The sequence below is a fragment of the Capricornis sumatraensis genome, chromosome 9, assembly GCF_032405125.1.
Source record: "Capricornis sumatraensis isolate serow.1 chromosome 9, serow.2, whole genome shotgun sequence".
Lineage (NCBI taxonomy): Eukaryota > Metazoa > Chordata > Mammalia > Artiodactyla > Bovidae > Capricornis > Capricornis sumatraensis.
The window spans coordinates 104,094,779-104,166,867 of NC_091077.1; positions in this window are offsets into that span (position 1 = coordinate 104,094,779).

Consider the following 72,089-nt stretch of genomic DNA (forward strand, 5'->3'; position numbering starts at 1 on the left):
TTCTTTGACTTTTTCAATTAAATATTAATAATTCAATTTAGAACACAGTATTTGAAAATGCTGTATATAGTGCATGATATTATGGTTGCAAAGACACCATCCTTGCCCTTCGTGTTCACAATCTTGCTTCTGTGCCAAGGAAATGAGACTTACAAATACAAGGATGCTTTGAATCAAAACAGTTTAATTCCTATTGCAGCTTTTTTTCTGCATTCTCCACAATGCAGCCAGCTGATTTTTGTGTTTCCTGTTTTGGCATTGTATGAAATTCTGTTTTCAGTGTTTTGGCTGTGTGTGTGTGTGTGTGTGTGTGTGTGTGTGTGTGTGTTTGTGCACGCCCACACACACGCTAAGTCACTTCAGTTGTATCTGACTCTGCAACGCTATAGACTGTAGCCTACCAGTCCCCTCTGTCAATGGGATTCCCCAGGCAAGAATACTGATGTGGATTGCCATGCCCTTCTCCAGGGGATCTTTCTGACCCAGGGATTGAACACACATCTCTTACCTCTCTTGCACTGGCAGACAGATTCTTTACCACTGAGTCGCCTGGGAAATCCAGTTCTGGCATTAGTTTGTAGTAGTTTTCAAGTCTGTGATCCATAAAATATGGAATAATTATATATATATATATATATATATATCTTCTAAATGTCAAGGTGGTTCCATTTTGTTATAAGTTTTATGACCTCAACACTATTTTGAATTAAGAATGGAGACCTTACCAATAGCATATATGCTTGCTTTTTTTTTTTTTTTTTTTGCTAAGAAACAGAAGAAATATATACATCCAGCACACACATACATTCTTTATTTCTTTGGACCAAGAGGTGGGATTTAGCCTTTCAGTGACATCTATGATGTGCTTGTAATGGAAAGAAATCTGCATGCAATGTGCAACATGACTGGAACATCTGCAGTTTTTTCAATAGCATTTATAAGATTAAATCTTCACTCTATTTTTAGAGTATCTGCTTCAGAGCCACATTAACACTGCTGCTAAACTTGCCTCTCCAAATCACTTCTCACCATGCAATTAGGTATCAAAGTGGCCATGTCTATCTTTACATGTCCAGCTCTGTTCATCTCATTCTATGTTTCAAAGGGCAGTCAAATATTTAGCTCTCTAAATAAGAATAATTCCCTGAGTCTGTGATGCAAGACCATCTATAATTTCCTTCATGCGGTTACTATTTTCTGTTCCACTACGACAGCACCCAGTTCCAGCTTACTTGGTCTACTGTCCATAAGACATATATTTCACATCTCCTCCCATTCATCATTTTATCTTCATATTTTAAAACTTTCCCATACTTCTCTGCTCAATTTCTATGATTTTTTGAACATCCATTGTCATTTCCCACCTCCTCCATGAATACTTCATTAACCATCCTTAACTTCAGGTTATTGCTTTGCCCTGTTTGACTTTGTAATTAGCGTTTATTTGCTTCAGTTGAAACATGTTTAAATAAATTTGCTAGGTTCTGAGTTCCTTTGCATATTGCCTTACACATGCTGAAACTGCCCTCCCACATGCAGAACCACCCACTGAGCTAGCAATCCAACAACATCACATCCTGGAGGCAAATGCTGAGATTACTGCTGCCTTTGAAGGCTTTTGAGTATCCCTTCCAGAATAAAGGTTATGAGTAGCTATGCACTCAGGACAAGCTGCCACACCAGGAGTTTTAGCTTGCCCCACACACCCTCTGGTAAAAAACTTTTCTAGACATTGTGATGAACTTGAACAAAAACTAGGAACAATTTTTACATATGTAAAAATGAAAGAAAAAATTTAGAGCACAATCAGCTATTCTGTATATAATTATCATTTACTTGGAGGAAAACTGCTTGTAATTTACTTATTTTTCTAAGTTTGTTTCAGCTCTTCTGCTACATTTGTACTATTCAGCATGTGTTTAAGTAAAATTTTAACAAAATGGAACAGCTACTGGAATATGTTTGGTAGTTTCATTATTTCTCGTCTGTAAAAATATTGATAGTTTACTCAGAAATTATGGTTCAGTTTCTGTTCACATGTTCATTTCTTTGATAAACAAACGCTGAATTAGGCATTTGGGATATAAAAATAACAAAATATCCAATCTGTGACTATGTTATGTTTTTAATTTTAGTGAAAGGGAAAATTATCTGCATGTGTAATAGTTGAAAAATCAACTACCTGCACTTTGAAGACATCCAAACACAAGTTCTAATAATGTAGAAAGTCTAGGTAAGGCCAGCACCTAAGGGAACATGTGAATAAGTAAAGAAGAATGACTATTCAAAAAATAAATAGACGGAAATGCTTTTCCAGCTGGCTGTGAATGTTAGGGAACCACTCCAGTTCCCCCCTCTATCAGGGAGTGCTCCTGGAGGTACAGATGCTGCGTTTGGGGGCCTTGTGGCTTCCTCTTCCTGCTCTGAGGCAGCCCACAGGCAACTAGCTGACACCAGGGAATAAAATCTCTCCTCTTGTTTCAACGTGATGCTAACTCTGTGGTGCAGTCTATACTTCAGCTCTTCCCCGTGCGATCCAAGTTCAGCTCGTCTCCGGCTAAAAGAGCCATCCTGTCTTACTTGTTTCCTTCTCAGCCCTGCTTCCTTCCCTTCCTTTCCCTTCCCTCACCTCGCACGACAGCACGTGGTCAAGAATCCCCATCTCAGCCTTTGCTTGTCGGGGAACTTCAGTTCAGTTCAGTTCAGTTCGTCGCTCAGTCGTGTCCGACTCTGTGGGAAACGTACTTGGGGGTAAATCTTTTGGTACAAACTTAAAAAAGAAACTGCCTATCCCCATTCAATAGTAGGCCAGTCAAAATGTCCAGACTGACAATCCAGGAGGTGTGACTCATATTTCTCTGATAATCCAGAATGGCAAAAGCTTACAGACTTGGGTTTTGAATAGTATTTCATAAAGCATTTTGCCTAAGACTTTCTATATCATCTGAATCCAAAAAGGAAAGGCAAATTCCTAACCTCGTTAGCTTTTATATATATGTGTATATATATATTATATATGGAGAAGGCAATGGCACCCCATTCCAGTACTCTTGCCTGGAAAATCCCATGGATGGAGGAGCCTGGTGGGCTGCAGTCCATGGGGTCGCTAAGAGTCGGACACGACTGAGCGACTTCACTTTCACTTTTCACTTTCATGCATTGGAGAAGGAAATGGCAGCCCACTCCAGTGTTCTTGCCTGGAGAATCCCAGGAACGGCGGAGCCTGGTGGGCTGCCGTCTATGGGGTCACACAGCGTCAGACACGACTGAAGTGACTTAGCAGCAGCAGCAGTATATATATAATTTTATGTATCTATTTATTTTTGGCTACACTGGGTCTTCACTGCTGTTGGGTTTTTCTCTGTCTGCGGTTACTGGGGGCTACTCTCCAGCTGTCGTGCACGGCCTTTTCATTGCAGTGGCTTCTCTCGTTGTGAGGGGGCATGGGCTTCAGTGGCACATGGGCTTAGTACTTGAGACTCCCAGGCCCCAGGGCATATGCTCAGTACCTGTGGCGCATGGGCGTAATTGCTCTGTGTCAAGGGGTCCCTTCCTGGGTCAGGGATCTAACACATGGCCACTACATCAGCCCGGGAAGCCCCTAGGCTCCTTAGTTTTGGTTAATTTTTAGCATTCTGAACATACTGAAGAGTGTTACAATTTTTAATGTGCATTAGACACAAGCCTTCCCCAACTTCTTTGATTTTCCAGTTGTAGAACTCTGTCAGGTCTTTTATTATGGACTAATGGCTAGTGAATATATTTATTAATTTTATTATTAATGTTAATAACTATTAACATTATTAATCATAAAATGTCATTCATCAAAATACTTAAGGAAAAAACAGAATATGTAAAAAAACAGAGAACCACAGGATTAAAATTAAGAGGGGAAAAAAAATGCAACCCCAGCTGCAATCAGAACTAAATGTATCATGATTATACCTACTGCATGGAAATCAAAAGTCTTTTATCTCAACAAAATTTAGCTTTGTTCTTTCTTCTTTGTTCTAATACTACATGATGTAAGCAATCTTTTACAACTAAGCAAATTTCTATTTTCAACTTGTACTTCTAGTTCTGAAGGAAACCGAATAATTAGAATTTTACCTACACAGGAACTACCATAAAGGTTTTATAAAGGTTTCCTTTGAATTTTATTTCTTATATTATATTTCTACATTCCCAGCAGAAACTTATTTCCCTGACCTATATTGAAACTGTTGTTTAGTTATTAAGTCATGTCCAACTCTTTGCGACTCCATGGACTGTCACCCATCAGGGTCCTATGTCTATTTAAAAATATATCTAGTATTTTATATATCACTAAAATAAAGCATTAGCACTGGAAAATGCTATTCCCTACATTAAGTAATACTAAATTAATTTTTTTTTATAATATTCCTTTCTTTTACCAACTAATTAAGGCATTTGTTATACTTGTATAATTTTAAGGTAACAAAACCTAATGGCATTCTATTGGATTTTTTTCCCATTAAGTTAACATTATAGACTTTAAATGAATGTCTTAATTAGATGCTATTATTAACAAGGTTGATGCACAAATGAAAATCAGTCTCAGTGTAGGCAACGTGCCTCATTAGTATTCACTGCAAGACATTGACCAAAAGCCTTCTTAACTAAAATATGTCTAATCCTCCTATGTATAACTGCCCATTCAACAATGCACAGACATTTAGAAGCACGCTGTTGAATAAACATAGAAGTAGTATTTGAACTTCGGAGAAGGCGATGGCACCCCACTCCAGTACTCCTGCCTGGAAAATCCCATGGGTGGAGGAGCCTGGTAGGCTGCAGTCCATGGGGTCGCAAAAAGTCGGACACGACTGAGTGACTTCACTTTCACTTTTCACTTTCATGCGTTGGAGAAGGAAATGGCAACTCACTGCAGTATTCTTGCCTGGATAATCCCAGGGATGGGGAGCCTGGTGGGCTGCTGTCTATGAAGTTGCACAGAATCGGACACGACTGAAGCGACTTAGCAGCAGCAGCAGCAGCAGCATTTGAACTTAAATTTTCACTTCTTTTATGCCTGGCTTTTCTTGTATCCTCATTTTTTCCATCTTACTCTTTCATTCCGTTTGGTATATAATGGGTAATTTTATACCTTGCTTTTGCTATAACTCACATTTCGCCCTTGTTTCACAGCAGGTAAGCTAGTGTGTTTCCCATGTTCCTTTCTCCTTTATCATTCAACATACTTTGATTTAGCTGCTATCCAATCATTCCAATAGTTTCTCTCATCATGATCACCTCCAGTCTTTGTATTGACGCCAGGATCAGCAGATCCTTTTCCCTGACATCATTCTGACAATCTCTATGAAATTTTCTCATTTTCTTCTAAATACTTTGTTTTCTGGGTTTCCAGTTAACTCAGTGGCTTTTCCTCCTCAAATGTCCATGGTTTGTAATGGAACTGACATAAATGTCTCTCTTCCTTTTGGCTCTGCTCTTGGTCTTCTCATTCTATATAATGTACTCAGGTGATCTCATCATCACCTCCAACTAAATGTCAAATAGAAACAGATTCATTCACTCAACAGATATTTACTGAATGCCTAACTGGGGGAAGAAAAAAAAAAAACTTTAAGAAATACTGGAAATACAGTACTATACAAAGCAGACATGAGGCTTATATCCTGAGTTTCAGAAAACAATGATAATTATCAAGTTGCAACTAGTGCAGGCTTTTCTCATGAGTATATTGTGTAAATCCACCTGCCTACTCTAAACTGCTCCTGGAATATGCCATGCCTACTCAAACTCAGCATACTAAAACAATCATTACTATAGGTTTATGCCCTTCTGCGCTACTTTCCATACCTCTCACTGGAGTGAATTTTTAACAAGGTTCTTAAAGACATAAATTTAGAAATCATTCTATTCTTTTTTATCTTTCCAATTGGTGCATAGTCAATCACCGTCAACCTAAAAGTATTTTTCCAATCTATTTCTACTACTACTACTTCATTAAACTAAAATTAAAAGACGATTGTTCCTTGGAAGGAAAGTTATGACCAACCTAGACAGCATATTAAAAAGCAGAAACATTACTTTGCCAACAAAAGTCCATCTAGTCAAGGCTACGGTTTTTCCAGTATGGAAGTGAGAATTGGAGTATAAAGGAAGCTGAGTGCTGAAGAATTGATGCTTTTGAACTGTGGTGTTGGAGAAGACTCTTGAGAGTCCCTTGGACTGCAAGGAGATCCAATCAGTCCATCCTAAAGAAAATCAGTCCTGAATATTCATTGGTAGAACTGATGTTCAAGCTGAAACTCCAGTACTTTGGCCACCTGATGCGAAGAGCTGACTCATCTGAAAAGACCCTGATGCTGGGAAAAACTGAGGGCAGGAGGAGAAGGGGACGACAGAGGATGAGATGGCTGCATGGCATCACCGACACAATGGATATATGGGTTTGGGTGGACTCCGGGAGTTGGTGATGGACAGGGAGGCCTGGCGTGCTGCAGTCCTTAGGGTCGCAAAGAATCAGACATGACTGAACAAATGAACTAAACTGATCTTCATTAAACTCACATCATTTCTTGCCTGGATTTAAACAATTAATTTCCCTCCTTCTTTCTGGGCTTCCTTGATAGCTCAGTTGATAAAGGAACTTCTACACTGCTAACACTAGTATTGGGTTGCCCAAAATGTTCTTTTCTTTTTTTTTTTTTTCCTGTAAGATGGCTTAATCAGTGCTTAGTTGTTTTACAGTTCAGTTAAGTGGTTCAGTCATGTCCAACTCTTTGTGACCCAATGGAATGCGGTGTGCTAGGCCTGCCTGTGAATCACCAACTCCTGGAGCTTACTCAAACTCATGACCATTGTGTCGGTGATGCCATCCAACCATCGCATCCTCTGTCATCCCCTTCTCCTCCCACCTTCAATCTTTCTGAGCATCAGGGTCTTTTCCAATGAGTCAGCTCCACCCATCAGGTGGCCAAAGTATCGGAGCTCAGCTTCAGCATCAGTTCTACCAATGAATATTCAGGACTGATTTCACTTAGGGTGGACTAGTTGGATCACCTTGTAGTCCAAGGGACTCTCAAGAGTCTTCTCCAACACCACAGTTCAAAAGCATCAGTTCTTTGGAGCTCAGCTTTCTTTATGGTCCAAATCTAGCATCCATATATGACTACTGGAAAAACCATAGCTTTGACTAGACAGACCATTGTTGGTAAAGTAATGTCTCTGCTTTTAAATAGGCTGTCTAGGTTGGTCATAATTTACTTCCAAGAAGCAAGTGTCTTTTAATTTCATGGCTGCAATCACCATCTGCAGTGATTTTGGAGCCCAAAAACATAAAGCCTGCCACTGTTTCCATTGTTTCCCCATTTTTGCCATGAAGTGTTGGGACCAGTGATCTTAATTAAGTTAATTAAGATCACTTAATTAAGTGATCTTAAGTGTTGGGCTGTGATCTTAATTTTCTGAATGTAGAGTTTTAAGCCAAATTTTCACTCTCCTCTTTCACTTTCATCAAGAGGCTCTTTAGCTCTTTGTTTTCTTCTATACGGGTTGTGTTATCTGCATATTTGAGATTATTGATACTTTTCTTGGCAATCTTGATTATAGCTGTGCTTCGTCCAGCCCAGCGTTTCTCATGCTCTACTCTGAATATAAGTTAAATAAGCAGGGTGACAATATTCAGCCTAGGGGCACTCCTTTCCTGATGTGGAACCAGTCTCTTCTTCATGTCCAGTTCTAATTGTTGTTTCTTGAGCTGCATACAGATTTCTCCAGAGGCAGGTCAGGTGGGCTGGTATTCCTGTCTCTTGGAGAATTCTCCACAGTTTGTTGTGATCCATGCAGTCAAAGGCTTAGACATACTCAATAAAGTAGAGGTAGATGCTTTTCTGGAACTCTCTTCCTTTTTTTATGATCCAGTGGGCGTTGGCAATTTGATCTCTGGATCCTCTGCCTTTTCTAAATTCAGCTTGACCACCTGAGAGTTCACAGTTCATGTATTGCTGAAGCCTGGCTTGGAGAATTTTGAGCATTATTTTGATAGTGTGTGAGATGGGTGCCACTGTGCAGTAATTTGAGCATTCTTTGGCATTGACTTTCCTGGAGATTGGAATGAAAACTGACCTTTTCCAGTTCTGTGGCCATATTTTCCAAATATGCTGGCATAATGCATGCAGCACTTTCACAGAATATTGTTTCAGGATTTGAAACAGCTCAACTGGAATTGCATCACCTCCACTAGCTTTGTTTGTAGTGATGCTTCCTAAGGCCCACTTGACTTCTCATTCCAGGATGTCTGGCTCTAGGTGAGTGATCACACCATTGTGATTATCTGGGTCATGAAGATCTTTTTTATATAGTTCTTCTGTGTGTTCTTGCTACGTCTTCTTAGTATCTTCTGCTTCTGTTAGGCCCATACCTTTTCTGTCGTTTATTGTGCCCATCTTTCCATGAAATGTTCCCTTGGTATCTTTAATTTTTTTTGAAGAGATCTCTAGTCTTTTCCATTCTATTGTTTTCCTCTGTTTCTTTGCAATGAGCCCTGAAGAATGCTTTCTTGTCTCTCCATGCTATTCTTTGGAACTCTGCATTCAAATGGGTATATCTTTTCTCCTTGGCCTTTTGCCTCTTTTCTTTTCATAGCTATTTGTAAGGCCTCCTCAGACAACCATTTTGCTTTTTTGCATTTCTTTTTCTTGGGGATGGTTTTTATCACTGCCTCCTATACAATATCATGAACCTCTATCCAGAGTTCTTCAGGCAGTCTGTCTATCAGATCTAATCCCTTGCTTCTACTTTCACTTCCACTGTATAATGGTAAGGGATTTGATTTAGGTCATACCTTAATGGTCTAGTGGTTTTCCCCACATTCTTCCATTTAAGTCTGAATTTGGCAATAAGGAGTTCATGATCTGAGCCACAGTCAGCTCCTGGTCTTGTTTTTGCTGACTGTATAGAGCTTCATCTTTGGCTGCAAAGAATATAATCAATCTGATTTTGGTCCTGACCATCTGGTGATGTCCATGTATAGTCTTCTCTTGTGTTGTTGGAAGAAGGTGTTTGTTATGGCCAGTGTATTCTCTTGGCAAAACTCTATTAGCCTTTGCCCTGCTTCATTCTGTACTCCAAGGCCAAAGTTGCCTGTTACTCCAGGTATCTCTGTATTCCTACTTTTGCATTCTAGTCCCCTATAATGAAAAGGACATCTTTTTCAGATGTTACTTCTAGAAGGTCTTATAGAACCGTTCAACTTCAGCTTCTTCAGCATTACTGTTCGGGGAATAGACTTGGATTACCGCAATATTGAATGGTTTGCCTTGGAAACGAACAGAGATCATTCTGTTGTTTATGAGATTACATCCAAGTACGGCATTTCAGACTCTTTTGTTGACTATGATGATTTTAACTTCATTCCAAGCAATTTTGTTAATTATATTTTGATAGCTATTATATCAGCATGCATATAAAAATGTATCAAAATTGTTGAATTTTTCTATAGCCATTTTAATAGTGAAGATGAAAGAAAAAAGTAACATTTTGGCATATTATACTTTATTATTTAAGAAAGGTAAAAGAATAAGTGAATGCCAAAAAAAAAGAAAAAATAGATTTTGGCATGTATAGAAAGGTGCTCTGACTGATCCAATCTGTTAAAAGAGATTGGTGAAATTTCATGCTGGAGATTTTGTGCTAGATAATGCTCCACGGTCAGATAGACTAGTTGAATTTGATAGCAATCAAATTGAGACATTAATTGAGAAAAACCAATATTATGCCCTGCGGGAGATAGCCAACATACTCAAAACATTCAAGTCAAGCTTTCAAAATCATTTGCATGTAGTTGATTGTATTTACATGATGTTGGGCTCCGCATAAGTTAAGTGAAAGAAACTTAACTGAATTTCCACATGTAATTTTTTCCCCATAAACATAGAGAAAACATTCTATTTTTAAAACAAATTGTGATGGGAGATTAAAAGTGAATATTGTACAATAATGTGGAATGAAAGAGATCCTGAGTCAAGCAAAATGAGCTGTCAACAGCCACACCAAAGGCAGGTCTTCATCCAAAGAATGTGATGTTGTGTATATGATGGGATTGGAAGGGTGTCCTCTATTATGAGCTCCATATGGAAAAGCAAACAGTTAATTCCAACAAGTGCTGCTGCCAATTAGATCAACTGAAGGTAGCACTCAGTGAAAAGCATCCAGAATTAGTCAATAAAAGCAGATAATCTTCCATAAGGAAAACACAAGACCACATGTTTTTTAATGATCAGGCAAAAACTTACAACTTTGCTGGGAAGTTCTGATTCATCTGCTTTATTCACCAGACATTGCATCTTCAGATGTCCATTTATTTCAGTCTTTAAAAAACTGCCTTAATGAAAAATATTTCAATTACCTGGAAGACTCTAAAAGGTAATTGGAATGGCTCTTTGATCAAAAAGATAAAAAGTCTGGGGAAGATGAAATTATGAAGTTGCTGGAAACTTCAGAAAGTAGTGGAACAAAACAGTGAATATGTTGTTCAATAAAGTTCTTGGTGAAAATGAAAAATATGTCTTTTAGTCTTCCTTGAAAAAACAAAGAAACTTTTTGGCCAATCCACATCTTATTTCCTTTAGAACAGTAAGATTGATCTCTGTAAAACTTACAATGGATTCTCTCATCCCTGTGCTAAATGTTCTCCTGTAGTTTCTCCATGACAAAATAGAATAAGATAGGAACTCCTGTATCTATAATACATTGAATGATCCAGCCTCTTTCACCCTGATAGAAAATTTTCCCATAACCACTTTATGTAAAATACATTCTTTCTCCCATATAGTCACTCTCTCTCTTATCCAGCATGATTTTGCTGTTCTTCTCTATAATATAACGTGTCAATTCTGGTATATACAATATATTTACTTTTTTGTTAGTTCATTGTATTTTCATGAGTTTAGGGAATGTGTCTATATTACTCACTTGTGTATTCACCATATCATAAAAGAATACCATAAACACAGATAGAACAAAATAAGTATGTTTTGAATAAATCAATGAGTTATAATTGATCACTTACTATGTTCCATGGCCAGTGCTAATAATTTAACAAAAATAAGACTATTTTATCATTACAAGAATATATTAAATACCATTTTTTTCAGTTTTGTAAGTAATGAAATCGTGAATTCCAAAATTTTACTATTTTCTCAAAGTTCAAATATCTAGTTAATGATGGAAGTACAACTTAGACGAAACCACATTATTGTTCCTACTTTTCAATAGATGTTGCACATATCCCAGTTATTAGAAGGATTTTAAGAAAAACAGATACATGCTTTTGGAAGTGCCTCTATTTTTCCTAAGTGTAATTTAGAGTAGCATTTTTACTAGAATAGCCAATTGGTGAGTTCAAAGATATTGCTTAGGGCAAGACAAAATATGTTTTAAGTAACAGAATACTTGAATGAACTGAAGAGTCATGGAAATCTTTGGAAATTAGAAGTGATAGCAAACATGTATTCAGAAAGGTAGACGAGTATCTGACAGGCAGTGCACAGGGGCATCTACTGACCCTTGGCAGTCAAGAGCATGAGTTTTCATGAGGAACAAGAGATCAACCGAGGACACCTGCAAGATGGAAGGTATGTTTGGAGGTCCCGCCATACAACTAGACTTATCTAAGCATCATGCTCTCAGCGGCAAACTAGTAAGAAATCTACTCTATGAATGAAACTGTTGAGAAACTTGCCTATTTTGACTTTTGCCTTGTTAAGAATTAAAAAAATTAACAAGCCTCCCCTGAGAGCTCCCAGCCACAGAAATTTACTGTACTTGTGAGGCTTGAAAAATGAGAGCTGACCAGCACATTTACAGTGATCTTGGGTTTGCAGTGTCCCTGGGAGTCTGATAGAAGCCAAAGCAAAACTGGAAAACCTGTTTCAAATCTACAGTGTAGAGGTTTTTCACAGAAAAAGGTCCAGGTTTCATGATGTCCAAGAAAGAATAGGAAAAAAAAAAAAAAGAAAGAAAATAACAGTATTCGATAGATACAAAGTTATGTAAAATATCAGGAAAATGACAAACTCAATGAGAATCAGCTAGAAAAAACCCTACAAAAATCAAACTTACAAAATGAAAATATTAATTTTATATCTAAAATATGAAACAGACATTACTAAGACATAAGAAATAAAACATGGTCAAACAGAACTGAAAAAAGACATAAATCATTGGAATTAATTAATATTCAAATAGTAAGTGAAAGATTAAAATGTTAGACTAAAAAAGAGAAAATAGATATAAAGAGGCACAGAGGCTCAAAATAAATTGTAACAACGAAGAAAAGTTTGGGTCCCGTGAGAGACAGAGTGAAAAGCATAATAGATTTTATAAGGGCTGCTGCTGCTGCTGCTAAGTTGCTTCAGTCGTGTCCAACTCTGTGCAACCCCATGGACAGCTAGTTTCAAAGTACTACACAATTGAACTCGTCTCACAAGCTAGTAAAGTAATGCTTAAAATTCTCCAAGGCCGGCTTCAACAGTACGTGAACAGTGAACTTCCAAATGTTCAAGCTGAATTTAGAAAAGGCAGAGGAACCAGAGATCAAATTGCCAACATCCATTGGATCATTAAAAGAGCAAGAGAATTCCAGAAAAACATCTACATCAACTTTAGTGACTATGCCAAAGCCTTTACTGTGTGGATCACAATAAACTGTGGAAAATTCTTCAAGAGATGGGAATACCAGACCACCTGACCTGCCTCTTGAGAAACCTGTATGCAGGTCAGGAAGCAACAGTTAGAAATGGACCTGGAACAAGAGTCCAGTTCCAAATAGGGAAAGGAGTACATCAAGGCTGTATATTGTCACCATGATTATTTAACTTATATGCAGAGTACATCATGAGAAATGCCAGAATGGATGAAAGACAAGCTGGAATCAAGATTGCTGGGAGAAATATTAATAACTTCAGATATGTAGATGACACCACCCTATGGCAGAAAGTGAAAAAGAAAGAAAGAGCCTCTTGAAAGTGAAAGAGGAGAGTGAAAAATCTGGCTTAAAGCTCAACATTCAGAAAACTAAGATCACGGTATCTGGTCCCCTTTCTTCATGACAAATAGATGGGGAAACAGTGACACTTCATTTTTGGGGCTCCAAAATCACTGCAGATGGTGACTGCAGTCATAAAATTAAAAGACACTTGCTCCTTGGAAGGAAAGTTATGATCAACCTATACAGCATATTAAAAAGCAGAGAAGTTACTCTGCCAACAGCAGTCCATCTAGTCAAAGCTATGGTTTTTCCAGTAGTCATCTACGGATGCTAGATTTGGACCATAAAGAAAGCTGAGCTCCAAAGAATTGATGCTTTTGAACTGTGGTGTTGAAGAAGACCCTTGAGAGTCCCTTGGACTGCAAGGAGATCCAACCAGTCCCTCCTAAAAGAAATTAGTCCTGAATATTAACTGGAGGGACTGATGCTGAAGCTGAAGCTCCAATACTTTGGCCACCTGATGTGAAGAACTCACATTTGAAAAGATCCTGATGCTGGGAAAGAATGAAGGCGGGAGGAGAAGGGGTCAACAGAGGATGGCATGGTTGGATGGCATCACTGACTCAGTGGACATGAGTTTGAGCAAGCTCTGGGAGCTGCTGATGGACATGGAGGCCTGGCATGCTGCAGTCCATGGGGTTGCAAAGAGTCGGACATGACTGAGGGACTGAACTGAACTGAAGCTAGTTTCTGGAGGACTAAAAAGAGTGAGAAGGCATAAAGTATAATCAACGAGGTTAAAGTGAAGAGCTTCTCATAAATAATTAAATATCAGATTGAGGAAGATAGATACCAAGCAGATAAGCAAAAATAAATAAATAAATAAAAATCTATTAAAATATTTAAAAAACAGAGTATTAAAAAACAATCTTCTATAAAACAGATTTTTAAAAGGACACATTTCTTATAAAGGAGTGAAAAAGTAGTATAAAGAAAACTTTGAACCAACAAAAAAATAGAATACAGAACAAACACTTCAGTAGAGAATATAAAATTAAATAACTATAGTTAACATTAATTTGTAAATGAGGGTACAACAAAAGTTAAAATCTTGCAAGTTTTTGCATCAAAATTCCCTCACTAAAAGTGCTTTCACATTAATTTCAAGAAAAGGAAATTTTTCCAGGCTGCAGTTCTTAGATACAAGAAGCAATATTGAGCAAAGGAAATGGGAAACACATAGGAAAACTGAAAAAATTTGCAAATAGATATGTTATTTTTAATCATTTTGAAGAAAATAAATATCTCAGGTGATATGTGTTCATGGATGACATATCAGGATAATATTGCAGTAGTGACAGATTTTCGGGATTCCCTGCTCTGTTCATATAACAGCATCAAAGAAATGTTTACTCTCTTGGCTGTAATCTGACCACGAGTCAATTAAACTCTGAATTAATATCCTACATATTGTACCATTATAATTATAATCCACTACCATAAACTATTAAACAACAGTAAATACAGAATAAAATCTTGCTGCTGCTGCTGCCGAGTCGCTTCAGTCGTCTCCAACTCTGTGCGAACCCAGAGACGGCAGCCCACCAGGCTCCCCTGTCCCCAGGATTCTCCAGGCAAGAACACTGGAGTGGGTTGCCATTTCCTTCTCCAATGCATGAAAGTGAAAAATGAAAGTGAAGTTGCTCAGTCGCGTCCGACTCTTCGCGACTCCATGGACTGCAGCCCACCAGTCTCCTCCATCCATGGGATTTTCCAGGCAAGAGTACTGGAGTGGGGTGCCATTGCCTTCTCTGTGAAATATTGAGTTTATTAAATGGTTGAAAGCATCAAAAAAACACATAAATATTTCAATTTTAAGTTTCTTTATCTTTCACTTATAACAGTAAGATTATGTGTACAGTAATTCTTTACAGTTCATTATATGAGTATAAAACATTGTATATATTATTAAGTAATAGAGTAAAATATTCAGGCATAGTTGCCTAACAATAATTGAATGTCTTTGCCCAAGTGCACTAGGGCCACAGATAATGAGATTTATTTATGATTTATATGTCATAGCAAAGAAAACTCATGTTTTAAGCTAAAATATCAGATATCTGTACACAGTTTGTTGCAAGATTTACAGCAATAATTCCATTATTATGGTATAATAATCCCCATAGGTGAACTAGCTGTGATAATAAATTAACTTTATTTACAAGATGTTTGTAAGTGAAAGCAATCTAATTAGATCAACTTTAATTATCTTTAGAGGGAAGGAGTTACTATTGATTGGTTTGTGAGAGAACAGTAAGATAATTCATTAACAGTTTCTTATTTGCTAAGTTTAGCTAGAAAAGGCTTAAAGCATAGCTTTTGTTAGGATTAAATCCTGTTTCTAGGTGTCAAAAAGAAATATTACTTCCTTTTCTGTTTTTCCCAACTTAGATATGACTTCCATATGATATATTTTTTCTTGCTTCGAGGATATTTATAAATTACCTTCCCTCAATTCAGAATTAGGATGTGAGTGCACCAATAAGTATTTCAAATTTTAAAGTGAATTTGATATTCAGTATGGTGATCAGGTAGAATGCCCCTCAGGAGGAACAAGGTAGAACGGTAAAGTCTGGCCATGGTTGCCTACTGTCAACAGACAATGTGAACATCTAGGCCAACATTTAATCCATGTTTATTATTTTATTTTTGCAATGTTATAAATTGTGGTGGATCCTCTACATCTTCAGTGTAGACTTTATGTTATTCAATGTTAGTACAGTTTGTGAGATATCCTGTTTTTTTTAAATTTAAATTTATTTATTTTAATTGGAAGCTAATTACTTTACAGTACTGTAGTGGTTTTGCCATACATTGACACGAATCAGCCACGGGTGAACACGTGTCCCCATCCTGAACCGCCCCCCCACCTCCCTCCCCACCCCATCTCTCAGGGTCATCCCAGGGTACCGGCCCTGAGCACCCTGTCTCACGCATCGAACCTGGACTGGCGATCTGTTTCACATACAATAGTATACACGATGTTTTAAGACTGCTTTTTTTGTCTTTTTGGCAAATCTGAGCGGGTTCCTTCGAGTTAGAACTAAGGTCCCGACTACGCTTACTTTGGTTGCTGTTCAGCGTGGACTTCCTTCACTTTCCTTTTCCACTCTCTTAACACAGAGGATGGTAGTAACAGAGCTGAACCGTAGGTGAGGAGCATGCGTTTAAAGCTCAAAGGGAAAACAATAAGGGACCAAAAAAGGGCCATCAGAGAAACTTCAATGTTCATTCAATTATCATGCTACAGTTCTGATGCTGTAAATGCTTATTTATTTATATCTTACCGAAATATAATGAACTTACAGTATCATATTACCTTCAGGCTTTCCTAGTGGCTCAGATGAAGAATCTGCCTGCAATGCAGGAGACGTGGGTGCGATCCCTGAGTCAACAAGATCCCCTGGAGAAGGGAAAGGGTACTCACTCCTGGGTTCTTTTCTGACAAATCAGAGGAGACTAGCAGGCTACAGTCCATGTGGTATCGAAGAGTCCCAGACACGACTGAGCAGCTAACACTTTAACACTTAGCACAGCATAGCGATTTAATATTTTATCCATTACAAAACGATCACCAGGGTAGATCTAGGTACCGTCTGTCACCATACAAAGTTACTATGATACTACTAATGACGTTCTCCATGGTGCACATTACCTCCCTGAGACTTATTTATTTTATAACTGGAAGTCTGTACTTCCTAATCCCCTTCATCTATTTCACCCATTCCCGTATCGCCCAGCTCCTCCCTTGCCCAGTAACTACCGGTTTGCTGTCCGTGTCCATGAGCCTGTTTTGTTTGGCTCTTCTGTTCTTTTGCCCTGTTTCTTGGATTCCACCTGTAAGTGAGGTCCTATGACATTTGTCTTTCTCTGTGTGACTTGTTTTACTGAGTATGATAGCCTCTTGGTCCATCCGTGCTGTTTAGAGTGGTGAAGTTTCATTCCGTGTTATGGCTGAGTAATGTTACACTATGTGGCGTGTGTGTGTGTGTGTGTGTGTGTGTGTGTGTATCACATCTTCTTTATATGCTCACCAGTCATGGGCACATGGACACATGGTTGTGCCCCTTTGTGCCTGTTGTAAATAACACTGCAGTCAATATTGGGGTGTCCTTTTCTTTTTAGATTAGTGTTTTTGTTTTCCTCAGATAGATACTCAGTGGAAGTGGACTTGCTGGAATGGATCGTAAGCTAGTTCCATATTTAATTTTTTTAAGGACCCTCCATAGTATTTTTCACAGTGACTGTACCAACTTACTTCACCATCCATAGTGCAGAAGGGTTCCCTTTTTTTCACATCTTTGCCCACACTTGTAATATGTTGCCCTTTGGATTACTATTCTGGCAGGTATGAGGTAGGATCTTATTGTGGTTTTGAGTTGCGTTTCTCTGATGATTAATTGAGCATCTTTTCATGTGCCTGTTGGCCATCTGTATGTCTTCTTAGCAAAATTTCTATTCAGTTCTTTCTTCTTTGTTCTAATACTATGTGATGCCAACAACCTTTGAAAACTAAGCAAATTTCTATTGCCAACTTGAACATCCAGTTCTGAAGGAAATATTTTTCAATCTTTTTTTAAAAAAAATATTGAGTTGCATAAGTTCTTTATATGTTTTAGACATTAATCCCTTATCAAACATACATTAGCAAATACCTTCTACCATTCAGTAGATCACCTTTCATTCAGATGATTATTTCCTTCACTGTAAAAAGCTTTTTAGTTTAATATGGTCCCTTTTGTTTTTCTCTGCTTTTGTTGCCCTTGCCTAAAGAAATAGGTAAAAAAAAAAAATTCTGTGAAGACCAAAGTCAAACGGATTACTGCCTGTGCTTTCTTCTCTGAGTTTGAGTGTTTCAGGTCTTAAGTTGGGTCTTTATTCAAGTTTATTTTTGCATATGTTGTAAGAAAGTGCTCTGTGCTGTGCTCAGCTGCTCAGTCGTGTCTGACTTTTTGTGACCCCCTGGACTATAGCCCACCAAGCTCCTCTGTCCACAGGGATTTTCCAGGCAAGAATACTGGAGTGTGTTGCCATGCCCTTCTCTAGGGGATCTTCCCAATCCAGGGATCAAACCCAGATCTCCAGTGTTGCAGGTGGATTCTTTTGTTTGAGCCACTAGAGAAGCCCAGAAAGTGCTCTATTTTTATTCTTTGCACTGCCAAGTTTTTTAACATAATTTCCTGTAACTGTTTAGCACTTGAGAGAATCGATTGATTTCCATCTTCAAATAAAGTGCGTTTGCTGTTTTTTTTAAATTTTATATTAGAATATAGCTGATTAACAATGGTGTACCAGTTTTGGGTGGACAGCAAAGGGATTCAGTCATACAGAAGAACGTATCTATTCTATTTCAAATTGTTATTCTCACCTAAGTTGTTACATAATATTGAGCAGGGCTCCCAGTGCTACACAATAAGTCCTTGTTGGTTAGCCTCCAACATCATTTATTAAATAAACGTTTTCCCTAGTACACATTCTTGCCTCCACTGTAGTAAATTAATTGGCCATAAAAGTGTGGGTTTACTTTTGAGTGCTCCGTTCTGTTCCATTAACCCATGTGTCTGTTGCACCAGCGTTATAATGTTTAGACTACTATAGTTTCATCGTGTGGTTTGCCACGAGAAAAATGATACCTCCAGATTCGTTCAAGTTTTCCAAGATTGCTTTAGCTCTTAGGGTTTTTTTGTGGTTCCATACAAATTTTAGAATTATTTGTTCTAGTTCTGTGAAAAATACCTTGAATATCTTCATAGGACTTTCACTGAATTTGTAGATTGCTTGAGGCTAGTATGAACATTTTAGTAATATTACTTCTTCCAATCCATGAGCACAGTTTATATTTCCATTCATTTGGATCTTCTTCAGTTTCTTTCTTCAATGTCTTATAATTTTTAAAGTACAGATCTTTCATATCTTAGTTAAATTTATTCCTGAATTTTGAAGTTAAACGGAAAAACAAGTCAGCAAAAAGTGTCATCAGAAAATTGCCAGTGTTCATTCAATTATTGTGCTACAGATTCAGATATTTTGTCTATTCAGAATAACACTTTTAATATCATTTATTTTCAATACATATTAATTCAGATGAGAAATGTATCCTCCAATTACCAAACTGGGTGGCAAGGTGATGGTTTCTTCTTTTTTCTACTTTTTGCAATATGAGTATTGTATTGCATGTTTATGATACCACTTAAATGTCAAAGTAACTGTTATTCTGGCCAAAGGAAAATATTCCCTGAATGAGTCTTCCAATATAATTATTGAATGCTGAGACCTTTGATTTACAAAGAAACGTTTCAAGGATTTTGCTATAGTGTTCCAAGGGGTGATTTAGTGTAATAACAATAGAAGTGTGCACCTAGGTAGAAATGAGATGGTAAAAATGTGACTTATATTTGAAATTTGTTAGAATATTGACATTTTGTTTTAATAATTTTATATAACTTTACTTAATAATAGATATGGATTGTTAGGACACTGAATTTATAAAAACTCATTTAGGTGATATTATCCAATCAACTGTGCATCTTATTCCATTATGACTCAAAAATCATTTTTTTTCCATTTCAATATGCTCTTTTGAGAGTTTCTTCCAGCTTTCCCAAGAGAAAAGAAGACATGATTATACTGACAGTAAAATGAAGCATCTATATCTATACATCAGATGTGAGAAATCTGCTATATAATTTTCTTCATGTTAAAAAGAAATTGAATAGTTTCCTAATAATATTGGTAGATGGCAAGCAAAGTTGAACAAGAGGTGTAATGGTTTACATGTGTCATTTGAGGAAAGTAAATGTTTTATTAGAATACATTTAGAAATAAAATGTTTTATTTTCAAGTAATTAAAAAGTTATATGGTAAATATAAGAAAGATACTAGAAAATTTTCATAATTTTCTGCCTATTGCAAATGAAAATCCCTAAAAAGCTCTCAGAAGATTTCTCTTAGTTTTTTTGTAACTGTTGGTGACTTTTAGAGTGTCTGACATCTGACCCATGTTATTAGCCTTACTTGAATTGTTTCAGGTGCAGAGAATTCAACCCATTAGGGCCAACTGTAGAATCTTCTCAGATTCTATACAAAGTATTTATATTATGTCATTACAGGTTGAATGGTGCCCATCAGAAAGATATGATGGCATCTTACATTCCAGTGCTTCAGAATATGACCCTTTTTTAAAGAAATAGATCAATTGTACATGTAATTAGTTAAGTCAAAGATGAGGTTCCATTGGAGTAAGGTAAGCTGTTAATTCAGTATGACCAGTCTGCTTTCCAGAAGGTGAGATATTCACAGGGAGAAGGTATGAGCGTATGAAGGCCTGTGAAGATATAGACATACAGGGAGAATGCCCTGTGATAACGGATGCAGGGACTGCAACGATGTAGCTGCCAGTCAATGAACAGGAGGGCTGCCGGCCACCGTCAGGAGCTAAGGGGAGGGAGGCTTCTTCCCTGTAGGTAACACAGAGGGAGTCAGCGCAGTGGTTTTGGACCTCCAGCCTCTAGAGCTGTGAGACAATAAACTTCTGGTTTTCTAAACCACTCACTTTCTGGTACGTTGTCAAAGCATTAGCTCTTCCGTAGTATATATATATATTTTTTAATATACTAGCTCCAGATAAAGTCAAATAAGCCAATTTTTCTTTGGGTTTACTCACTGAGCTAATTAATGTAGGGCTAGTGGTTCCATTAATATCAAAGACAAATACATATAGCAGAGAAATCTGTACTAATGGGGAGAAAAGTCTTTTGCACAGACTGGAGGGTAGCAACACCTAAGAACTGATGGTTCTAATTTGTGATGTGTTTTGTTGTTGTGTGTATTTTAATGTTTTATTCTAAATCTCTTTGATAAGTTCTAAATGGAGTGATTAGCAATAATTTGTTTTACATTATTCATTTACTAATATACATTTTATATATTTAATTAATACAAATTCTCACAAGATCAACATAAAAGGGTTAATTACCCATAACCATATAAAATCTATGTATATAAACCATATCTAGATGAAAATATGAAATGAAATACATTCAGAGAACTTCCCTCTTTGCAAAGATGTCATTTTCTGCAAACATGGTACTATTACATATGTCAGCCATCTTCCAACCCCAAAGCACACAGAGATATTTCAGCAGAAGATTTTATGTATTTATTTTTTTCCCACACCAAGAGTTAGACTCTATAGTTATTCTAGGCTTCCCTGGTAGCTCAGTTGGTAAAGAACTCACTTGCAATGCAGGAGATCCAGATTTGATTCCTAGGTTGGGAAGATCCACTGGATATTTTTAAGCTTCTCTCCTGGCCCAGCTGGTAAAAAATCTACCTGCAGTGTGGGAGACCTGAGTACAGTTCCTGGGTTTGGAAGAGCCCCTGGAGAAGGGAAATAGTTATTCTAGAATTGTATATATCTTGCTAGCGTGAGTGTAAAAATAGAATGTTAATTTTTGAGTTTTTATAGGATAGCCCATTTAAGAAAATAAGTGAACACTGAGAATGTGCATCATAACTTACTAAGCTTTGAGAAAGATGAAGGACAAAAGTTAAGCTTTGTTCAGTCGGTAAAGAACCCACTTGTAACGCAGGAGACCGTGGTTTGATTCCTGGGTCATGATCTGCTGCAAAAGGGATAGACTACCCACTCCAGTATTGTTGGGCTTCCCTTGTGGCTCAGCTGATAAAAAATTCACCTGCAATGCGGGAGACCTGGGTTTGTTCCCTGGGTAGGGAAGATCCCCCAGAGAAAGTAAAGGCTACCCACCCCAGTATTCTGGCCTGGAGAATTCCATGGACTGTATAGTCCATGGGATAGCAAAGAGTTGGACACGACTAAGCAACTTTCAGTTTCCCTTGTTTTCTACTTTACCACTACCACAGTGGAAAAGATTATACAACATACCATCCATTCATATTCACAGATTTGGATTTGACTTCTGAGTGTATAATTTACCAGTTGTGTGCACTTTAGAAATTTATATAACTCGTAAGAGATTTAGTTTTATTCTCCTTATATGGATACATGAATAATAATTTATAGGCTTTTATGTGAATTATATAAGACAATATGTGCAAAGAACTTAGCACAATTCCTGACACAAAAATATTCCCCCACTAAAAATCAGCTATAATTTTGAAATAAGAAAATAATAGAAAAACAGGTTTACTAGGACTTATGGGACAATAAAGAAAAGTGAAAATGCCAGCAACACCAGCATTCACTCATGAAAACAGGAAATGAAACCATTAGCTGTCAGCACTTATTATTTTTACAAAGTCAAAAAGAAAATATCAATTGATCTGATTCACTTCCCTACCACTGGCACCAACATAGATGACTGTCTAATTCAGAACAAAGCACATGAGAAAGGCTTCAGAAGATCAGGACTGACTTCAGACAAAATTAAATCAAAGCTATGCAGCTGGTTTCTACTGAGAAAACGCTTCCATCAAGGATTGGTTTTGGCCTCCAAGTTAAGGAAAATACTTAAAGGGTATTGGTGCAAAAACTCCAGAGTTTAGAGTTTAGCTCCAGATATTTATCAGCTCAGAGATAGGCCTTCAGTATTGTGAACAGTTGTCTTTCTCTGCTACATTCCATTTATAAGCATCAAAACAATTACATTTTTGGAGAATTATAAGAATCTGTTTTGATATTCAGTTCAGTTTAGTTCAGTTTAGTTCAGTTCAGTCACTCAGTCATGTTCAACTCTTTGCGACCCCATGAATTGCAGCATGCCAGGCCTCCCTGTTCATCGCCAACTCCCTGAGTTCACTCAAACTCATGTCCATTGAGTCAGTGATGCCATCCAGCCATCTCATACTCTGTTGTCCCCTTCTCCTCCTGCCCCCTATCTCTCCCAGCATCAGGGTCTTTTCTAATGAGTCAACTCTTCGCATGAGGTGGCCAAAGTATTAGAGTTTCAGCTTCAGCATCAGTCCTTCCAAGGAACATCCAGGACTGATCTCCTTTAGAATGGACTAGTTGGATCTCTTTGCAGTCCAAGGGACTCTCAAGAGTCTTCTCCAGCACCACAGTTCAAAAGCATCAATTCTTCAGTGCTCAGCTTTCTTCACAGTCCAACTCTCACATCCATAAATGACTACTGGAAAAACCATAGCCTTGACTAGATGAACCTTTGTTGGCAAAGTAAAGTCTCTGCTCTTCAATATGCTATCTAAGTTGGTCATAACTTTCCTTCCAAGGAGTAAGCGTCTTTTAATTTCATGGCTGCAATGACCATCTGCAGTGATTTTGGAGCCCCCCAAAATAAAGTCTGACACTGTTTCCACTGTTTCCCCATCTATTTCCCATGAAGTGATGGGACCAGATGCCATGATATTAATATATAGCAAATCATTGTGTGAAATATATGCATATGTATTAGATACTAAATTTAAATATCTGTAAGGAAATAGAGAACCACTGAAGCTGTTGATTATTCTAAGAAATCACTTATACTAATTTGTTCATTTTCCATTAATGATATCCCAGGAAAATATTAGGAAAGAAAATGGTAAATAGGTAAGCCTATAGAAAAAAGAGAAGTAGAAGGAAATCATTAGCAAGCATAGAATTCCAAGTCATTTTTAGATGAAACAAACGTGGTACAAAAGACAGAAAGCATTCATGGAGGAAATTTATGGAAAGATAGAAAGCAAATGCTGTTCAGGAAGCCATCTCCATGAACTTCTAGGACAATATGTAGTAGGAAAGAGATTACTTAAAAATATGGAAATTGAACTGAAATATTTACACTTCAAATGTTATATGCTTATTGAAGAGTAAAGTGTCTCTATATAATGCATTTCTCATAATTCTTTAAAATACAGATCTTTAACAGGAGATGCACATACAGTATATAAAGTTACTATTTTCTCTTCTCAAGAGGATTAAAAGAAATGCGTTGAATCTGTGAAACTAAGATGAAATGAATTAAATTTTGACCATGTACAATTCAGAGCAAACTGACAAGTCCTAGCTGGTAGAATCAAAGTGAAAATAATCATTTGATATATATATATATATATATATGCACTAAATTAAAATATACATGCAGAATGAAAATACAGAGATTTCAAAAAATGAATATGATGACTAATAGACTGGGAGAAAAGATAGCAGGCATTGAGTACAGAACATTGTGGTCCAGTGTTAAAGTCATTCTGTCATGAAGCTAGAACACAGAACAAACTGAAGAAAATCAATACAGATTAAATTTAAAATACTTAATAAAATCTTAAGTGAAATGACTAGAAATAAGTGGAAGTTGAACTTATCCCATGTAAAACAAAGAAAAAATATCTAAAAGTCTGTTCTATTATGTTTATAAAGAAAAAGTAAAGACATTCCAAATTATAAGAAGACATTCACTCCAAAAATCTACATTATCTTAAATGTATTAGCTATAGTAACCTAAAAGAACACAAAGTATAGCCTTAAAATGAAGTGCTTGGTCTAAAAAAACATTTTCCAGTTCAAAGACATTTACTTGTGAATGTAACAGTCATTCTCAGACATGCTGATTTAAACAATTAAGGAAGCAACCAACAAACTTCACAAAGATGTATTCTGTTGACAGCAATGGAAGGAATGTAGAATGAAACTAAAATAGAAAAAAAAATAGTAAAGATATCCATTGGCAGATGAATATATCAGGAAATTATGGTACATACACATGATGGAATATTACTCAGCATATAAAAAGGAATGCATTTGAGTCAGTTCTAATGAGGGATGAAACTGGAGCCTATTATACAGAGTGAAGTAACTCAGAAAGAGAAACAAAAATACTGTTATAAACCCATACATGTGGAATTTACAAAGACAGTAATGACGAACCTATATGCAGGGCAGCAAAAGAGACACTGATGTAAAGAACAGAACTTTGGACTCTGGGAAAGATGAGGATGGGATGAATTGAGAAAATAGCACTGAACCATGTATATGTCCATGTGTGAAATAGATGACCAGTGCAATTTTCACGCATGAAGCAAAGCACCCAGACCCAGTGCTGTGGGACAACCCAGAGGGGTGGGGGTGGGGGGGTCAGGATGGGGGACACGTGCACCTGTGGCTGGTTCATGCTGATGTACGGCGAAGCCACCACATAGCTGTGAAGCAATTATCCACCAGTTAGAATGAATTGATTAATTAAAAATGATACATTTGAATCAGTTCTGATGAGATGGATGAAACTGGAGTCGATTATACAGAGTGAAGTAAGCCAGAAAGAAAAACACCAACACAGTATACTAACACATACATATGGAATTTAGAAAGATGGCAATGATGACCTTGTATGCGAGACAGCAAAAGAGACACAGATGTGTAGAGGGGATTTTTGGACTCTGAGGGAGAGGGAGAGGGTGGGATGATTTGGGAGAATGACATTGAAACATGTATAATATCACACAAGAAACGAATCGCCAGTCTATGTCCGATGCAGGATACAGGATGCTTGCGGCTGGTGCACAGGGATGACCCAGAGAGATGTTGTAGGGAGTGAGGTGGGAGGGGGGTTCATGTTTGGGATCGCATGTACACCCATGGGGATTCATGTCAATGTATGGCAAAACCAATACAGTATTGTAAAGTAAAATAAAGTAAAAATAAAAATTTAATAAAAAAAACAATAAAATTTTGAAAACAAGAAATATTAAAGAATAAATATGGCAATACATATGCATACAGTATATAGTTAGGACATGAAGGCAACCTAAATGTTCATCAATGGGTGAATGGATATAGAAGATGTGATATAAACATATACATAATGGTATATTAGCCATAAAGATGAACAAAATAATGTCATTTTCAGCAACATGGATGAGTCAGGAGATTGTTATACCATGTGAAGTTGGTCAGACAAAGAAAAACATCATATAATATTACATATATGCAGAAGATAAAAATGGGTGTACATGAACTTATGTACAAAACAAACAGAGTTACTCATGTAGAAAATAAACTTATGGTTATCAGAGGATAAAGGAGGTAGAGGGGTAGATTATAAGACTGGGATTGATGTATACACTACTATACATAAAATGGATAACTAAAAAGGGCCCACTGAATAGTCTTTAATAGCCTATATGGGAAAAGAATCTATAAAAGAGTGGATATACGTATAGGTGTAACAAATTCACTTTGCTCTACACCTGAAATGAATATAACATTATTTAAATAAACTACACCCAAATAAACTTTTTAAAAAAAGGAAAAAAAAAACATAGTTTGCCAAATCTGATAAATTGACTGAATTACACATAATATGATTAAATACCCTAGGTTAATAAAAAGAAGCATTAGATATTAAAAATTACCTTTAAAAACATACTAAATATATTTGTGTATATTTTTTATGAAACTGTTATTTAATGTATAGAATAGAGATCTCTTTTATAATAATATCTTTAAAATCATGCCTTATATTACCATCTACTTAACTAGATTGCAGCCTCATCTTCCTTGAAATTGTCCTACATGAATACTTGGTGCTTCCCAGGTGACAATAGTGGTAAAGAACCACCTGCTAATGCCAGAGATGAGACACAGGTTTGATCCCTGGGTTGGGAAATTCTACTGGAGGAGAGCATGTCAACTCACTCCAGTATTCTTGCCTGGAGAATCCCATGGACAGAGGAGCCTGGTGGGCTGCAGTCCATGGGGTTACAAAGAGTCAGACATGACTAAAGTGACTTAGCACACACACATGAATACTTGTTTAAATGTGTAATGTCCTTTAAATATCCCCATGCTTAGACTTTGTAGAGTTTTAGATAAAGTCTCAGGCTACTACGGTCTAGCAATCAGGAGACTTTGCTTTCAGTTCTATAGAATGACTCTATTTTCTGCTTGTTCAATTAGATTGTTTCTCCACTGAACAATACTAAGTTTCTGTATTTAGTGTCAAAACGTGTGTTTGCTAACTTGCTCAAATACACTGACCTCCTTTAAATTCTGGTATAGAATCAGAAGGGAAACAACTAAGACTCTTTTCCAACTCAGCTGCTTCAGAACTTGGGCACCCATAAAGCAACTTGGGTTTATTACTGCAAAATTACGGAGGACAACTTTGTGGTATGAACTGAAAATCCTAACATATTCTAAACGTTTGGAATCATCTTATAATTTCTCGTGTGTGTCAGTGTTAGTAGCTCGGTCATGTCTGAATCTCTGCAACCCCATGGACTGCAGCCAGCCAGGGTCTTCTGTCCATGGAATTCACCAGGTAAGAATACTGGAGTGGATTGCCAATCCCTTCTCCAAGGGATCCTCCCTACCCAGGGATCGAACCTGTGTCTCCTGCATGGCAGACACATTCTGTACTGTCTGAACCACTTGGGAAGATTACGTATCTCAAATAGAACCGATTTTATTTCACTGAATATTCCAAATAACATTTTATACAAATATTTTAAATTTTAAACTAAAAATTTTTGGCAATGATTCTAATTAAAATGGTGTACATGTGGTAGAATGTATTTACACATATTTAAAATTATAGCACAACCAATAAAGTTTAAAGAAATGGAAGAAAATAAATACTGCCCCTCAAAATGCACCATATTTAATGAGTCTTATATGCATAATGTGTCAAACATTCATAGAATATGTATACAATATACAATCTGGTTCAGGGAATACATAAAAGAAAATTGTATCTAATGTATTATATCAGATAAAGAAAACTTTGATTACATAACAGGGAAAATGGACACTGTAAATTGAAATTGGGTCTAATTTAAGCTATTAACCCACATAACAAAAAAGTTAAAAAAAAAGGATAATTGCAATTCTAAGAAATGACAAAATACTGTATTCCAGATAAATAAAAATAGTTCAGTATTAGAAATGTTGAAAAGAGAAGTCAGATATTAAACCATTTCCTGCTAATTGCTCAGATACCCTCAAATAATTACAAAAAGCATTGTGACAAAGCTCCACACCTACATATGATAAAATGAACAAATAAGCAAAGAAATAATAGCAAGCAGTCATTTAAAAAATAGGAGTAACAAGCAAGGAGAGATCAGAAAGCTTTCTTCAGTGCTCAATAAAAAGACAGGGAGTTGATCCAGAGAGATGATATGGGGTGGGAGGTGGGAGGGGGGTTCAGGATTGGGAACTCATGTACACCTGTGGCTGATTCATGTCAATGTATGGCAAAACCAAAACAGTATTGTAAAGCAAAACAAAGTAAAAATAAAAATTTAAAAAAATAAATAAAATAAAATCTGTAAATGAAAAAAAGACATAGAGGAAAACAATAGAGTGGAAAAGACTAGAGATCTCTTCAAGAAAATTAGAGATAACAAGGGAACATTTCATGCAAAGATGGGCTCAATAAAGGACAGAAATGGTACTAAGCTAACAGAAGCAGAAGATACTAAGAAGAGGTGGCAAGAATACACAGAAGAACTATACAAAAAAGATCTTCATGACCCAGATATCCACCACGGTGTGATCACTCACCTAAATCCAGACATCCTGGAATCCAAAGTCAAGTGGGCCTTAGGAAGCATCACTATGAACAAAGCTAGTGGAGGTGATGAAATACCAGCTGAGATATTTCAAATCCTCAAAGATCAGTTGTGAAAGTGCTGTAATCATTATGCCAGCAAATATGGAAAACTCAACAGTGACCATAGGACTGGAAAAGGTCCGTTTTCATTCCAATCCCAAAGAAAGGCAATGCCAAAGAATGTTCAAACTACCGCACAATTGCCCTGCTTCCCTGGTGGCTCAGAGGTTAAAGCATCTGCCTCCAATGCAGCAGACCCAGGTTCAATCCCTGGGTCAGGAAGATCCCCTGGAGAAGGAAATGGTAACCGACTCCAGTATTCTTGCCTGGAGAATTCCATGGACGGAGAAGCCCTGTAGGCACCAGTCCATGGGGTCGCAAAGAGTCAGACATGACTGAGTGACTTCACTTCAATTCCACATGCTAGTAAAGTAATGCTTAAAATTCTCCAAGCCAGGCTTCAACAGTATATGAATGGAGGACTTCAAGAGGTTCAAGCCAGATTTAGAAAAGCCAGAGGAACCAGAGATCAAATTGTCAACACCCGCTGAATCATAGAAAAAGCAAGAGAGTTCCATAAAAAACATCTACTTGTGCTTTAGGGACTACCCTAAGGCTTTTGACTGTGTGGATCACAACAAATTGTGGAAAATTCTTAAAGAGATGGGAATACCAGACCATCTGACCTGCCTCCTCAGAAGTCTGTATGAAGGTCAAGAAGCAACAGTTAGAACCAGACATGAAACAATGGACTGATTCCAATTTGGGAAATTATATGCAGAGTACATCATGAGAAATACCAGTCTGGATGAAACACAAGCTGGAATCAAGATTGCCAGGAGAAAAATCAATAACCTCAGATACGCAGATGACACCACCCTTATGGCTGAAAGCGAAGAAGATATAAATAGCCTCTTGATGAAAGTGAAAGAGGAGAGTGAAAAGATGGCTTAAAATTCAACATTCAGAAAACTAAAATCAAAGCATCAGGTCCCATCACTTCATGGCAAAAAGTTGGGGAAACAATGGAAGCAGTGAGAGATTTTATTTTCTTGGGCTTCAAAATCACAGCAGATAGTGACTGCAGCCATGAAATTAAAAGATGCCTGCTCCTTGGAAGAAAAGCTATGACCTACCTAGATAGAATATTAAAAAGCAGAGACATTACTTTGCCAACAAAGGTCCGTCTAGTCAAAGCTATGGTTTTTCCAGTAGTCATGTATGGATGTGAGAGTTGGACTATAAAGAAAGCTGAGCACGAAAGAACTGATGCTTTTGAACTGTGGTGTTGGAGAAGACTCTTGAGAGTCCCTTAGACTGCAAGGAGATCCAACCAGTATATCCTAAAGGAGATCAGTCCTGAATATTCATTGGAAGGACTGATGTTAAGCTGAAGCTCTAATAGTTTTGTTACCTGCTGCAAAGAACTGACTCATTAGAAAAGACCCTGGTGCTGGGAAAGATTGAAGGTGGAAGAAGAAGGGGACGATAGAGCATTATGTTTGGATGGCATCACTGACTCGATGGATATGAGTCTGAGCAACTTCCAGGAGTGGGTGATGGACAGGGAAACCTTGCGTGCTGAGTTCCTTGAGGTCACAAATAGTCAGACACAACCAAGCAACTGAACTGAACTGACAACTGAACTAATCAGATGTATACTGTTTGGTTTTTGTATTGAAAATGTCTGGTCACGGATTCAGAATAATAGAAACAGCAGTAGTGAGCAGTTGTTTTTCTATAGCAAAGAAACCTAACACAGGAGCAGTGGCAATCTGAGAGGCAACATTCTAATCAAATCACTTCAGATAAGTTATAGTCTAAATGATGTATCTATAACCTGATTTCTTTATCTGTTCATCTGCTGATGAGAACATCAGTTCAGTTCAGTCGCTCAGTCGTGTCCGATTCTTTGCGACCCCATGAATCGCAGCACGCCAGGCCTCCCTGTCTATCACCAACTCCTGGAGTTCACTCAGACTCACGTCCATCAAGTCCATGATGCCATCCAGCCATCTCATCCTCTGTCGTCCCCTTCTCCTCCTGCCCTCAATCCCTCCCAGCATCAGTCTTTTCCAATGAGTCAACGCTTCGCATGAGGTGGCCATAGTACTGGAGTTTCAGCTTTAGCATCATTCCTTCCAAAGAAATCCCAGGGCTGATCTTTAGGATGGACTGGTTGGATCTCCTTGCAGTCCAAGGGACTCTCAAGAGTCTTCTCCAACACCACAGTTCAAAAGCATCAATTCTTCGGCGCTCAGCCTTCTTCACAGTCCAACTCTCACATCTATACATGACTACTGGAAAAACCATGGCCTTGACTAGAAGGATCTTAGTCGGCAAAGTAATGTCTCTGCTTTTGGATATGCTATCTAGATGAGAACATAGGCTGTTTCCATATCTTGGCTCTTGTCAATAATGCTGCAGTGATAATGGGAGTGCTGATACCTCTTCAAGATATTGCTTTAATTTCTTTTGAGTATATATCCATGACAGATTGTTTAATCATATAGTAATTCTATTTTTAATTTATGAAGAACCTCCATGCTGATTTCCACAGTGACTGTACATTCCCAACAATATATACAAATTTCCCTTTTTTCCACATCCTCATCAAAATGTTTTATCTTACCTTTTTTTTTATGATATACTTCCTGACTGGTATGAGGTGATACTTCTTTATGGCTTTAATTTGCATTTTCCTGATGATTAGTTATGTTGAGCACCTTTGCAAGTACATGTTGGCCATTTCTGTGACATCTCTGGGAAAAAATTCTACTCAGGATCTTTGCTCATTTTTTTAATCGGGAATTTGTTTTTTTCTGTGTGCTGTTCTTATTTTGTGATTCAGTTTTATGAATTCTTTATATATTTTGGATGTTAACTTCTTATCTGTTATGTGGTTTGCAAATGTCTTCTCCTGTTCTGTAGATTGCTTTTTCATTTTGTTGATGGTTTCCATTGTTGTGCAGAAGCTTTTAAGCTCAATGTCATTCCCTTTGTTGGTTTTGCTTTTGTTTCCTGTGCTTTTTGTGCAACATCCAAAAAACAAACAAAAACAGTCTCCAAGATCAATGTCCAGGAGACTTTTTTTTTCCCCCTTAGGGGCTTCCCTGGTGGCTCAGAGGTTAAAGCGTCTACCTCCAATGCAGGAGACCCGGGTTTGATCCCTGGGTCAGGAAGATCTCCTGGAGAAGGAAATGGTAACCCACTCCAGTACTTTTGCCTGGAGAATCCCATGGACGGAGAAGCCTGGTAGGCTACAGTCCACGGGGTCGCAAAGAGTCAGACACGACTGAGCGACTTCACTATTCACTAGGCTTTCTTCTGGGTGTCATACGGTTTTATGATTCAGGCCTTACATTTAGATCTTTAATACGTTTCAGGTAAGTTTTTGTGGGTAGTACAAGATCAGACTCTGGTTTCATTCTTTTCCATGATGATATTCATTTTTCCCAACCCCATTTATGGAAGAAACAAGTTTTTCCTCATTGTAACCTAGTATTTTCCCGTTGCATTTTAACCTGCCTGCCAATACAGGAGTCGTAGAGAGATACTGATTCAATTCCTGGGTCAGGATGATCCCCTGGAGGAGGGCATGGCAACCCATCCAGCATTCTGGCCTCAAGAGTCCCACAGACCGAGGAGCTTGGTGGGCTGACCTTCGGGGCTGCAAAGAGTCAGATACTACTGAGTGCTTTAGCGTGTACTCACGTCACCCTTGTCTGAGATTAGTGAAATGCCCAGGCATGCTTTATTTTATTGCATTCCACTTTGTTGCACTTCTGTGTTTTTGCACGAGACAGATACTGTGGGTTTTGGTTTTTGCTTTATTTTCTTGCAAATTGAAAAGCCTCTGGCAATCTCATATTGAGGAATTCCATCAGCTCCTTTTTTCCAACAGCATTTGCTCCCTTTGTGCCTTTGGGTCACATTTTGATATTTGTAGCAATATTTATATTTGTTATGGTGGCCTGATCAGTAAACAGTCATCAACTCTGAACAGTCAACAGTCATCAACATCAAGGCAAGACCTTTCAGTAGGTTCAGATGATGGCTAACATTTTTAGCAGCAAAGTATTTTTAAACTGAGGTATGTAAATTAATTTATTAATTAATTAATAATACTATTGCATACTTAATGCACTGCAGTATAGTGCAGGCATAATTTTTACACACACTAGGAAATGAAAAAAAGTCATGTGACTTTCTTCGTTGAAATATTCATATTAACTTTTTTGAGGTGGTCTGGAAGCAAACTAGCATGTCTCCAAGCTATGTCTATGTATATGTGGTTTATTTCTGTGGTGTTTTTTTTTTTTTTCTGTTCCATTGATCAACATCCTTTTTATGCCAGAAGCATGCCATTTTGTTAACTATTAGTTTGTCATATAATTTGAAATTTAAGGAAATGACGATGTCCCCATCTTTGTTCTTGCTCAAGATTGCTTTAGCTATTTTGAGTCTTTTGTGGCTCCTTACATATTTCTGGATGGCTTTTTAATTTCTGTGAAAAATATTATAAGAATTTTAATAGCGATTGTATTGAATCTGTAGATCATCTTGGGTACAATGAACATTTGCACAGTATTAATTCATTCAATCTAAGAACACAGGGTATCTTCCCATTTATGTCTTCTTCAATTTCTCTCAACAGCTTCTTATAATTTTCAATGTAAATATCTTTCAGTTCCTGATTAAATTTATTCATAATTATTGTATAGTTTTTGATGCTATTAGTAATGGGATTTTCCTAATTTTATAAATCTTAATGGATTTTCTTAATTTCTCTTTCATATAGCTTTTCATTATTAAAAAAACCCACAAATTATTTTTGCATATTAATTTTGTATCCTGCAACTTTACAGAATTTTTTGATTCGTTTTACATAGACTTTTGTTGTTTCATTCTTTTGGTGAAGTCTAAAAGGTTTTCAATATATAAGATCTTGATATCTGCAAACAGAGCCAATTTTATTTACTTGCTGGATAGTAAAAAAAAAAATTTTCTTCATCTTGGCAATGTGATTTAGTATGCCGAGATACATTTCTTTGTATTTATTCTGCATATGTTACTTGAAGTTTGTATATTGTTAATTTTTTCTTTTTCTCATTTGAAATGTTTCTACAGTTATGAAAAATGGTTTCCACGATCCTTTTAAAAATTATCTTCACCTTATGCTGTCTCTCCTGTTATTTTGATGCTCAGTTGTACATGGATTATATTAATTGTAATTGACCATATATCTCAAATACACATTTTTATGTTTTTCACACTTATCTATTGGTAGCTCAATTTTATAATTTCTATTGGCCCTATGTTCATATCTACATATTCCTTCAACCAATGTATCAAAATACAGTTAACACCCACCGACAGAATTCTTTTGATATTTTCTATTTCTTTTTTTTTCCCATTGGGTACATATTTTCTACTTACCTCTCTTTGGTGCATCCCCTTTCTTCAGTGGGCATTATTCATAATCACCCTTTATGCATTGATATCAATGTTAAAATACCTTCCTAACAGTTCCAACCTTCAAGTCACCTTTTATTTTTCATTATTGATAATTTCTTCCCTTAACCGTGTGCTTTAATTAAATTAATGATATTAATTGTCATAATAGAGCTTGTGACTTCTTGTGGAGAACTGATAGTCTGTTGAATTGACTGTCTCCCTATTATTTAATTCAACTATATTTGGAGTTATTTTGCATTCTTAGGTTGATTAACTTAACTTTGCTTTCAAACATTTTGTTTGTGAAATCACATCTTTCCCTTCAAAAGAGATTGGAGGCTCAGCAATGGCAGTGCTCTCTTTTGGGGGTTTCAGATTGCTCACTGTATTTTGGTGTCATTGGGAAGTTCTCTTTCATCTCCAATACCATTTTTGTCTTTCAGGACAGCAGGGACTCTCTCTCATCCTTGTTTTCTTGCCTCTAGCCTTTAACAGCTTATGCTTGCACTTGGTGAAAATTACCAAGAGTTGCAAAAAGCTTGAAAAATTTCTCTCTTCGCAAGCTAACTCATTAGGCTGCCATGATTTAATGGAGCTGGCAGGAGACTGGAGGTCCCTGGGCTACAGACAACAGGTTTTATTCCTTACAGGACAGCAGACAGCATGAGTTTTATGTTCACATTGGATCTCTTTCCCAACTGAGTCCCTTGGCAATAAGGTGAAAGTGGGCCAGCTGGATGCTATACATGGAGTGGGTACATGAAATTCTGAACTTAGAAAACCCCAATTTTTACAATGAGTTGCAACCCAACCTATAGAACTTTTGCTGCAAAGGGAGATTTTACCGTTATTATTCTGTAAAGCAAAATATTGGCCCTTTCATTTAGAAGCAGACAGCTTCCCCTACCTTCCATGGCTTTCTGTTATAAAACATTATTAAAAAATAATCTAAGGTGAAAGACTGTCAGTGCCTCTGATCACAAGATATGTAAAAATGCAGAAAATCCATGGATTGCTTCTTGAGAAAACTCTGCATTGCCTGATCTGAACTAATTCTCCATATTTGACTTCAAACTTCAGTGTTCCACTGTTTTGTACATAGAGAAAATCCCACATATCTCAGAGGTTGTGTTTTCTGCTTTCATGCCTGGCCTTTATTTTGGTGCAACACGACATATCCATTCACTCAAGTATCAGTTCAGTTTAGATCATTTGCTCAGTCATGTCTAACTCTTTGCGACCGAAGGACTGCAGCACGCCAGGCCTCCCTGTCCATCACCAACTCCCGGAGTTTATTCAAACTCATGTCCATTGAGTCAGTGAGGCCATCCAACCATCTCATCCTCTGTCATCCCCTTCTCCTCCCAACTTCAATCTTCCCCAGCATCAGGGTCTTTTCAAATGAGTCAGTTCCTCCCATCAGGTGGCCAAAGTACTGGAGTTTCAGCTTCAGCATCAGCCCTTCCAATGAACACTCATGACTGATGTCCTATATGATTGACTGGTGGGATCTCCTTGCAGTCCAAGGGACTCTCAAGAATCTTCTCCGACACCACAGTTCAAAAACATCAATTCCTCAGCACTCAGCTTTTTTTATAGTCAAATTCTCACTTCCATACATGACCACTGGAAAAACAATAGCCTTGACTATGTATGGTCCATAGGAAACATTGACAAGTAGCTGCAGAATTGCTCTGTGACTGGGGTTACTTAGGGTTCTTTTTATCAAAGAATGACAGATATTAATGATTTGGCTTTCGTCTCCTATGGCTACCTATTCTTATTTTCATAGTTTCTGGTTATTTGTCTCTTAAAGTAGTATCTGTAATTTGATTTTCTTTAGGATGTGATGGTTGAATGGTTCATTGCAATACCAGTTGATTTCACAGCCTAAATGAAGGTTAGTTAACAATCTAATGAGATCTATGTTTTCCAAAATTCCAGGCCATGTGAATTTCACTTTGGCCCAATATTCTAACAGCATTGAAATGTGTGTTGGGTCATCTCTGTTCTTGCAAGTTACTCTCTGCATTTTAGTTCTTCAGGTTTTTAATTTTTTCACCCTCAGCTTGCACATCTGCCTTGTTCTTTGTGTTGAGCTGAGGACAAGGATCTTTTGTAACTTTCTACACCTAAATAACTTTGAAAAGATACAAATTATCTATCTCCTTCTGTTAAATAAGTAGGTTAGTGTAATCATCATTATTTTCTGGTTCTTCTCCTCTCTTCTCTCATTAAAATACAAAAAATAATTTATAACCATTTGCATTTTTTTCCCCTGTAAATCAGTGGTTTTCAGAGGTAATTCTATCCCAGTTTTGAGGGCTTCCTACTTTACTCACAGGGCTGATGGAAGAATCAATGAAAATGTTGACAGATATTCCATGTAAATAGTTTTCTTTACCAGCCCTGCTTTAACAATTGTCTTTATTTCTGAAGTTGACTTTCTTATTTTCAATAATGAATATGCTTATTTTATGGTTATATTGCTTTTCCTCAGGTGAAGTTTCTCATATTTTCCTTGGTCTATTTTTATTTTTCACAATTATATTTTAATTTCATTAGATTTTTGTATGAATGAGTTTTTTTTTCTTTTTAATACACTGACTTCATTTCTCTTTGAATCCAGATTTTGAAAGTCTGTTTCAGAAAACACAATTTACTATGTAATCCATGTGACTTTATGAATATACATGTGTGTTTATATAAAATGTAAATTAGAATATATACTAAAATTAGTAATTTAGTGTCATTACATTTTAGTGAAACATACAACTTCTTCTCAGGTATATTTGTCAAAGCTAGTGTAGTCTCATTGGTAAAAGGAATTATAATTCCCTAAGAGCAAGCACAGGGTGGCCTGGCATGCTGCAATTCATGGGGTTGCAAAGAGTCGGGCACGACTGAGCGACTAAACTGAACTGAAGACCATGCAGCTATTATTTTGAACAGCTATGAGATAGAGCATGTAGACAACTAACAATGCGTGCTACATCACATAAAATTCTTTATCTGAAATAATATGAAAGATGGATCCAAATTAATTAGAATTTTATCAGATAAAAACCTCAAATGTTCAGATTCTCTATTCTGAGTCATTAAAAATGAAGAAATTAGAGACAAAAATCAGTTGCTATTTTTTTTTCTTCTTTTGGGCTAATTCAGTTCAGTTCAGTTCAGTCGCTCAGTTGTGTCCAACTCTTTGCGACCCCATGAATCGCAGCACACCAGGCCTCCCTGTCCATCACCAACTCCTGGAGATTACTCAAACTCATGTCCACTGAGTCGATGATGCCATCCAGCCATCTCATCCTCTGTCATCCCGTTCTCCTCCTGCCCCTAATCCCTCCCAGCATCAGAGTCTTTTCCAATGAGTCAACTCTTCGCATGAGGTGGCCAAAATACTGGAGTTTCAGCTTTAGCATCAGTCCTTCCAATGAACACTCAGGACTGATCTCCTTCAGAATGGACTTGTTGGATCTGTTTGCAGTCCAAGGGACTCTCAAGAGTCTTCTCCAACACCACAGTTCAAAAGCATCAATTCTTCAGTGCTCAGCTTTCTTCACAGTCCAACTCTCACATCCATATATGACCACTGGAAAAACCATAGCCTTGACTAGACGGACCTTTGTTGGCAAAGTAATGTCTCTGCTTTTTAATATGCTCTCTAGGTTGGTCATAACTTTTCTTCCAAGGAGTAAGCATCTTTTAATTTCATGGCTACAGTCACCATCTGCAGTGATTTTGGAGCCCCAAAATATAAAGTCTGACACTGTTTCCACTGTTTCCCCATCTATTTCCCATGAAGTAATGGGACGGATGCCATGATCTTCGTTTTCTGAATGTTGAGCTTTAAGCCAACTTTTTCTCTCTCCTCTTTCACTTTTATCAAGAGGCTTTTTAGTTCCTCTTCACTTTGTGCCATAAGGGTGGTGTCATCTGCATATCTGAGGTTATTGATGTTTCTCCCAGCAGTCTTGATTCCACCTTGCGCTTCTTCCAGCCCAGTGTTGCTCATGATGTATTCTGCATATAAATTAAATAAGCAGGGTGACAACATACAGCCTTGACATACTCCTTTTCCTATTTGGAACCAGTCTGTTGTTCCATGTCCAGTTCTAACTGTTGCTTCCTGACCTGCATATAGGCTAATGCACAGCTACAAATTAACTTCAGGTTAAGATCAGTGTCAAAACATAGAGGTCAGTGTCTGTAGTTAAAATAATTGAAAGGATGGAAAGAAATACAGAAAGAGTTTCAAACTTACAAGCCAATGTTGCTGCCTCTGTCCAACCTCCTTCCAGCCACTTAGACAGCTGTTCATTTATCAGGCAGACTTCTTAGCTTTAGAGGGGAAAAAAAAATCTAATTTTTAAAAAAACCCTCTATTTTCTAAACATGAAATAACTTATTTTTCACAATAACCTGAAGAAATTATTGTCCACATAGGATGTTTAAAAAATATGCTTCTTTTTTTAACAAAGGAAGAAACTGATGCGGAGAATATTAAAGTAGAAGTTTTAGCTGAGATATTAAGCAAATACCAAGTGAGAATAAGACAACTCACATTTGAAAAACTTCAAAATAAGGCCAAGACACAGTTAAGTGATTGATTCCCACTAAAATATGTAGTAAGACTACAACTCAATGACGCCTATTTGCAGAGAGCTGTTTTGAGCAAAGCCGCTGATGGGTGATGAGGTCCACCCTCTCATGAATACCCCGTCTCAACTGAGGAACCCACATCTTACTCAAAATCTAATTGGCAGTTCTCTGTAGGAGAGATTCTTCTCAGAGCTTGATGTGCACCCCCTATGCTAGGCTAGAAAATCGGACTGTGGTCTGACACCCCAATAGACAATCTGAAGGCTGAGAGTGGGCTAGTAGATCACTTGTATTAAAGCAAAAATGAATAGAATTATTGACCTGGGACTCAGCCAGGATGGTACAGGTCAAGGTCGAGGACCACTCGAGCAGGAATCAGTGTGGACTGACTGCCCAAGACCATTATTTCACTCCGTGTTTTTCTGGACTCCATACCACCCAGAATTCCCACATAGTCTTACCAAATGGGAGAAGAGCCTTGGCAACATTTGTAAGATTCAATTTTCCAGCCTCCTTCAAAGGAGTGCCAAATTGTGTTTTATTTTAAGAAAATAAAGGAGTGCCAAAATTAACTGTAGTTAATTGATCTGAATATTCATTCTATGAAAATGAGAAACAGTATTATAAAGGCATGAAAGCTAGAATCCTCCAAGCAAGTTTGATCCTATATTTTCAGCAATTTATTATTATGACATATACCATTTAACCAAAAAATGGTAAATGTACCAGTTCAGTTCAGTTCAGTTCAGTCACTCAATATAGCATCTAAAAGCCAGTAGGTCTTCCCTGGTGGGTCAGCTGGTAAAGAATCCACCTGCAATGGGGGAGACCTGGATTCGATCCCTGGGTTGGGAAGATCCCCTGGAGAAGGGAAAGGCTACCCACTCCAGTATTCTGGACTGGAGAATTCCATGGACTGTATAGTCCTTGGGGTCGCAAAGAGTCAGACATGGTTGAGCAACTTTCACTCATTCATTAAATACCGATAAAGTCATATTAGATATTTGAAGGAGGTTCACAAAAATATGAACAAGGGAAGCAAAGGAAACCCTAATTTATCTGGAGGGGGAGAAAGTCAAATTATTATGTAACATACATTTAAAAACTTCAGAATAGTAGGTTGTATTTGCGGTAGCATTTGAAGTGTATGTAATAAAAGTGATATTATAAGCAAAATAGCTATAGAAACATATATAATCCAGAAAGAATATCATCATCTAATAATAAAATCTGATCATCAAAGTAGGAAATATGTCAGAAAAAAAAGAAATTTATTCTAAATGATTAGGTATAGATTTCTAAGATGGCAGTTTCTCCAAATCATCTTTTTAAGAATTCATAAATTATTGACCTAGATTATGATTATAAATTGTCAACTCATCAGTAAGATCTTGGCAAATGGTAGTGATAACGATGATAACCAAAATGGAGGACAAGATCTGTGAGGCCAGGTTTTGAGGAATGAATAGAAATATGGCAATTAAGTGTCTTGTTTTCATTATATTTATCTATGGAATCATTTGGTATATCAAATATGTTATTGCTCTGTGTGCACAGCACAGCATGAAAGAGATATTTGGCAACTTTTCAATGAACTCAGCCAGTGTAGTAAACCAAACCAGATAATTCAGGTTAAGGAAAAAGAAAGAACATTTTTGAATTATCAGATCTGCTGTCTACATTAGGGTTTAATTGAAAGCAGAAAAGTACTGCTTGTCAAACAGTCATTTAAAATTATTACAACTGATTAAACGGATTCCTCATTGCCTAAATCACAAGACAAGTTAAATTGTAATAGCTATAAGGGGAACCTAAGGCAGGATCTTTATGATAACATGGATTGGCTGTTTAATGTCAAGTATCAAGTATTCGATTTTATTATAATCAGCTGATTCAAGTGAGAAGTTCTAATACTTAAGTGCATAAAATGACCAGACCATTACTGTGGGCAGTATGAAGATAAAATCAGATGAAATTGTAGCTTTATAAACTTCAATATTCTATAAACTACTTTCACTGTATTGGTGTACTTTCTGATTTTACTAGAAAGAACAGTATATGGATACTGATTGATTTCTTCAACAGATTTTTGGTTCTTAAATAGAATTTCCTATAATCATTCATTAGATTCATTTTGTTAAAATGAAATAAATTTCTAGATGGTAAATGCAGCCCTACGTTACTGTTTTGATTATTGTTTAGACTGCATTGTTAACAATAAGAATTCTAAATTTAGTAACCCATCACGACAGCATTCTGATTACTGTACAATTCACTTGTGCTCTTATATAGTCCCTGAAACATCCAAATTTATAAAGTCTAGAAACTTCACTGTTATTTAACCCTTACAAGTAATACAAATAGCAATAATACTATCAAATACTCTAGATAATCTGTGTTTTAATCATTACCAATTTTGTGATTTATGCTTTTCTGGAACCAATTACACATGATTGTGTAGTTGTTGCTTCTCCCATCCAAAAAGATGGGATTTTTATTTACTTGCTTATGCTCTCTACTCAGAGTTCTATGATGCCATGTCTTATATTTAGGTTTTTAAACCACTGTATTGGCAATTTTTTGATGCGTGTGTGTTGTGTATGTGTATTTGGTTTCTGCCACTATTGCCCACAATAAGAAAATTTAAATTTCAAATCTATGAAACCATAAAAAATATAATGTAGACTGACTAAATACATTTTCATGGTTCAAACTTAAATGATTTGAAAGAAAATAACTTTTAACTTTTCCCACTTTGCTTTAGAAAATTCATTCAGATCATTTCCCTATGCATTTAACTATAGGTACCCCATTCCCCAAGAACAAATTAAAATGAAAAACAAAGTTCAATTAAAAATCAATCTTCAGATAAGCTTAGTAGGGATATATTAGGTTAGGCATTGAATAGTCAGTGTTTACCTCATCAGTTCAGTTCAGTAGCTCAGTTGGGTCTGATTCTTTATGACCCCATGAATCACAGCACACCAGGCCTCCCTGTCCATCACCAACTCCTGGAGTTCACTCAGACTCATGTCCATCGAGTCTGTGATGCCATCCAGCCATCTCATCCTCGGTCGTCCCCTTCTCCTCCTGCCCTCAATCCCTCCCAGCATCAGAGTCTTTTCCAATGAGTCAACTCTTCGCATGAGGTGGCCAAAATACTGGAGTTTCAGCTTTAGCATCCAAAGAAATCCCAGGGCTGATCTCCTTCAGAATGGACTGGTTGGATCTCCTTGCAATCCAAGGGACTCTCAAGAGTCTTCTCCAACACCACACTTCAAAAGCATCAATTCTTCGGCGATCAGTCTTCTTCACAGTCCAACTCTCACATCCATACATGACCACTGGAAAAACCATAGCCTTGACTAGACGGACCTTAGTCGGCAAAGTAATGTCTCTGCTTTTTAATATGCTCTCTAGGTTGGTCATAACTTTTCTTCCAAGGAGTAAGCGTCTTTTAATCTCATGGCTGCAGTCACCATCTGCAGTGATTCTGGAGCCCCAAAAAATAAAGTCTGACACTGTTTCCACTGTTTCCCCATCTATTTCCATGAAGTGATGGGACTGGATGCCATGATCTTCGTTTTCTGAATGTTGAGCTTTAAGCCAACTTTTTCGCTCTCCTCTTTCACTTTCATCAAGAGGCTTTTTAGCTCCTCTTCACTTTCTGCCATAAGGGTGGTGTCATCTGCATATCTGAAATTATTGATATTTCTCCCGGCAATCTTGATTCCAGCTTGTGCTTCTTCCACCCAGTGTTTCTCATGATGTATTCTGCATAGAAGTTAAATAGGCAGGGTGACAATATACAGCCTTGACGTACTCCTTTTCCTATTTGGAAACAGTCTGTTGTTCCATGTCCAGTTCTAACCTTTGCTTCCTGACCTGCATACAAATTTCTCACGAGGCAGGTCAGGTGGTCTGGTATTCCCATCTCTTTCAGAACTTTCCACAGTTTCTTGTGATCCACACAGTCAAAGGCTTTGGCATAGTCAATAAAGCAGAAATAGATGTTTTTCTGGAACTCTCTTGCTTTTTCCATGATCCAGCGGATGTTGGCAATTTGATCTCTGGTTCCTCTGCCTTTTCTAAAACCAGCTTGAACATCAGGGAGTTCACGGTTCACGTATTACTGAAGCCTGGCTTGGAGAATTTTGAGCATTTCTTTACTAGCATGTGAGATGAGTGCAATTGTGTGGTAGTTTGAGCATTCTTTGGCATTGCCTTTCCTTGGAATTGGAATGAAAACTGACCTTTTCCAGTCCTGTGGCCACTGCTGAGTTTTCCAAATTTGCTGGCATATTGAGTGCAGCATTTTCACAGCATCATCTTTCAGGATTTGAAACAGCTCAACTGGAATTCCATCACCTCCACTAGCTTTGTTCGTAGTGATGCTTTCTAAGGCCCACTTGACTTCACTTTCCAAGATGTCTGGCTCTAGGTGAGTGATCACACCATCGTGAGTATCTGGGTCATGAAGATCTTTTTTGTACAGTTCTTCCGTGTATTCTTGCCACCTCTTCTTAATATCTTCTGCTTCTGTTAGGTCCATACCATTTCTGTCCTTTATTGAGCCCATCTTTGCATGAAATGTTTCCTTGGTATCTCTAATTTTCTTGAAGAGAACTCTAGTCTTTCCCATTATGTTCTTTCCCTCTATTTCTTTGCACTAATCGCTGAAGAAGGCTTTCTTATCTCTTCTTGCTATTCTTTGGAACTCTGCATTCAAATGCTTATATATTTCCTTTTCTCCTTTGCTTTTCGTTTCTTTTCTTTGCACAGTTATTTGTAAGGCCTCCCCAGACAGCCATTTTGCTTTTTTGCATTTCTTTTCCATGGGGATGGTCTTGATCCCTGTCTCCTGTACAATGTCACGAACCTCATTCCATAGTTCATCAGGCACTCTATCTATCAGATCTAGACACTTAACTCTATTTGTCACTTCCACTGTATAATCATAAGAGATTTGATTTAGGTCATACCTGAATGGTCTAGCGGTTTTTCCTACTTTCTTCAATTTAAGTCTGAATTTGGTAATAAGGAGTTCATGATCTGAGGCACAGTCAGCTCCTGGTCTTGTTTTTGTTGGCTGCATAGTGCTTCTCCATCTTTGGCCGCAAAGAATAAAATCCATCTGATTTCAGTGTTGACCATCTGGTGATGTCCATGTGTAGAGTCTTCTCTTGTGTTGTTGGAAGAGGGTGTTTGCTATGACCAGTGCATTTTCTTGGCAAAACTCTATCAGTCTTTGCCCTGCTTCATTCTGCATTCCAAGGCTAAATTTGGCTGTTACTCCAGGTGTTTCTTGACTTCCTACTTTTGCATTCCAGTCCCCTATACATCATCAACTTTTTATGATCCAATCTAATATGCACCTCTTAATATTGATAGAACTCAACAATTGAGGTTTATTTATTTAAGCAAGTGCAGCACAATACAGCTGCGTGTTTGGGTAAAATTCAAACAAATATGATGAGATAAAAATAAAAACATGGCTAATAAGTACATGTAATCTTTTTGTATGAATGTATATTTCAGATACTTAATCAGGAAACCTCCTTAATGTGATGACCCCATTCACTATGAAAGCAGTACCACTAACCAATTTTTTTTTTTTTTTTAATGAAGTTGAAGTTCCATGTTCTGTCCTGGCAATACAAATAAAGGTATGTTCAAAGTCTTTAAAAAACCACAGTCATCATGCCGAATATGTAAGCTGTAACCCACAAATTCAATTCCTTGGAAGTTAGTATTATCTCACAGTTAGAATGCTAGGAAAACTTCTATCATTAGAACATATCATTATCACTGTTTTATTAAATTACTCACTGGACCTTATGTGCCTGTTTGGGGCATTCTCAAAATAAATTAGTTGTGTGGTGCTTTATAGGAAATAGAATAATGCAAGACATGTGAATTTATGATCTAACATTGCATTTTATCTCTCTGTTATGCATAATCTTTGGGATTCAATTTATTTATCAGATTGTACCAGCCTCAGACTCTGAACAGTATTTTTTCCAGAAGGAGTTAATTATCCTATGCAGCTAATTTTGACAGTAGAGAGAAAAAAAAAAAATCTGTAAATAATTAATGGCAATCTTTTCCCCCTTTCTTTCTTTATCTGAAAGATTGCTCAAGTCATGTTCCCTAAAGGTTTCACTGTTCCACTGAGACAAAATTGACAGGTGATGGCTAGATATTTTTAATTAGGAGAAACCCCAAAGTAAAGAGCTTTCCAGAAGGAGTAGCAGTTAGCCCCAGTAAACAATATTTGACACCTGCTTTGTTAAATTATGGTGAACACCTGCCATTTGCCACTCAGAATGCTTACTGCTCACTAAAAAATAAAAGTAAAAAGTAAAAAAGTAGACTAGAGGCTTTAAACAGGTTAAAGATATAAAATTAAATAAGCTCTCATCTTAACCTTTATTTTTAATTGTATTTTATTACACAAGTAACATATGAGCCTATTCTCTTGCCAAAGAGTTAAAATTTTATATTAAGATTAAGATCTGATTTGACAACCACGTTTGAGCACATTTTGAACATTAACTCAAAAGGAAAGAGGCCAAAAATTTGCCATTTGGTTGAAATGGTGTTTTCTATAGGGAAAATCATAAACACATTACCCTGTATCTCCCTAGACCTTTGTTTCTGGATGGTAATTTATGCCTTTTCACAACAAATGGAACAGATAGACAATAAGCAAATTAATTATGTACTATATTATACATTTCGGAGGAAAAAGAAGACTTCACTTCTGAGAGAGATTACACTTTAAGCAGCCTGGACAGGGAGAGCTTTAATGTGACAATTTTATTGGTAGAAATAATGTGATGGATATGAGAAGGCTGCGGTGGATGTTTGAGAAGAGAGCTTGCCCGGGAGGACAGTACATATAAAGGCCTTGCAATTGAGAGAGATTCTGACACATTCAGGTAAAAGCAAGAGGGCAGGTATGGTGTGCAAAGCAGTAAGGGAGCTGGCGAGAATGGATAGGGCCGTCTACATAACTGGTGGTATCCCATGTAAAACAAAAATGTGGGAATCCCTTGTTTAAACAAGAAGGGGAAAAAAAGTACTGCTAAGGATCCTGAAAAATAAAGCTTCCCCTTCCTTCCAGTCCTTCTTTAGACTTATTGAGGTGTTTTTAAATGCACTTTGTAATATAGTTCTGAGTGAAGAAAAATACAATTTCTAAATTATTAGCATCAATTTTCCTGATTAACTTCATACTGTGTAATAGCAGTTTTAGGTTCAAATATAAGCACATTGAACTCATGTGGAGTCACTGATATTACACAATTTGCATTTTGTAGTGTATATATATATATATACATATATATATATATATATACATATATAATCAGAATAGTGAAAACAGGACAACAAACTCAACTGCTTTTACCTCAACTTCTGATGCAAGTTCTCCCAGTCCACTGTACCGTCAGCTTGCATGATATGTGTTCGGCCATTCAGTCGTGTCTGAATTTTTGCTACCCCATGGGCTGTAGCCCGTCAGACTCTTCCGTCCATGGAATTTTCAAGACAAGAATACAGGAGCAGGCTGCCATTTCCTACTCTAGGAACCTTCAACTTACTGCTGAGTAAACACAAAATGGAAAGGAAAGGAACTGTGGGTTACTCTACCTTTTGTATTCCTTCTTGTCATTATCTTCAGCATAAATAGTTGGTAATACAGGAGTGAAAGTGAAAGTGAAGTCGCTCAGTCGTGTCTGACTCTTTGTGACCCCATGGACTGTAGCCCACCAGGCTCCTCCGTCCATGGGATTTTCCAGGCAAGAGTACTGGAGTGGATTGCCATTTCCTTCTCCAGGGGAACTTCCTGACCCAGGAATTGAACCCGGGTCTCCTGCATTGCAGGCAGACACTTTACCGTCTGAGTGGCCACAGGACTGGAAAAGGTCAGTTTTCATTCCAATCCCAAAGAAAGGCAATGCCAAAGAATGCTCAAACTACCACACAATTGCACTCATCTCACACGCTAGTAAAGAAATGCTCAAAATTCTCCAAGCCAGGCTTCAGCAATACGTGAACCGTGATCTTCCTGATGTTCAAGCTGGTTTTAGAAAAGGCAGAGGAACCAGAGATCAAATTGCCAACATCCGCTGGATCATGGAAAAAGCAAGAGAGTTCCAGAAAAACATCTATTTCTACTTTATTGACTATGCTAAAGCCTTTGACTGTGTGTATCACAAGAAACTGTGGAAAATTCTGAAAGAGATGGGAATACCAGACCACCTAACCTGCCTCTTAAGAAATCTGTATGCAGGTAAGGAAGCAACAGTTAGAACTGGACATGGAACAACAAACTGGTTCCAAATAGGAAAAGGAGTACATCAAGGCTGTACATTGTCACCCTGCTTATTTAACTTCTATGCAGAGTACATCATGAGAAATGCTGGACTGGAAGAAGCACAAGCTGGAATCAAGATTGCTGGGAGAAATATCAATCACCTCAGATATGCAGATGACACCACCCTTATGGCAGAAAGTGAAGAGGAACTAAAAAGCCTCTTGATGAAAGTGAAAGAGGAGAGCGAAAAAGTTGGCTTAAAGTTCAACATTCAGAAAACGAAGATCATGGCATCTGGTCCCATCACTTCGTGGGAAATAGATGGGGAAACAGTGGAAACAGTGTTAGACTTTATTTTTTGGGCTCCCAAATCACTGCAGATGGTGACTGCAGCCATGAAATTAAAAGACGCTTACTCCTTGGAAGAAAAGTTATGACTAACCGAGATAGTATATTCAAAAGCAGAGACATTACTTTGCCAACTAAAGTCCGTCTAGTCAAGGCTATGGTTTTTCCTGTGGTCATGTATGGATGTGAGAGTTGGACTGTGAAGAAGGCTGAGCACCAAAGAATTGATGCGTTTGAACTGTGGTGTTGGAGAAGACTCTTGAGGGACCCTTGGACTGCAAGGAGATCCAACCAGCCCATTCTGAAGGAGATCAGCCCTGGGATTTCTTTGGAAGGAATGATGCTAAAGCTGAAGCTCCAGTACTTTGGCCACCTCATGCGAAGAGTTGACTCATTGGAAAAGACTCGGATGCTGGGAGGGATTGGGGGCAGGAGGAGAAGGGGACGACCCAGGATGACATGGCTGGATGGCATCACGGACTTGATGGATGTGAGTCTGAGTGAACTCAGGGAGATGGTGATGGACAGGGAGGCCTAGAGTGCTGCGATTCACGGGGTCGCAAAGAGTTGGACACGACTGAGCAACTGAACGGAATACAGGAGTGTTTAAATGAGTATTAGTATGAGGAAGGAAAGGCCTGATAGGGTTCCTTTCATCATTTTTTGTCTTTAAGACTGCCATTGCCCTTTTCTTTTCAAAGTAAGTTCTTGTTCAAATGGACGAGTGACGCCTTAGATCCATGATCAGCATAACGCTGCTTGCTCAGTTATCGATGCAACATGCTTGCCTTGTTCTCATTGGAACCTTGTGAAGATCCACGTACTTTGCAACCCCTGGATCTCTGCCCCCATGGCTCATTACAAAGGGTATAAGAAAGCAGGACTGCAAGGAGCAGCATACATATTGTGTGGGTCTCCTTACTTGCTCTTTTATCCATTGGATTGCATTTAAAAATCAAGGATTATATTGTAAGAATTTTAAGAAGGCAACAGAACATTATATCGAACAGAAGCTATGTGGGGCTACACAGATCACAGACTTATGAAGTTGCCTTTGAAGGAAGAGACAGGAGCAGAAAGTTAATGAAAAGGCCATAGAGGCTCGACATAGAGTCTTGTAGGACACTCTAAGAATTTTGAATTTACCCCAGATAAGAGTGAAAGCTAATGTAAAGTCTGGTGGGTGGAATAGTCATATTGGCCTTTTATGTCAACATTACTGACTTTAGTGATCTTCATTTGCTGAAGCTTCAGCACTTTAGCCCTTTACAATGTACCTCAATTATTTTGAAGGCCCACAGGATATACTTCCTATATTCTGTCTTTTTGTAAATTTGCTGTGCTCCATAAGGCCATTTTGTCACTTCTAATTTTTCTCTGGTATAGAAATTTTTAAACACCATTTTAGGAAGCTAAAACTGGGTAGTAGTCTGTAAATGAAAACTGTCAGTACAATAATGACTATGTTGTAGTGTACATTAAGAATTTAAATAAAATTACTTCACGTGTTTTAAATGTATGCTTTCTTTCTCCATGGGACTAAGACCCACATCCAGAAGGAGGAGGAAGATACAGATTTGAATAACAACTGTTGTGTTGTACTTATAATCTCCCTCCTTTTGAGTTAAGATCATTTTACAAATGTATTCCTCTAAAGAGGCCCTTGAAACAAACTTGAATTTGAATTTTGTCATTTACTAAAGGAAAGACCATTTCTATTAACATTCAGTTCAGTTCAGTCATTCAGTAGTGTCCGAATCTTTGTGACCCCATGGATCGCAGCATGCCAGGCCTCCCTGTCCATCACCAACTCCCGGAGTTCACTCAGACTCACACCCATCGAGTCCGTGATGCCATCCAGCCATCTCATCCTCAGTCGTCCCCTTCTCCTCCTGCCCCCAATCCCTCCCAGCATTAGAGTCTTTTCCAATGAGTCAATTCTTCACATGAGGTGGCCAAAGTACAGGAGCTTCAGCTTTAGCATCATTCCTTCCAAAGAAATCCCAGGGTTGATCTCCTTCAGAATGGACTGGTTGGATCTCCTTGCAGTCCAAGGGACTCTCAGGAGTCTTCTCCAACAATACAGTTCAAAAGCATCAATTCTTTGGTGCTCAGCTTTCTTTATAGTCCAACTCTCACATCCATACATGACCACTGGAAAAACCATAGCCTTGACTAGATGGACCTTTGTTGGCAAAGTAATCTCTCTGCTTTTCAATATGCTATCTAGGTTGGTCATAATTTTTCTTCCAAAGAGTAAGCGTCTTTTAATCAATTATCATTCTTCCTCTTTTTTTTTTTTTCCCAGTCAGTGTTTTTCAAGAAAGAATTTGGCCAGTTTGGTCTTGAATTCTAGATTTCTGATGCCTGGTATAAAAAAGTGTTATTGACTCCAACCTTAAAGTCATTAGATTTGACTAAATTCCAAAAGTGTGCTTTTATCCATCCTTGCAGACAATTTTAAGGACAGAATGTTCTTAAACTGGGTCTTTGTAGATCCAGTCAGGAAGATTCCTAGGAACTATCTACACTGAAGGCTTCTGCACAGTTTAACCTCTAAAATGGTTATTTCTTCAAGTTTGCTCTAATTGCATCTCTCAAATCACAATACCAATGAGTTCCTGGTAGATCACATCGCCAACAGTCAAGAAGTATTCAGTGCCATGACTGTGGCCTGAGTCACAGACAAGGAAAAAACAAATAAGGTTTTGGGTTCAATGAGCCAGCTGGTTTATATGTAATTGTTTCCATTGTAATTACTAACTTAGATCCTGATATGAGGCTAGTAAGTAGTTTCATCACTGGGCTATCTCTCCAATCCTCTTTATTACATCTGATACTTTCTTTTCCTAAACTCAGCCAGTTTCCATACACTATTCCTTGATTTCTGCTTCCTCTGAAAACTTGGACATTTTTGTTTTCTAAAGTTTTCAATGGCTCTTATCACCTGTGAATTATAATACATCTTTCTGATTATGGTTTTCAGGCACTCTGTGGGCAGACCGCCATTCTTCCTCCCAGCTATATCTCCAATTATAATTTATCACAAATATATAAGTGACCAGCAGTTTCCAAGTCTTCCACCTATGTGCACATGGTTTTGTCCCATGGAATAGCTTTCACCCATTGATTCTAAGTACAACCTCACAAAGACCCAGTCCAGATTAATAGTACCCTTTCTCAAACTTCCCATTTTAAATTAGATAATGAGCACCTTCAGAATGTTTAGTATGTGCTAACCATTGTTCCAAAACACTTAATCCTTACACTGACCTCATGCATAGATAGTGTCACACTCCCAATTTATAAATAAAGAAACAGAAGTACAGAAAGGTTAACATACTTGGTACAGGCCACACAACTTTCTCGCTTCAATTCCAAGTTCTTAATAATTATCTTATGTGTGCGAGCATGCGTGCTGAGTCCCTTTAGTCGTGTCCAACTCTTTGCGACCCCATGGACTGTAGCCCGCCAGTCGACTCTGTCTATGGGATTTTCCAGGCAAGAATATTGAAGTGGGTCGGCATGCCCCTCCTCCAGGAGATCTGGACCCAAGAATGGAAAACACATGTCCTGCGTCTCCTGCCTTGCAAACGAATTCTCTACTGCTGAGCCACCCAGGGAAGCCCCAGCTATTCTATATTATTACTCAAAATGAAACTTTCTCAGTGTCTACTCTTTTATTATTTTATTCCTTGAGAGTAAATTACTTGATTTTCCTTGTATCATAGGAAATGATGAAACTTTTATCCTCAAGATATTTAAACACTATGAAGTCAGAAACTGTATTTTATACTTAGTAGTATTTACCACAGTAAAGGGGAAAATTGAGGGCAGGAGGAGAAGGGGACGACAGAGGATGAGATGGTTGGATGGCATCACCAACTCAATGGACATGGGTTTGGGTGGATTCCAGGAGTTGGTGAGGCCTGGTGTGCTGCGGTTCATGGGGTCACAAAGAGTTGGACACAGTTGAGCGACTGAACTGAACTGAACTGAACCACAGTATTTTGCTGGATCAAAATGAATAAGCAAGTCAAAGTTAAGGTTCAGGTCTTATACATGTATTATTACTGTGGTCCACACTGGAAGTCTTTGCAGTATGATGGTTTCTGAGTTTGTCTTCTTCTGCTTTACATTCTTTCCTTTTGCTTGTTGGTTTGTTCTGGAAAGGGTTATCCTACATCTGGCATTTAGGTGCCTGTTTACTACACCATAATAATGCCATTATTATTATTTTATTTGCAAGTAGACATATTTTAGAGAAGTTAAGTAATCTGCCCATGGTATATGTGTATATATATTTTATAATATAATATGTAACTATATTAATAAAAATCATAGTAGATAAAATGTTTTTTAAAAGATAACTATGTAATATTATATTCACTAAAATATAAACAGGTATAGGGTTCTATATAAAGAAATACTGTTCCCTACTATATGAAATTGTACTATAAGAGATATTTTCCCATTTACAAATAATAAAAATTGAAAATGACAAATTGATTATGATTATTAATGGACAATTAACATAACACTTCACATCTATATTAGTTTTCATACTTTAGAAAACACATTTCCGTCTAGTGTCTGGTTTATTTCTAGGGATGAGAGAAAGCTCATATTTTAGCCCTGTATTCTGAGAGCCAGAAAGAGACTCTGAGTTACTAACAGTGCTAACTCTATATAAAAAAAAAAAAGAAGAAGAAGAATCTTGATTGCCAGTCCCAAGATCTTTCCAAGTAATTCTTCATCCACAAAAATAATTTACACAAATTTCTAGGGAAATAATTCATTTCCCCTTTATTCTGAAGAAAGCAACATGCATGCCGGGTCGCTGACAGCAGGTGTTAATTCTGCAAGTACTAATTTAACATAGCAGGTGTCAAATACACTGGGTATTAAACGGCATGGCTGCTGCAAAGGGATGACAGTCACTAAATGAGCTCTGATCAGGTGGCCACTGGCACACGCGGGCCTTCTGCTAGATTTTATCGCTTACCTGAGCTGCGTCCGCTGGGGCAACATCCCATGAAAAGCAGCCTCTCAGGAGTTTACGGGGCAAGGAGCACCCAGCTCTAGGGAGATGCAGACCTTCTCCATCCCCATCACCCCTTCCTCTCTTCAGTCACATACGATGTAACATATCAGGGTCATTATAATCATTTTAATTTGTACAGTGATGAATAACACTGTAGGAAAATTATCAGCAGCTGCTGCAACATTAACTCCTTGCCCAAAATATTGCCAACCACCTGCTCCCGTCCCATTCTTTCCCCCACTATTTATAAGTAATCTGGAAAAAATATGCACAGAAACCAAGACACCTAAAACCCATCTTCATTTATGAAAAATATAATTTCATGGAAGAGAAATGTAAATTTATGCCTTGCTATTTAATCTATATGTTTGGTGTTCGTAAAGTACACTTTCTAACCTGATTTTGGTTTCTCATATGTAATTTCTATACGTCCACTCTGTACTCTTTAGTTAAATCACATTCACAAGTTTCTCATTTTTTTAATTCAATGTTACTTTCCTCTGCCCGTTTCTTTAAGAATGGCTAGAATCTGAGGAGACAGGGACTGCTGTTGCTTATAGAAAGGAGTGTCTGAGATGTTACTAAGTCCTGCAGAAAGTGAACAAAAGTCATGATATTCTCAATGTACTATCTTTTTAAGATGAAGAATGTTTATTGTTCAGGTTCATTTGACCTTAACCTAAATCTTAAAGTTTGAATATAAAGTTGCAGGTGATATGATACCAATATGTGGCATAAATTAATTGAGTGTGTCAAAATCACTAGGCTCAAATTCTTTGAAATGATCCATCCGCAGAGGAAAAATCTATGCAAAGCCTGTCAGCTGTCAGATTTTTACTATTCTTGTTTAGTTGCTTAACAACTGTGTTCAGAGACTGAGTGAAGGGTGAATTTGTCAGGCTTTTGTGAAACAAAGAATTCAAATTCACAAGCCTTACCATGAGAATAAAGCCACCTACAGGGATTTTTTTATACCAGTTTGATCTAAAAGAAATCAGATGTGATGCTGAGAGAGGTGCCACAGACAGGTAAGGGCAAAAGTCGGTGGCAAGAATACCAACTTCCAGGGGAGCAAATCCCAATGTTGCCTTTTATTTTTCTCTAATCAACGAACACGCAGTTTATGACCCAGTATGTGACAGCCCATCTGTGATGCTCTTTAGAGAGGTCTTACTTCAGGAGAGGAAAGGAGGCCTGAAGTCTTTGAAATGGAGATCTAAAAATGTAATGAGGATGTACTCTTCAGATCATGAAGGTATTTTATGTAAGATCCTCTTTCATCATGGAGAGCTTATTGTGTGAACAAAAAGACTGCTATGGAACCCTTATTTTAAAGGACTGCTAAACTTAGCCAGCCTGCCTCCTTCCCAAACTGTGAAATGAGATGAATTAGCTAGCCAAGGCTCTTTTAGCAGTGTTTATCATATTTATGGAATCATGACATTCTAACAGGCTTTCTACACTGGAGAGAGATGCTGGGTCTCTACCACAGTGCTGGTAAATGGAAAGTCTGGGCCAAGAAAAGTCTCTAGATACACTGACCAACTCAGAAATAGTTAGTAACTATGCCTTCTTTTTCATATGTAAACCTAATGATAAAACCAGTTTAGTCCATGATGTTAGAATTCCTCTATCATGAGTAGAGATGATGCTGGGATGCTGAAGGTCAGCTGTCAGTCTTTAACCAATAATTATGATTTAACCAACACCTACCTGTTATCTGTGATGGAGAGTGAGAGACTGTACCTCTAATGGGGTTTAATGTGACTGATGTGGAGCTCAGTTAACTATATTTTTTACAAAATTAAGTGATATTGAATAAGCGATAGCCCTTTGACACTGCAAACTTACTCTTAATATAAAAAGAACAAAATTTTAAATGTGGAAATCACCAAAATTGTATCTTGTGCATACATGATCTGAAGACAGCTTTTTCGTTTGCAACCTCATAATTACTTCTGTTGTCTATAAAACATTTAATTATAACTCAGTCTCTTATTTTCCAAAGCATGCTTTTACCGTCTGTCTTGTTGCTGAAATTACTTCTTTCACACTAAGTCAAATTTATGTATGTACCAATCAAATCATGGATAAAATTCTTGATCCAAGTCAGGGTAAATATTCTGATAGAAACACATAGAGACATACACACACCATAATCTTCCCTTGTCAAAATGCATACAGATTCAGGCATAGCTGTGCCTAAGGTTCATTTGACCTTAACCTAAATCTCCTTAAAGTTTCTCATATGCAAAATCAATAGCAAAACAGAGACCTATGAAAACAATTTACCCTGTGATTTATCTAGTTTATTTTTCTCACTTCAGAAAGGTAGACAATTCTTAATATATAATCCAGGAAAAATAGTTGTTTTGTTTGTTTTCCAGGAAATTTTCACTAAAAAATATTTTAGTTTTTTTGTTGTTGTTGCTTGTTTATCATTCTTAGATAGTAAACTTTGTTAGCATCCATTTTAGGACAAGTTCTAAAATTGTTGTTGTTTAGTTGCTAAGTCATGTTTGACTCTTTTTTGTGACCCCCATGGGCTATAACCCTCCAGGCTTCTCTGTCCATGGAGTTTTCCAGGCAAGAGTACTGGAGTGGGCTGCCATTTCCTTCTCCAGGGGATCTTCCTGACCCAGGGATCGAACTCATATCTCCTGCATTGGCAGGCGGATTATTTACTACTGAGCCACCAGGCAAGCTGGTTAAATTCTAAAATACACAGGGAATGAGCAGGATGCATGATGCTATGTTTCATAAGGATTTGGAATATTTTGGAATTATTGTTTTAAGCAATGATATATTCCTTGAGTATCTGTGGAAAGGACATAACTGTGCTTTGACATACAGAATAAAATGCTTAGAGGAAAAAACATTGAGAAAGATGACAGATACTTACTTTCAAGAGTGAGCTTCTACAGTTCTCCACTGCTGAAAATGACCTATCCCCTCAGCCTCATTAGTGTCCTTATTACCTTACTTCTTATGCCACTGCTGTTTACATATAAGTTTTATACTTACTGCAGGATTTGTGAAAACAGGATCACTACCCAATCAATCACTATACACTTCACAAATTGATTTTATATAGTGTCCTCTATGTCACACATTTTCAATAAATATTCAAGAGATTTTTAAACTGTATCGGAGTCAGGCCGGTGAGAAAGCGATTGCACATAGGTTATTCCCATTAGGAAAACAACAGAAAATGCAGGGAAGTTAATTTGCAAAACGTGTTTTTCTTGCACTGAGTTCTATAAAAACTATGCCAAATGGGTCCTCCTGTGAGAGGGGATAGATATTATAACTTAATAACACATGATTATTATTTGAGACAAAATATACTTTTCATGTACATACTTCTTACAAATGTCTCCCTTAGAAAAGGTAAGAACAACTGAAAGATTAACTCAGGAATGCCATTTAGGGGAGTTAACTTTTGACAAGGATAGAATTTTGAGAATGTAGAAAGCCTGACTCTTAAATGTCAGTCTCAAGAAATTTTCTGACAAATGTTCCCTCAAAGTCAATGTACGGATCAAATCTCTGATGGGTGGTCCACATGACTAAATGGCCTATTTTGTTGCTAAACACACAGATTCTGAATATTTTTCCATGTAATTTTTTTTCAATGAACAATTACCAACCACTGAGGTTGAGAAATATGATCTAATGATGGAAACAAGTTGCAGATCCCAAGACCTATGAGCTGGTCCAGGAGCATGCACTTTTTGGGGGGAGAAGAGGAAAGAATATTAAGGGGTAAGCAACACACAGCCACGCTAGCAGCAAATTATCTACCAGCTCTCTTTTCCCCAGGGGAGTGAAGTTTAACCATTTTGATTCACCAACTCTTTGGAGAACTTTGTAAAATAATGTACCATTAACTTAGAAAAATACACAAACACAAAACAGTCAGTATCCCACATCTCTCTCTCCCTTGCTCTTTTCTTGACTCACACCAATCTAGACATGATAGCTTCTTTGTCAGTTTCTAAACATCCAGAATCACAGTCAGTCTTTGTACTGACCATCCATCTGCCTGGAAGGATCCCCCTTCATTTCTCTGTCTGGTTCACTCTCTCAGTTCCTCCAAGACACAGCTCAAATATCTCCTTCTCACATGGATGACAACAACTGATCTAATTAAAGCATCAACCCCTTATCATCTTTCCCTTTCTAGATACCCCCTTATTTTGTTCTATATTTTGTAGCACTTTGTAAATGTTATATAGTTAATTTTTTTGTTTATTTTTTTTCTTTATTTTTTTATCCTTCCATTTGAGAGTAAGATCCATTACGTCAAGAATTTTTGCATAGTTTCCTGTCAATGTCGGTACACCTGGAACATGGTTGTTGTTCAGGCACTAAGTCATGTCCTGCTCTGGGACCCCCATGGGCAGCAGCACACCAGACTTCCCTGTGGTAGATAACCCTAGATGTGTATTGAATGAAAGAATGCAGTTTCAAGTAAGCAGTAGAGCATGATGCCAAATGATAGGCTTTTGGGAATAAACGTATCTGGAAGCATCTTCGGTAAGCCCTTAGCAAGCCTGTGGCCAAATAGCTTTATACTGTGAGCTTTTGCTTCTGGTAACTTACAGAAGGGTAATAAGAGAGCCTACAGTTATTTAGGGTTCAGAAACAGAATGCTATCTGCTCTCACACATCCCCTCTTCTATCTTCCAACTTCTGTAGGAAAAAAAAAAAATGATCTTCAGACAAATTCTGAACTTCTGTGCCATATAACATGACAGGCACAAAAAGGCAGACTCGTTAACACTTGAAGAGAAATAAAATTACTTAGATAAAGAGATAAAGCCAATCTAAATTATTAAGTTCTGAGAGGGAAAAAAAATGAAGTGAAATACGATGAACAGAGGACAGTTTGAGCAAAGAGAAATTAGGATGTGATTGGTGAATAAAAAGTTTCAGAGAAGTCTGACCTGTGAAAATTAAGGTTCTAAGAAATATTACTGGAGGTTATGAATTGCATTCTCTTTAATGTGTTTCAAGTAAGGACTGGAATGATTTTGTTCTTGTAGCTATTTAAATTGGATTGTTTGAATGCTTCCTGGGTAATAACGGATAGATATTGATTCCAGAATTCATGTGGGTTACACATATAAAACTTATACAAAAAGGCTGGTACATTGCGTGGTCTATTGTTGGTACTCAATAATTTAGCGGAGTGAAAAATACTCACCATATTGCATGCCACCTAACACACTGATTTAGCTATGTAGCACTTATTTATTAAATACTTGCTGGCTTCTGGAAACTACACTTGTCTTAAGAATAAAACAGAGAAAAAGAGAGCTGTGATTCCTGAACTCAGGGATTCTGTTTTCCAGGTATTTAATTCAGGACAAACACATAAGTAGCCGCTGGCAAATTTTGGGGAGGGTATACTCTATGTGCATTTTTTTCTCCTGGGGTTGAACCCTAAAGTTTTGATTAGATTATCAGCAACTTGTTACCTTAATACCAAGAAATCCTCTGCTTCAGTGAGAGAAGTTGGAGTCAAAAACAAATTAGACTGAGGGGTGAAATGAATGGCAGATAAGGAAATCAGGACCTCGAGAGCAAAGAATAAAAGGTAAACAATAGCTGAGACAGACTTTGTTTGTTAGTTAAATCATTAGTCTTAAATGACAGAGAAACTGAGCACCTTTAGAAGTTGAGGGATAGGACTTAAACTCACTGTATAAAAATAAGAATGAAAGGTGCAGATTGAAAAAAAAAGAAAGAAAACATCGAATACATAAAAATCCCAGAGAAGATAAGAGAAGACATGGTCATGAGCTTAAGTGGTTTTATCTGAAGAGTCTTGTTTGACACTTAGTAATGAAATCTCTGAATTATTTGCTTAGTGCTTTAAAGATGAATTCACCATGATAACTTCAGATACACTCATCATAGAGTTTGAGTTTCTCATCGTGATTCACTAAAAGTGCAAAATCAACTAAACAAACAGTGACCTAGCATTTTCAGCAAGTAAAAACGGATCTTTACATTAGTATCCTGATCAGCAGGGATCTTGCCTGGAGGCTATAAGCGGAGAGAGGTAGATCCCAAACTAGAAGACGGAACGAGGAAAATGTTACTGGAAGGAGCAGCGAGGGAGAGCTGGCACTCAGCAGGAAGTGTTACCTTGGAGTATCACCAAGAGCTTTGGAGTCCTTAATTCAAAAGCTGGTTCTTTGAAAACTGAGGAGACATTTAAGACTGAGTATGCCTGAATAACTTCCCAGGTATCTCAGTTGGTAAAGAATCCACCTGCAGTGCAAGAGACCCCAGTTTGATGCCTGGGTTGGGAAGATCCCCTGGAGAAGGGATAGATTACCCTCTCTAGTATTCTTGGGCTTCCCTGCTGGCTCGGATGGTAAAGAATCTGCCTGCAATGTGGGAGACCTTGGTTCCATCCCTGGATTGCGAAGACCCCCAGGAGGAGGGCAAGGCAACTCATCCTATTTTTCTTGCCTGGAGAATGTCCATGGACAGAGGAGCCTGGCAGGCTACAGTCCATGGGATCCCGAAGAGTCGGACATGAGTGAGCAAATAAGCACACAACAGCACATACCTGAATAAATCTAGGTTTTACTCAAGCCATCAGCACTTGTAGTTCTCAAACAAATAGCCAGAATAGAAATTGTTTTCTTTCTATTTTACTCCAGATAACAACTAAGAGTATAAAGAAAAGCCATTTTCCCTGCACACTTTGAAACAGAAACATATCCTAATAAAACAGTGCCTCCTGGTAACAGGGAAAGATCAGTGACATTGATATTCACAGTGTAAACTCCTTGCAGTTGATATTGTGACTCATGCTTCCACAGGGAAGTTTAAGGAGAAGGCAGATGCATTGACTGTAAGGTCTGCCTGCTTGTGTGCTGCTTTAGAAGATAATCTGCCGCTGAAAATTAGTAAGTGAATTTAATGCTATACTTAAAAAATAAGAAGAAGAAGAACCTCAAAAGCAGGTCTAAGATTGCATCATAGGAAGACTCTGAACCTACCTTCTCCTACAGATACTCTGAATTAACACAGACATATACAGCAATTCCCCCAAAAGAAGATGTCAGGGGTGACTGAACAGCTTCAGCATATAGAGGGACCACATGTATATAGATGAGGAAAACAGAGACACAGGGTCCATGGAACTCCACTCTCGTCACAGCAACCTGCGGTAGGGAAGGATATCTGTGAGGAGCGTGAGCCCAGACTCACCCAGCCTAGGACAGAGCAAAATCACAGCCATTTAAAGGGCACGTAATCTATGCAGGAAGAAAATCCAACTACTTACCTTTAAGTGTCTACAAAGTGAGCAGGGGGGTGCTGGAACGCTGTGAGGGGTCAGAGGCACCAAGGAGCACCATTGTTTTTGAGCCCCTCCAGACTCCTCCTATCCCACGCTCACCCCAGCCGTCCATCAGGGCAATGCTGGTGCGGGCAGTCTCTGCTGCAGACGCTCCGTACAAGGCCACTGCTTCAAGATGAGAAGAGGTAGTTGTTTTGCCTAATTCACAGAAGCAAACACAGGAGGTCAAACAAAATGAGGGCACAGAGGAATATATTCCAAATGATAGAATAAGATAAAAATCCAGGGTGGGGAGCTAATGAAATGCAGATAAGTAAATTACCTGGCAAAGAGTTTAAGGCAATGGTCATAAAGATGCTCACTGAACTCACAAAATGAATGAATGAACTCCACAAGGACATTAACAAAGATTTAGAAAACATAAGAAAATATTCATAACTAAAGAATATAAATGAAAAATACAGTATAAGGCTGATATAGTGGAATGCGTAAACAATTTTGAAAAGAAATGTGGAAATCACGCAATCAGAACAGAAAAGAGAGAGAAAAATGTTTTAAGAAATTGACAGTAGTAGGATAGACTTCTGGGACAGTATCAAGCGTACTGAAATTTGTGTTAGAGAGATAGAGAGACAAAGAGACACAAATAATTATTTGAAGAAATCACACCTGAACACTTCCCTAACCTGTTAAAAATATATATACATAAAAATCTAGCAAGTATAGGATCCCAAATAAGATGAATCCAAAGAGATCCACACCAAAATATATTACAGTTAAAATTGCAAAAATTAAAGATAGAGAAAACTCTTACAGTCAACAAGAATGGGGGGGAAATCACATACAAGGGAAACCTCATAATGGCTGTCAGCTTGTGTTTCAACAGAAACTTTACAGACCAGAAGAAAGGGGCAGGATATAATAAGTGCTGAAAGGGGAAAAACAAAAACAATAAAACTTACAGTAGAGAATCAAACTACCTAACAAGGTTATCACTCAGAATTGAACAAAAGATGAGTTTCCCAGAAAACTAAAAAATTCAGAAGTTCATCGCCACTAAACTAGTCTTACAAGAAATGTTAAATGGACTTCTTCAAATGGAATAAAAAGACCACAACTTGAAATAAGAAAATATATAAAAGAAAGAAAAAACATCTCACTGGTGAAGGCAAATGTGCAGTATAGGCAGGAGATTAGCATGCTTAAGAAGTTAGCATGAATACTAGTGACGAGGTGACACAATCAGCCACAGGCAAACCTTGAAAAATGCACAGAACGAGTCTTCACTAAAGAAAGAAAAATGCAGGTTTGAACTGCAGACGTTCAGTTCAGTTCAGTCACTCAGTCATGTCCGACTCTTTGCGACCCCATGAATCATAGCACACCAGCCCTCCCTGTCCATCACCAACTCCCGGAGTTCACTCAGATTCACATCCATCGAGTCGATGATGCCATCCGGCCATCTCATCCTCTGTCGTCCCCTTCTCCTACCCTCAGTCCCTCCCAGCATCAGAGTCGTTTCCAATGAGTCAGCTCTTCGCATGAGGTGGCCAAAGTACTGGAGTTTCAGCTTTAGCATCATCCCTTCCAAAGAAATCCCAGGGCTGATCTCCTTCAGAATGGACTGGTTGGATCTCCTTGCAGTCCAAGGGACCCTCAAGAGTCTTCTCCAACACCACAGTTCAAAAGCATCAATTCTTCGATGCTCAGCCTTCTTCACAGTCCAGCTCTCACATCCATACATGACCACAGGAAAAACCATAGCCTTGACTAGACGGACTTTAGTTGGCAAAGTAATGTCTCTGCTTTTGTAGATACACTTATATGTGAATTTTTTCAATATTTAACCTACAGTACTACACAGTCCATGAGTGGTTTCATCTATGGGTGGGAAACTGTAGATCTAGAGAGCAAACTATAAAATTAAACAAAAATTTTTAAATATGTGATGAGTGGACACAACTAAGCCATCATATAACTGTGTAACTACAGTAAGTATTTAAAGGACACAAAATAACAGAATGTAAAATACATCACAAATATAAAACATGTTGGGAAGAAACTAAAATGCAAGGTTTTCAGATGTTCAAATTCAAGTGACTGTCAGCTTAAAATGGTCTGCTATGCATACAGGTTGATACATATGAACCTCTTGGTAACCACAAACCGAAAGCTTTCACTGAATACACAAAAAATAAAGACAAAGGAATATTAAAATAACACTAAAGGAATCCATCAAACCACAATGGAAGAATCAAGAGAAGATGGGAACGTGCATGCATGCTTAGTCGCTCCGGTTGTGTCCGACTCTCTGTGACCCTACGGACCATGGCCTGCCGGGATCCTCTGTCCATGGGATTCACCAGGCAAGAATAATGGAGCGGGTTGCCATTTCCTTCTCCACATCTGACCTGAGAAGAGCCAAAATGACTGCCGCAAGGGAATATAGGAAAACAGAACTACAAAAACAATTAACAGGCAATAAGGAAATATTTATCCATAGTTCAGTTCGGTCGCTCAGTCACGTCTGACTCTTTGTGACCCCCTGAACCACAGCACGCCAGGTTTCCCTGTCCATCACCAACTCTCAGGGCTTTCTCAAACTCATGTTCATTGAGTTGGTGTTGCCATCCAACCATCTCACCCTCTGTCATCCCCTTCTCCTCCTGCCTTCAATCTTTCCCAGCATCAGGGTCTTTTCCAATGAGTCAGTTATCCCCATCAGGTGGCAAAAGTATTGGAGTTTTTGCTTCAAAATCAGTCCTTCCAATGAATATACAGGACTAATTTTCTTTAGGATTGAATGGTTTGATCTCTTTGCGGTCCAAGGAACTCACAGGAGCCTTCTCCAACACAACAGTTCAAAAGCATCAGTTCTTCAGTGCTTAGATTTCTTTATGGTCCAACTCTTACATTCATACATGACTACTGGGAAAGTTATAGATTTGACTAGACAAACCTTTGTCAGCAAAGTGATGTTTCTGTTTTTAATATGCTGTCTAGATTTTTCATACTTTTCTTCCAAGGAACAAGTGCCTTTTAATTTCCTGGGTGTAGTCACCATCTGCAGTGATTTTGGAGCTCCCAAAAATAGATTTTGTCACTGTTTCTATTGTTTCTCCATCTATTTGCCATTAAGTGATGGGACCAGATGCCATGATCTTCCTTTTTTGACTGTTGAGTTTTAAGCCAGATTTTTCATTCTCCTCTCTCATTTTCATCAAGAGGCTCTTTAGTTCTTCTTCACTTTCTGCCTTAAGGGTGGTCATCTGCATATCTGAGGATGTTGATATTTCTCCTGGCAATCTTGATTCAGCTTCTGCTTCATCCAGCCTGGCATTTCACATGATGTATTGTGCACATAAGTTAAATAACCAGGGGCACAATATACAGCTTTGAAATCCTCCTTTTCCAATTTTGAACCAGTCCATTGTTCCATGTCTGATTCTAACTGTTGTTTCTTGACCTGCATACACGGTTCTCAGGAGGCAGGTAAGAGGGTTTGTTATTTCTGTCTTCTGAAGACTTTTCCACAGTTTGTTGTGATCCACACAGTCAAAGGCTTTGGCATAGTCAGTAAAACAGAAGCATTTGTTTTTTTCTGAAATTCTCATGCTTTTTCTATGACTCAATGCGTATTGGCAATTTGATCCATGATTCCTCTGCCTTTTCTAAATCCAGCTTGAACATCTGGAAGTTCTTGGTTCATGTACTGTTGAAACCTAGCTTGGAGAATTTTGAGCATTATGTTGCTAGTGTGTGAGAAGAGTGCAACTGTGTAGTAGTTTGAAAATTCTGTGGCATTGCCTTTCTTTGGGGTTGGGATGAATACTGACCTTTTCTAGCTTTGTGGCCACTGCTGAGTTTTCCAATTTGGCATTTTCAAATGCCAATTTTGCTGGCATATTGAGTGTAGCCCTTTCACAGCATCATCTTTTAGGATTTGAAATAGCTCAGCTGGAATTCTATCACCTCCACCCTCTTTATTCATAGTGAAGCTTCCTAAGGCCCACTTGACTTCACATTCCAGGATGTCTGACTCTAGGTGAGTGATCACACCATTGTGATTATCAAAATAGCAAGAAACGACATGTATTTATGAGGATATGGAGAAAAAAGAACCCCTGTACACCCCTCTTGGTGGGAGTGTAAATTAGTGTAACCCCTGTAAAAAACAATATGAAGTTTTCTCCAAAAAATTAAAATGAGAACTACTATATAATCCAGCAATTCCATTTCTATGTCTATATCTGAAGAAAACAAACATATTAATTTGAAAAAGTTAATAAACCTCATTGTTAACTTCAGCATTATTTACAATAGCCAAGATGTGGAAGCAACCTGAGTCTATTTACAAATCAATGGACAATGAAGATCTGGGCGATATAGATATAATGGAATATTGCTCAGTGAGAATAAAGAATAAGACACTGCCCTTTGTGAAAACATTAGCGATACGCTAAGTGAAACAAGTCAGAGAAAAACAACATATGATCTCACTCATAGTTGGAGTCTACAAAGCAAAACCCATGAGGAAACATAAGACACAGAGACAGACTCACAGATGCACAGAACACACAGGTGGTCGACTGAGGGCAGAGTGATGGGAGGACAGGTGAAATCTGCAAGTTAAGAAGCACAAACTTACAAGATAAAAGGTCACAGGGACAAAATGTAGAGTATAGATAATGTAGCCAATAATAGTGTAATAAGTTACAATGGTGACAGATGGTATGTAGACTTATTATGGTGGTCATTTCATAGAGTGTAAAAATATCAAATCACTCAGCTACATATCTGAAACCAACATAGTACTGTCTGTCAATTATAAATCAATTTAAAAAATAGATTAGTATTAATGTATTTAAAACTCCTGGCACATTGCCTGGACCTTAGTAGGAGGCTTAATAAAAGACAGGTATGAAATTTCATGGAAGGAGGAGCCTGGCAGGCTACAGTTGCAAAAATTCGGACACGATGGAGCGACTTCACTTTCTTTCTTTCTTTATTTTCTATTGTTTAAAAAAAAAGAAAATTCACTCCTGAACAGCACTGGCCCTTTCTTTTGGCCATTCATAAATCCCTCCTACATTCTCATACTCAACAAAATAGGTAGCAAAGCTCATTGATTTACATAAACTAATTTAATCAATTCCTATAAAAGGAGTCATTACGTGTAAGCTCTCTAGATCAGCATCTCCAGCGCTAACCCCTTCCTCATTCCTGAAGGGGAACTACTTTCATGAATTTGTTCTGTATTTTTAAGGCCTTTTAAAATATTCATTTAGTTCATTAAGTACCCAAATTATAAATACTATATTCTATGGGAGAATTTCATTATTACTTTTTAATGTTACAATATCATTCTGCAGCCATTTATGTATTTAATAGTTAATATAATATTGGGGGGGGGTATTGTCCTTAGACTCACTTCCTTATTTGTGTATCTTTGCCTCAGTATAGATATACATTGCTGTGGTTTATTTGGGCTTCCCTGGGGGCTCAGAGGTCCACAATCCACCTGCAATACAGGGAGATGTGGAACCACAGGGATCCTGAGGCCGGGAAGATGCCCTGGAGGAGGAAATGACACCCTACGGACAGGACAGGGGAGCCTGGTGGGCTACAGTCCCTGGAGCTGCAAAAGAGTCATACACAACTGAGTGACTAAACAGCTGCCATGGTTTACTTAGCCATCACCTTTGAGGCTTTTTAGATTGGTTTGGTTTCTAGTTGCTTGTTTTATAGCATTTCATGAGGCTATGGGGACATGCTGGAGGTTGTTCTCTTAGCTTTTTCATAAAATACAGAAACGGACTGTGCCCTTGGGCTTCCCTGAGAGCTCAGCTGGTAAAGAATCTGCCTGCAATGCAGGAGACCCTGGTTCAATTCCTGGGTCAGGAAGACCCACTGGAGAAGGGATGGGCTACCCACTCCAGTGTTCTTGGGGTTCCCTTGTGGCTCAGCTGGTAAAGAATCCTTCTGCAATGTGGGAGACCTGAGTTCGATCCCCGGGTTGGGAAGATCCCCTGGGGAAGGGAAAGGCTGCCCATTCCAGTATTCTGGCCCGGAGAATTCCATGGACTGCATAGTCCACGGGGTCTCAAAGAGTCAGACACAAATGAGCCACTTTCACTTTCACACAATTGGAATATTTGGTTAACTGGAGACTATACCATTGGCTTGTTCTGTGGATCCAATCTTCAGCAAAGCCAAGGATGAAGATTCACAAGATCGGATAGTAACAAGAAAGTGTCAAAGTAGCAGAGGAAATGGTGTATGTCACATAGTAACTTCCACTGACAGGCTGAACAACGAACGTGTTTTGAACCTTCTAGTCCTGAGGATGTATCAACAGAAATTGCATCATTGAAACTGGTAGAGGTTTGGTTCATCACAGAATTTGTACCAAAAGGAAGTATAAAAATGAAAAGAAAAAGTGTCCTTCTGAGACATGCAACATACTTCATTTCAGTAAAATTGGTTAGTTATTGAGAAGATAATTCTAGACCAAAACCACAAACCAAGAAAGATTTCAAAAATCCCAAGAAACAAAGTCCTCAAACTCTCTTTTCACATGCAAAATGAAGGGTTTAAAGGAAGAAAAGTGTTGTATATTCTTAATTCTATGCTTTCTAAATGAATTCCATAAAATTCATATTTTCTCTAATAATAAGATCTCAGATTTAAAATGGCTCTTCAGTAGGTATGTAAACATTTGTGCAGACAGACAATAAGGATCAGATGAGAAAACTTCAGAGATTCATTTCCAGTTGTTTCTGAATGACCGATTGAGGCTGGGAACTTGTCCTTCCTCTCGGGGGTAGGGATTTGCCCACCTTCAATTTGTCTACAGGAGCTGAAGACCGCTAATGTCTGCAAGTATCAGGCAGATGGTAATTCCTTGAAATCTCCTCAAAACTGGCATATAGGCTCAACCTGAGTAATGCTTGAGCCCAAAATATTTATTCCCTGAATATGCATCTGCTTTTATGCTTGCTTCATAAAAAGAGAGAGCATTAAAGAAGGAGAGTCCCCCTGCCAGGATAAAGTCCCATATAGTATATCTCTGTATCTCCACAGATTGCCACCAGCTGAACTTTCTGCTTGGCGTCTACACTAAATACCTTGTACCAGAATTCACAATAATTTATTCAAGTTGCTCTCAAAAAATTTTACTGGAACTAGCTTCCTATTTACTTTCTACTTGTAGATAGCATTAATCTCTTTTTTACTTTCTTACAAATTTTTAATTTGGGATTTATATGGGAGTCTATATTAACATATGTATGATTTTTGTAATTGGCTTTTCTTTTTGTATTCAATATTTGTCAGTCCATCTGTAAACCATTTTCACTCAATGAGTCATTAAAAGGAACCTGAGACTTTGCTTTTTATGTGAATATACTTTAAAGCATTTATCAAATAAGCCAAGAGAGCAAGGAAATGGCCACATAACTTAGGTATGTGTGTGGTGAAGGATGCGGAGGTCTATTTGGAAGGGCAGAGCTGCAGAATGCAGGATAGCTACAAGGAAAAGTTTAGACTATTCACATAGTCAAAACGTTACTGTATCGTCCAGCTCTTCGATGATTGCTACATTATGTGGAAGCATTGTCTTTTTGAAAATGAACAGTCTTAGAGCTAGCTTATAAATTGCATACATTCGAGCCCACACCAATTACAAAGAAAACAGATTACCCTGTCTTTCTCCTCTGTGTTGCTTTTACTTAAATAGGCATTCAGGTGGAAAAATGCCAGCCTTTCTGCCCTGGGGCTTGTTGAGTTCACTCACAGATGTCTGGCTCAGATTACAAACCTATACAACACTACCGATGCCAGGCTGAGCCTGGGAAACTCCTTGACATCATAATGAAGTATAAAAGTTTGAATGATCACCTGAAATAGCTCTAGGATAGCTTTTGCTAATTTCAAAGCAACTCTTCTTACCTTTCCTAAAAGGAGCCTTCCTCAGAAAACCTATTCATCACTGTGACCTATTTCAGGAGGGGAAAAATGCCAAATGGCAGCAGAGGACGAGTGGTGATGACAATAGGCAGAACACTCTATTAAGCTGACACTGATGGGGAATGATCTGTATACATATGTTAATTTTACAGGTAACTGAAGCTTAACTTTTCAAGCACTTGAAAGTAACCATTTTAATAGAAATATTTCTGAAACATATTACACACATTTATGCCTTCTAAAACACAATGAGTTTCATATAATTTTACTTTTTCTATTAAGACTCAAAGCGTCTATCTATCTGAATGCCAATCTGTTCTGTAATATAATAGCAAACAGAATCAGCATGACTTGGAGAGCTGTGGAACAGGTCACACTCAAATATTGTTCAGCTTTTCTCTCTCCTCAACCTGTGAACTGTTAAGTTTTACTATTGTTTGGGTACCTAACTGGTTACCTGTGAGCCTAATTCTAATTTAATTCTCCAATTTCTGCTGAATTCTGAAAAACTGCATAACTAGCCTTATTAGAAATATTAGGAGTTATGAAGGTATCTTAACAAAACTTCAGCATTTCTCTGAGGCAATATCATGGTTTACTTAATCACCCATAGATTCACACAACATATTCTATTGTGTCCTTCGCATTGTCTAGGTGGAAAACACTCCTCAAGAGAGGAGAACTTGGACTAATAAAGTTAAAGAAAAGGAAATAAAAATTCCAATTATTGAGGTCATATGCAGGGTCAGGAACTTCAGATGAAATCACAAAACCTTTAAACAAACCAAATAATATTTCTCTATTTAACAAATGAAGGAAATGAAACTCAAGTTTAACTCGCCCAATTTCATAGGTGCCAAAAGCAAGATTTGAAACTTTGTCCTTCTGGGCCTCCCTGTTGGCTCAGATGGTGAAGCGTCTGCCTGCCGTGCGGGAGACCCACGTTCAATCCCTGGGTTGGGAAGGTCCCCTGAAGGAAATGGTTGCCACAACCCACTCCAGTACTTTTGCCTGGGAATTCGATGGACTGAGAAGCCTGGCAGGCTACCGTCCATGGGGTCGCAAAGAGTCGGACACAGCTGAGCAACTTCATTTTCACTTTCTCCCCAAATGCCATTTCTCTTGCTCTTTCTTCCCATCTCCCTGTAACACACACAGGGGTGTGAAAAGGGTGCTGAAAGTGAAGTCGCGTGCACAAAACGGCAATGCTCCCACAGCCTGTCTCTACTGTTCCTCTTACAGTACTGGCAATCTGCTGACGCGCCCTCAGTTGCAAGCATGAGCTCTCATTCAATGACTTCTTTTTTCTTTTTCACACAACCAATATGGGATTGGTCATAGCTAGATTTTATGGAACTAAGACAGCCAGAAAACTGAAATCTGGATAAAGTGAGATGGCGCTGACTACTGTGGGGGCAATCTTCTGCCCAATTGGTTGATTATTTATTAGTTTCAGGAAGCGGAAAATGAACAAGCATATAAGGGCCATGCAGTGAACAGAAGGAAAGCAGCAGAGGCAATAAATGCTAGGGAAGGTGCACGCAGTCAAGCTTATAAAGGACCTTGATCAAGCCATCTGGATGCTGAGGAGTTAGCGCTGAGCAGCATGTTCTGTGGAGCTCCCTGTGGTGAACAGCTCACCACACGGGATGCGGAGAGAGGCATTTGAAAGAAGGCAGGACCCAAATGTCAGGGACAATTATCTGTATTAAAAAATTAAGTGCTGCGTCCAGGAACTAGAGGAAAACGATCCGCAACTTGAAAGTAAATTTTTTTGAACGAGAGGCGTGTTTCCGTGTGTACTCTTTCTGTTAATCTTCAGGCGTAGTGTGCTTATCTTCCTTTTTTATAGTAAATGGTAGTTTTCTCTTTCAACACGTTCACTAATAATAATGTTCAAAGACCATAAGATCTGTACATGAAACACACCCAAATTTGAGTTTTTCCTAAATAAAATCAAAACAGATTCCAAAATAATCTGTGCTTTAAAAACTGAAGCAAAATATTTGGCATACAGACCAGTAAGAACTGCCTAATGGTCTGTTTGCCTTGAAGGTAAGAGAAAGGAATATATGCAATAGTGAGTTTAATATTCGGGTCTTTAAAATACTCCTAAAATGTCCCTCACCTCCCTTTATGTTTGCAGCGTGGATGAGAGAAACAGGTCCCCTCGATCTGACATTCAGACCAAATGAATGGGCTCTCAGGGAAAGGAGACCAAACGGAGGGACCGTGAAGTAACCAGGGACCTCTCAGAGGTGTGACCAGGTGTCACTATGAGCCTTCAGGCAGGCGACCACTGGTCTTCATCTCTTGCCAGGTTAAGATGAGACCCCACACACCACCATCACCCATCCTCGGCTCAGGCTGAATTAGGCACGACAGTCATGCCTGTCAGGAGACACTGTGCACGCGCGGAAAACACCAAGATTCGGTAATCATCTTTTGTTTTATCCCCATTTACTTAAAAGGAAACAAAGTTCTCTAGAGCAGACCCAGTGAGCATTGTTCATAAGAACAATAGAAATGAGATATTAATCAAATGCATTCTAATGCCTCTAGTGAAAGGATGATATGAATAATAAACTGATTAATAGGAGACAACAACCCTTTGAATCCCTGTCAGCATTTGTAAGCAGCATGCTTGAATAATTTAATGAATTAATATATCCTCCATGAAAGCCTGGAAGCCAGAATTATCTTCAGAAGGGTCACACCTTATTTTCAAGACTTTCCAAGCTCTGTGCTAATTCCCTGAATTGGTATGCAAGCCAGAGTTCTTGATTTAATGTTCACTGCAGAACTGAAGCCTAAACATTAAAACATATCACAACCTAGTGGGCTTTCAGGGAAACACTAGACAGACAATGTCAGTTTTGATTGAGTTCTTCTTCTATCGGAGGCAATTGAGCACATGCCAACTTGCTTAAACAACAACAACAAAATCCTTGTCACCCTGGCTGTAATGAAATCTTGGAAGAAAAGCTCTACAGAGCAAACGAGATAACACAAAATAAGTTTATCAGAGAAACATCAAGGAGGCTACCATGATTGTGAAAGGACATTCTTCTTCTTCAACGTAGTCTTTGAGCCAGTCAGAACTTCCTGCCAAAAGAGATGCCTTAATAATAATGAAGCAGGTTGCCTCCTTGCAAGAGCTATGCCAGTATTAAAATAGTCATCTGGCAGCCAACACCAAAAACATGGCAGCACATTAAAACTGGCCATCAAAGCAGTAAATGGTCTTAGAAGGATATTTAAGGAGACAAGCAACTGCACCTAAACTACCATATGTTGAAACATGTATTTGAGTTGGCAAAGCAAGGGAGTCTAACTGTCTCCCGTGAAGGCAACTGGCTTTAAATGGGACCTCTGAGAGGGGGCTAAGGGTGACGGCAGGCAGGCGTTTATAAAGGAAGGCGGGGCCTCCTTGCATTTCCGCAGTTCACATCTTAAAGCTCGGTAACTCCAGTTACTCAGACTAGTATAGGAAAGCAGTTCTGCATTTTCATTGCCTCCCTTTCTACTGTAGCCCTCTCCTTCACAAGAATAAATTTTTCCCCCAGTCACACAGTTTACAGGCCATTATTGTGTAGTGATACAGTAGAATGCCCTCGTAGATGAGTGTTGGGAAAAGAGGCAGAGAAAATCTTTTCCCATAGATTCTACATCCTGATTTTTTCTGAAACTTTTGATAACTTCCATCTGCTCTGGAAGCTGAAGACAAGTGTTGGCCAGCCTGTTAGAATTTCTGCCAATTTTGGAAACACAGTTTCATGGGGAAGACGTTGAGAACTACGAGGGCATCCCTATTTTTCATGCCCTCTTTGCACTAACAGAAAACTACACCCTCATCCCAAACACAGTATCTCAACAGCTCTCTGAAAAAGAGGTTCTTCTTTCTCTCGTGCAACCCCATCAGTCAGACTGCAAGGCCACGTTCCTGCTGCCCAACTAGATCAGTAAACTTCCACACTTTCCTAGCAAACAAAACCAAAAACCTTCCTCCACTGAAGTTCATACAAGCTGATAAAGAAAGTGAAGTCGCTCAGTCATGTTCGACTCTTTGCAACCCCATGGACTGTAGCCCACCAGGCTCCTCCGTCCATAGGATTTTCCAGGCAAGAACACTGGAGTAAATTGCCATTTCCTTCTTCAGGAGATCTTCCCAACACAGGGATTGAACCCAGGTCTCCCACACTGTAGGCAGACGCTTTACCATCTGAGCCACCAGGCCAGTCATACAAGCTGATAACACTATTCAAACCCTTGGTGTTGACTATAAGATGCTAAAGAATCTGCCTGCAATTTGGGAGACCCAGGTTTGATCCCTGGGCCAGGGAGATCTAACCTGGTGAAGATCTTGGTGGTCTGGAGAAAGAAATGGCAACCCACTCCATATTCTTGCCTGGAGAATTCTATGGACAGAGGAGCTTGGTGGGCTACAGTCCATG